We start from the raw sequence: 68,632 nt of genomic DNA on the forward strand, positions 1-68,632 counted from the left end.
AACATAACAATATTAATCTACTGTGACTTAGATATATTTTCTAACAGAGCCACTTATTGCTTACAAATATTTTTCTCCATTCTGTGTGCTGCCTTTTTACTCTTTATTTCCTTTGCTGTGCAGAAACTTTTTTATATAGTCCCACTTGTCTATTTTTGCTGTTGGTGTCATATTCATGAGACTACTGCCAAGACTGTCACAAAACTTTTTACCTGTTTTCTTCTAGGAGTTTTGCAGTTTCAGAGGACATTTTTTTTTTTTTTTTTGTATATTGATTCTTGCATTCATTCTTGTTAAACTCACTTAATTGTTCTAGTTTAATTCCACAGATTTTTTTTACATTGATGGGCATATTCTCTGTGTATTTTAGACCATTTGAACTACTATCATAAAATGCCAAGAACTGGGTGGCTTATAAACAACAGAAATTTATTTCTCACAGTTCTGGTGGGTGGAAATCTGAGGTTAGGGTACCTGCATGGTCAACTTTTGTGTCTGGAGAAATCCTTCTTCTTGCTTATGGCTGTGCCTCACATGGTTGGAAGGGGCTAGGGAGCTCTGTGGGATGGTTTTCATAAGAGTGCTATTCCCATTCATGAGGGCTCCACTCTCAGGACCCATGTACCTCCGAAGGCCCTACCTTCTAATACTCATTGACTACCAACACCACACTGGGCATTAGGATTTCAACATATGAATGGGGGGGCGGGGGGAACAGGGCACAAAAACATTCAGACTATAACTCTGATAATATGAGCATTTATTTCTTATTTTTTAGTCAAGATGCCTTCTATTTCTTTTTCATGCCCGGTTGCACTGTTTAGAACCATCAGTATATTATTGAATAGAAGTTGTGAGAATGGAAGTCCCTGTATTGCTCCTGATTTTAAAAAGAAAGCATTCAGTCTTTTATCATTAAGTCTGATTACTTTTTTAAAATGGCTTTTATCAGGTTGAGGAACCCGATAACTAGGATAGTTGCCCTTCTATCGTAGTTTGCTGAGATTTGTTTTTTGTGCCTTTTTTTTTTTTTTTCCAAATCAGGAATAGATGTTGGATCTTATCAAATTGTTTCCCGTCTATTGACCTAGATCCATGTTGATTATGTGGATTTTCTTTCCAAACTTGTTATATGGTATATTTCTTTATTGGTTTTAAAATGCTAAACCAACCCTATATTCTTGGGATAAACTGCACTTGGTCATGATATAGTATCCTTTTACTATAATGTATTTATTTGCTAAAATATTGTTTAGAATTTTTGCATCTATGTTCATGATGCATAACATAGATGCATTTTGCATTTATGTTCAATTTATAATTTCTTGTCTTTCTCTTGCTCTGGCTCTTGTTCTTGTTTGGTTTTGGTATCAAGGTAAAGCTGGTCTCATAGAATGAATTGAAAGTGTTCTCTTGTATTTAAATTTTTGGAGGCATTTGTGTAGAATTAGTACTATTTTAATACTATTTTAATTTAATGCTAATCATTAAATGTTTAGTAGAATTTACCAGTGAAGCCACCTGGACATAGAGTTGTCTTTGTACATAGAATTTTAACTACAATTTTAATTTCTGTTGTCTATATGTGTCTATTTATGTTATCTATTTCTTCTTGAATAAGCTTGGATATTTATGTCTTTTGAGGAATTTTTCCATTTCATGTAAGTTGTTAAACTTATTAGTATAAAATTGTTCATAAAACTTGCCTTGCTATTCTTTTACTATTTGTAGAATCTGTAATAATGTCACCTCTCTAATTTCTGATATTTGTAATTGTGCCCATTTTTTTAAGGAGAATTTTTATTACTTTTATGGGAAAACTCAATAGCGTATACTTAGTCCAGGTTGGTGGCCAGTTCTTTGCCTTTTTCAGCTTGGCAACGTGAACCACCGACTTTGGACCCAGGATGTTGCCTAGCAGAACTCATCATATCTGTCATTGTAATTGGTCCAGTTAGCTGCCACCAGCTTAGCCAGAGCAGCTCTGTCTTCCGAGTTCATCTGTGCGAAGGTGATGGTGGTGCAGGTCTTCCTGTGGACTGGAGACCCCAGCCTGGCCTTCCCCTGGATAATGCAGTAGGGAAATCCCATCTTACAGCACAGAGCAGACAGGAAGACAAGCAGCTTGATGGGTCCACATCACGTGCAGTCACTACCAGCTCCCTTTTCTTATTCTTTACTAAGGTAGGTGGCCTCTTGGTGGGGATATTCCCTTTGCCAGCAGCTTTATTCTCAGCCGAGGTAGGCCAACAATCTCTGCTACTTCTCTTGCTTTGTCTCCTGTCTGTACTTGTGGGCCAGATGAAGCAGTTAAGTAGCTGTTTGGCAGACCAAGGCCTGGGAGAACTGGTTAATCACAGGAGGCGCCTTCGGGAGTTTATAGAGAATAGCCCTTTGCCCCTGCAGCCAAGTGCAGCAGGGCCATTTGCCAAAGCAAGTGAGGTCCCCTTTGGGCTGGATGTCTTGTCCAATGCCAAAATTCTTGGGCCTTTTCTCAAACAGAATGTACCACCTTTTTAGCTTTCTGCTTCATGACAGTAGGGACCAGTGCCACCTTCTTCCCCTAGGCTTCTTTCCTTTTGGCATCTTGGGCAGTGGGAGGAGAGACCCTTTTTCTTTTTATTGATCAGTCTAGCTAAAAGATTCCAATTTTATAGATCTCAAACAACGAGCTTTTGGTTTTATTGACTTTCTCTATTATTTTTGTTTTCTATTTCACTTGTTACCACTTTAGTTTTTAGGTGTTTTTTTTTTCTCTTCTGTTTATTTTGGCCTTGATTTACTCTACTTATTCTAGTTTTTAATATTATTCACACATTTTTTCTAATACTGCAGTTTTTGGTATAGTTTCCCCCACTCCTGAGTACTGCTTTGGTGGCATCCCATAAATTCTGGTGTGTTGTGTTTTCATTTTATTTGGGTTGAGTGTCAATTAGATTCATTTGCCCTTCAGATCATCTCCATCCCAGTTAAGCCTAAAGGAGAAAGAACATGGAGAAAGGTTCTTGGGAGCTTTTTATGACATCACTTCTACTCAAATTCCATTGGTTAGAACTCAGTCACATGGCTTCACCTAATGGTATGGGAAGCTGGGACATGTAGTCTAGCTTTTTGCCTGGAAAGAAGAGGAAAATGTATTTGGACAAACAGCCAGCAATCTCTTTCTATTTTCTGGAAGAGCTTGTATAAGATAAGAAATACTTGAATCATGGGTATACAGTAGAAATTGTAAAGTTATCGGGGCCTGCTTTTTTTCTTTGGGGGAAATTTGTAACTGCTGATTCAATTTAATGGATACATGTTCGTTTAGGTTTTCTATTACTTCTTGAGTCACTTTTTGTAAGTCATTTTTTAGGTATATAATAATTTAGTATAAGCTTTAAGATATTAGCATAAATTTGTTAAAAGCATTTTCTTATTTTAATCTCTGCTATAACTATGTCCATTTTTCATTTTTAATATTGTTTGCTTATGCTTTCTTTTAATTTGGTTAATCTTAGTGGAGATTTGTCATTTTATTAGTCTTGACCAAAAATCTTAATTTGCATTTCATTAATTTCTGTTATTTAATTCCTTCCTCTACCTCATTTGGGCTTATTTTGCTTGCTAGTCCTTTTCAACTTATAATTTGAATGGCAAGCTCATTATTTTTCAGATTTCTTTTCTAATATATGTATTTAGGGTCATACATTTCCCTTGAATTTGGTTCCAGCATTGTTGCTGCAAGTATTTATACAGAGTGCTTTCATTATTAATTAGTTCTATGCATTTCCATTGATTTCTTCTTTAATTCATGAGTTATTTACATGTGTTTATAAATATTCACAAATATGGAAGCTATAAATCTTTTACAAGAAAATCTTCATGATATAGGTTAGGCAAAGAGTTCTCAGATAGGTCCCCATAGTACAATCCATAGAAGAAAAAATTTGATAAATTGGGCGTGAACAAAATTTAAACATTTTGCTCTGTGAAAGCCACTATTAAGAGAATTGGTAAGACAAGTCACAGACTGGGAGAAAATATCTCCAAATCACATATCTGACCAAGGACTTGTATCCAGAATGTATGAAGACTTCTAAAAAATTAGCAAAGATTTAAACACATACTTCACTAAAGAAGCTATACAGATGGTAAATAAGCACATGGCAAGATGCTCATTATTCACTAAGGAAATGAAAATAATTAAAACCACAATGAAATGCCACTGCACATGTATTAATTAGAATGGCTAAAATAAAACTGACAATATGAAGTGGTGGTGATGATACAGAGAAACTGGAACTATAATATATTGCTGGTGGGAGAGCAAGACAGTACAGCCACTCTGGAAAGCAGTTTGGACAGTTTCTCAAATTTAAATACTTACTTGTACTTGCTACCCGACATTACTGAAATAAAAACTCATATTTAAACAAATACCTAATGAAAGTATATAGTAGCTCTAGCCCTACCTGGTTTGGCTCAGAGGATAGAGTGTCCGCCTGTGGGCTGAAGGGTCCCAGGTTCGATTCGGTCAAGGGCATGTACCTTGATTGCGGCACATCCCCAGTAGCGGGTGTGCAGGAGGCAGCTGATCAATGTTTCTCTCTATCCCTCTCCCTTCCTCTCTGTAAAAAATTATATATATATACATATATGTATATGTATATGTATATATGTATATATATGTATGTATGTATGTATGTATATATATATATGGTATATAGTAACTCTATTCCTAACAACTCCAAACTGGAAACAACCAAACTTCTCTCAGCTGGAGAATAAACAAACTGTTGTACATCTATAAAATTGAATGCTACTTAGCAATAAAAAGATACAAACTATTGATACATGCAATAACATGGATGAATCTTAATTGCATTATGCTAAGTGAAAAAGAGCCAGACTCAAAAGGCCACATGTTGTATGATACCATTTATATGAAATTCTGGGAAGGCAACAGTACAAGGTTGGAAAATATGGACGGAAAATAATCAGTGGTTGATAGTAGTTAGTGCTTGGCTGCTTACAGGCAGTGGGAGGAAATTTTCAGGGGGTGATGGAAGTGTTCTGTAAGTTGATTGTGATGAAATACTCTTTGCATTTGTTGAAACTTATAAAACTGCAAACTCATGCAAATTTACTGTTTGTGAATTTAAATTTTTTTAAAGTTAAAATCTTAGGTCATAACTCTGAACACTGCTTCTCTGCTGCTTCTCTATTCTCTCTTGGAACCCGTATTAGCTTTATGTTTGTTACATACTCTTAATATTTTCCAAGTATAATTTATTTACCATATTTTTATTTCTGTATACAATTGGGCAAATCACTTTGTACTATTTTTATTTCATTAATTGTATTCAAGGAAGAGTTTACTCCATCTTAACATTTTTGAATTTTTTACTTCCAAGATTCCTCCTTTGTCCATTTTGGTCTTTTATTGGTGGCTCGGGAATCCCTTCTCTAAAAGATTTTGGTAATATCTCCATTCACTGTGCCAGAGAGTGGTTTAGTCTTGTCTCAGTGATGTTCTTTGCTGCTTCTAGCTAATTCCTGCTTCCAGAGCTCACTCAGTGCCTAACATGCCTATGGTTTTAGCCTCCACTTATTTCTCTGTTGCTTTCCTTCTTTTGTTCATAGATATCCTTATCTGATACTTGAGAACAACTATATCTTGAAATTTTTTTAAATATGGTTTTTATCTATCTTGCTTTTATCATTTAATACTACCTGACATTTTATACCACTATGTCAGTAATTCTCAACTGGGAACAATTTTGCCTACCCTTCAGTGTACATTTGTTAATGTCTGTAAACATCTTTGGTACAGTACACCCAACCGTCCCTACAACAAATTATCTTGTTCAAAAGATGAATAGTATTGAGTTTAAGAAACCCTGCACTAAATAATTAAAGAACATTTCATTTTATAATATCATAATTTAATTAACTTCCTAATATGGGGCATTTATAGAGGGCTTTTTAAAAATTATTAGTATCATTTTGATATATAGCCTTATATAACTTTCTTGGTACCATTAATTCTCAAATATAGATATATATGAACCCCAGGAAACTAAGATTTCTGAAGCTGGAAATTAAGGAAAAAACTAAGATTCTTGGAAGCTGGAAATTACTTAGGAAGAAATTAAAATATGGGAGCAAGTCTTTATCATGTCGTATCCCTAGTGGAACTTACAATATGCTTACACATAAAAATCATCTGTTAGTTTTATCATTTTAAACCCTTTTGTTCTCAAATAATACATTCCTAAGTTGTTTTAAGGCCCTTCAAATTCTATACAGCCTTCTGTGAAAGTTTCTACAGCTCTCTTTTTGCTTAAGTAGCAGATTTCAGAATCTTAATGAATACTTGACCAATCTGACTATAATTACCTTTCTTTATTCCTATTTCTTTTGAATACAAACTAGTATTAAGATTATTGGTAATAAGATAATAAAAAAACAAAACCAGAAAACAGAGGACTGGCTTTAATTTGCTACCTAATCTTAGTCAGTTACTTCTCTTACCTGGGCCTCAATTTAAAAAATATATATCCTATATAATAAAAGGCTAATATGCAAATCGACCAAATGACAGAACGACTGGTTGCTATGATTCTCACTAACCACCAGGGGGCAGACGGTCAACACAGGAGCTGCCCCCTGGTAGTCAGTGCACTCACACAGGGGGAGTGCTGCTCAGCCAGAAGCCGGGCTGACGGCTGGTGAGCACAGTGGCAGTGGCAGGAGCCTCTCCCGCCTCCACAGCAGCGCTAAGAATGTCCACCAGCAGTCAGTCAGACATCCCCCAAGGGCTCCCGGACTGTGAGAGGGTGCAGGCTGGGCTGAGGGACGCCCCGCCCCCCCCCGCCTCGCCCCCCCCCTTGCCCCGCCCGAAGTGCACAGATTTTGTGCACTGGGCCTCTAGTATATATATAATTGATTTCAGAGAAGAAGGGAGAGGGAGAGATAGAAACATCAATGATGAGAGAGAATCATTGATTGGCTGCCCCCTGCATGCCCCCTACTGGGGATCAAGCCTGCAAACCAGGAATATGCCCTTGACCAGAGTTGAACCTGGACTCTTCAGTCTGCAGGCCAGTGCTCTACTCACTAAGCCAAACCAGCTAGGAATACCGGGGCCTCAATTTTAATGAAGGAGTTATACCTATAAATCCTATAACCTTTTTCCAATTATAAACCTTTGATATGTTATTATTTTATATTGCTTTTATTTGGGGTTGGCTATGATATTTTACTGTTTTTGAGATAAAGTATGGATAAAATGTTTTAAAATTCCTAAGATCTTCATAAATTCCTTATACTTATTCTTTATTATCCTCATCTAACTTTTTGTAGTGATTGATAATCAAAATCTTTAAATGAAGTATCTTATTTTGGAAGACTGCAAAGAATGACACCAGAAAAATAAAAATTCTCAGCTGGGTTGGGAAGGGAGAAACCTAGATCAGAAAAAAGGAGATGACAGCCATACAAAAACAAACAAAACCAAGGAAATCCTGGCAGGGTCAGAGTTATGCACACTGGGCCCTAATCAGCATGACTAGGATCATAAAATTTATGAGAATTGCACAGGAGCAGAATCCAGGTCTCCCAACTTTCTGGTTAATGTCTTAACACTACACTATATAGTATCATTTGAAATGTATTATTTAATTTTACCTAGAGATTAAAGATACATGCATGAAATATTCTTTTATAATTTATTTGTATAGGTTTTTCTAATCACTTAACCTATTTTCTGGCTGCTTCTGCTGTTGCTTTTGGAATTGGTTTCTTTGCTTTGGCATCAGCTTTGTGGTTCCTGATTTGCAAAAGAAGGTAAGGTTTATCGGAATATTTTACTTTGTTTTTCTTTTATAAATCCAATGAAAGAGTTTTTCAAATGGTATTAAATTTAAATAACAAAAATAGTGTTGGTTCTGTGATTTGAGATTTGGTTATCGACCCTTTGATTGGGAGGGAAAGCTTTACATGTTTACAGTAGCCTGAAGGAAGAAGTTTTAGTAGTATGATTGTCTAAATAGTATAATAGCAATCTGAATGCATTAAAATTTTAAGAAATAATGAGATCTATTGTATTTTCTAGAAGACATATGTTTGAATTATAGTATAAGGCCAGAAATTTAAAATTGCTTTCACTACTAATAGAGGTTAAAAACATAACTGACAGGAAGACTCCCTTTCTTCAGAAGATACTTAAGAAAAGATCTGTAGTCTTTTCCCAGACACAGAAAAAAAAGACACTTAACACCTCAGTGCCTTTTAACCTAAAATTTGGTGTTTTCTTCTTTTATTGAATTTATTGGGTGACATTGGTTAATAAAATTATATAGGTTTCAGGTGTACAGTTCTATATGCATCATCTGTATATTGTATTCTGTGTTCACCACCTCAAGTGCCGTCTCCTTCCATCACCATTTATGCCCCATTACCCTCTCCTACCTCTCCCCATGCTGCTGTCTCTCTGGTAATCACCATACTGTTGTCTGGGTCTATGAGTTGTTTGTGGGTTTTTTTGTTTGTTTGGTTGGTTGGTTTTGCTTAATCCCTCCAACTTTTTCACCCAACCTCCCAACCCCCTCCCCTCTGACAGCTATCAGTCTGTTCTCTGTATCTATGAGTCTGCTTCTATTTTGTTTGTTAGTTTACATAAGTGAGATCATATGGTTACTTGTCTTTCTCTGACTGGCTTATTTCACTTAGCATAATACTCTCTGGGTCCATCCATGCTTTCGCAAAGGATAAGATCCCCTCCCCCCCTCACCTTTTTCTTTATGACTGGGGAGTATTTCATTTTGTAAATGTGCCATACCTTTTTTATTCACTCATCTACTAATGAGCACTTAGGCTGTTTCCAAATCTTGGCTATTGTAAATAATGCTGCACTGAACATAGGGGTACATATATTTTTTTCAAATTAGTGTTTCAGGTTCTTTGGGTATATTCCCAGAAGTAGAATTACTGGGTCATAAGGCAGTTCCATTTTTAATTTTTTTTTGGAGGGGGGGGTAACTCTATACTGCTTTTCAACCTTTCATCTCATTGTACACATTAAGTAATTACTAAAATTCTGTGGCACACCAAAAAATATATTTTTTGCCTATCTGACAAAAAATAGGTATAATTTTGATTCGTTCACACTAGACAGCTATTGCATTGGCTGTTGTCATTTTTTTATTTGACAGTATAAGGGAAAATAGGTCAGTGCTCCTAACTAGTCAGCTATCAGCATGTTTTAAAAATTCTTGCAGCACACCAGTGTGATGCAGCATAATGGTTGAAAATTGCTGGACTAGTCAACAATAAAATAATTTTAAATTGAAAAAAGAAAAGAAAATCACTGGGCTAGAATATGTAGGTTTCATTTTACTGTTTGAGATATCAGGATTTAAGCAGGAGAATGACACATATTCATCATAATAATAGCTAACATTGAATGTTTATTACAGACTAAGCATGTATGTGCTTTATATGTTATCTCATTTAGACTTCATAATAGTATTCTCATATTAAAGGTAATAATGTCACCCATAGATGAATTAAACACTTCTTAAAATTTGAGATATAATTCACATACAAAAAAGTACATAGATTTTAAATGTATTATGATGAATTTCAACAAACACATTCCCATGTAACCACAATCCCAGTCAAGATATAGAACTTTTCCATCACTCTATAAAGTTCCCTCATGTTCCTTTCCAGATATTACTCCCTCCTTCTACTCAGAGACCATCATTATTCTAGTTTTTATCACCATAGATTAATTTTGCCTAATCTTGAATTTCATGTAAATGGAATCATATAGACTTTATGCCTGCTTTTTTCACTTAACATATTTTTGAGGTTTATTTATGTTCCCATATTTTATCTGCAGTTCATTCTTTTTTACTGATGACTAGTATCCCATTGTATGAATATATCTGAGTTTGTTTATTTATCCTCTGTCAATGGACATTTGGGTCATTTCAAGTTTTTAGCTGTTAGGAATAAGGCTGCTGTGAACATTCCTGTATAAATATTTTTGTACATGTGCTTTCACTTCTGTTGGGTAAATACCTGAATGGATCACATGATTAACTTTGTAAGAACCTGCCAGTTTTTCCAAGTTGGTGTACACTCCAACTGGAAATGTATGAAAGTTCTGATTTATATTTTTAAAAGATTGTTCTTGCCTATGAAGCCTGAATTTTAATGATTTTTAATGGAGCAAGAGTGAAAGCAGAGAGACAAGTTAGGAGGCTTTGCATAGTCCAGGTGAGGGATGATAGTGCCTTGACTAATATGGAAGGAGAGGAGAAGGGAAGAAGGTGTTGGGTTTGGAATATGTTTTGCAGGTTAAGTTGCAGGGCTTGTTGAATTACATGAGGTAAGGAAAAATAAGTGAAATGGCCAAATTAATGCTAGCACCTAGGTACTGTGAGCAACTGAGCATCTGTTCATGCCATTTACTGGATAAGATGATTAGAGGAGACAGTAAGCTGAGGGGGTGGTAGTAAACTAGGAGTTGTGCTGTGGATGTACTTTTGAAAGCCTATTGGACATCCAAGTGGAAATTTTAAATAGACAGTTGGATTTGACATATACGAATTTCATGAGAGAGGTCAGGGCTGAAGATTTAGGTTCTCTAAAGGCGTAGAACTGGATGAGACTAACCAGGGAGTGATGTGTGTGTGTGTGTGTGTGTGTGTGTGTGTGTGTGTGTGTGTGTGTGTTTTAATTGATTTGAGAGTGATGGAGGAAGAGGGGGCAGGGAGAAAGAGAGAGATCTATCCATTTCTGCTACCACTACCTTATCCGAATTTTATTTCCCACATAGACTACTGCAGTAGAAGTTATAAGTGACATCCTACTTTCACTATCACCCTAATTTAATCTTTTCTCCATACTTAAGGCAGACATTGTCCAAATAAAAGTGACCCCACCCTTGTACCCCATCCTGACTATATTATAAAAGATTTACCATTACTTTTAGGATAAAGACAAAAATGACATGACTTTTACATCCCTACATGGTCTTCCCATGCATATTCCCTAAATTTATCTTCCATTTTCTCTCTTGCTTTCTGTGCTTCTATTACAATGTTCTAATCTGGCCACTAGGACTTTGGACTTGATATTCTCTCTGACTAGAATATTCTTACTTCCACATCTCTCCTCCTGCACCACACTAACAATTACTCTCTTTTCTTCACATGTTAATTTAACTATCCCTTCCTCAGAAAGCCTTCCCTGACCTCTCTAACCAGATTAATTCCCTTCATTATATAGTATGCACACAGCACCAGGTACCTTTCCTTGATAACACTTTCCATACTTGCAATTTTTTTTTATTTTCTTGTGATTATTTTATTGTCTGTCTTCCTTACTAGTGTTTAAGTTCCATGAGAGCAATGACAGTTCTATGAGTGTAGTAACTGTTTATTTTCCTTTGCCACTATATATACAACTCCCAGCACAATGCCTGACACTTAGTAAGTACTCAATAACTGTTAAGTAATTGAATTCAATGACTGAATAAACCTTAATGGTTAATACCTCATAAAGTAACATATATAGACTCTAGAATTAATTTGGAAACTCTCTAGAATCTCTGAAAGAAGAAATGGCAATTAACATTATTATTTAAATCATTAAGTTTATTTAAAATGACTGTTAGAAACTACATTCCCTTATACATAACTGTCTTTGATCATCTGGGGTTTTATTTACTGCCTTATTATTTTAAACCCTCTCTCAAAATTGTTTGTGGTTGTATGGATAAAGAGCACAGGTACCCTTCTTTTGTAAGTCATCAGTTTCAATTTAGTTTCCTTCCATTTACTTTTGTCAGAGACATTATTCAATATAAAATTGACCATTGAGTTTTATTTCACTTATTTCCTTTGTCATTAAAGACAAACTTATGAAAAGATTAATTAACATTAAAACCAATCAATTATCTCTCAACCAGGAAGAAGGATATAAAAACACTCATGGTTACATATGATTTCACTCATATATGGAAACTAAAGAACAAAATAAACAAAATAGAAACAGACTCCTAGATACAGAGAACAGACTGACAGTTGACAGAGGGGAGGGGGTGTGCGGACTGGGTGAAAAGGTGAAGGGATTAATACAAATTGGTAGTTACAGAATAGTCACGGAGATGTAAATTACAGCATAGGGAATATAAACAATAATATTGTAATAACTGTGTATGGAGCAGGTGGATACTTAAAATATTGGGGGGGGGGGGGAAGGACCACTCTTTAAAGTACATGGTTTTCTAAGCACTATACTGCACATCTGAGACCAATACAGAATAACACAATAATACTGAATGTAAACTGTAATTGAAAAAATTTTAAATTTAGAAAAAATATAAATATTAACTCTGCATAAGAGGGGCTTTAATTTACATTCTAAGAATAAAATAGTTATAGTGAAATCAGTAACATATCAGAAGCAAATATATAAATTGATTTTTGCTTTAAAATTTTTTAGTAATATATTTATTCTGAATTTTAAACACTTGTGGTAAAACCATTGGAAACAAAATAATTTTAACTGGTTGATAATGTAATTCATTTTAAATAACAGTCTCTATAAAATATTTTTCAGAGAAATATTTCAAAATTCCCAATTTAAAGAAACCGATGAGAGATGCAGCCAAAGACCATCAGAGGTGGAGAGTAAAGCTCATTCTCAGTGTGTTTTTATTTCTCGAAATTTTCATACTGGAATATTCCAATTACAGGTAGAGTGCAATGTTTTCAAATATTTTTTTGATACCATGTCATTAGCATTGTTGTCTTTCAGTTTTGAAAGGGTATCTACAGTTATTTTTCAGTCTGAGGGACAATAACATGAGCTAAATTTAAATACTCAAAGTAGTTAGTGTTTACATTATATGACACTGAAAAACTAAATGAAAATGTCTCCTTGCATAGTTGCCTCCCTATATCTCTATATTGTGATTGTTACAGGGTGAATATAAACGTCTAAGAAAAACAAAGCAAAATTGCCAGGCCTATCAGAGGAAAGAGATATGGAGATAAGAGGATACTCAGATAACCAGATAATCTAACAGAACTAACTAATTAAAATTAAGGATTTATTAAGCCTTCATTATATTAGAAGCTCTGCTCTCCCCCTCCCTCACCACCCCCCAAACCTCCCACCCCCGCTACATTGAGGACAGTAATATAAACCCTACATTCAAGGTGCTAGCTTGTTAGTAAAGTGTAAAAGGCAGACACATAATTAACTTTTTTAATCTAAATGTCAAAAAAGTGCGACATAAAACAAGGGAGAGACCAGTAGAAACTTAAAACTGTGATGTAGATAAACAAAACAAATACTTCAGAGGTTTTATAACATTAATAGTAAAATAGCAACAAAATGCTAAGATGTCAAAGCTTCATTATACATCTTGAATATTGAACTCAAGTTGAACTTAATGTTTATTCATTTGTTTAACAAACATTTTTTGAGTGCCTTAAATATGGCAACACTGGTTTTGGCACTTAGTCTACATAAACAAATAAGACATGATGATCCCAAAGTTAGTAGAGAAGAAAAAACATAAACGAAAAATTAGAACATCTGAGTAATAAAAGGGTAATATGCTAATTAGATCAGGAGACCTTCCGGACGTCCTTCTGGACAAAGCCATGGTGGTGGGGCTGAGGCACAGGCAGTTAGGGGCGACTAGGCTGGGAGGGGAGGGCAGTTGGGGGCAAGCAGGCCAGCAGGGTGGGGGAAGTTGGGGGGTGATCAGGCTGGCAGGGGGGCAGTTGGGGGCAAGCAGCCTGGTGGGGGGGCAGTTGGGAATGATCAGGCCAGCAGGGAAAGAAGTTGGGGGCGAGAAGGCCAGTGGGAGGAGGAAGTTAGGGGCAATCAGGCAGGCAGGCAGGTGAGCAGTTAGGAGCCAGCGGTCCTGGATTGCGAGAAGGACGTCTGACTGGGGATGTCTCACTGGGGATGTCTGTCCACAGGGATCGGGCCTAAACCGGCAGTCAGACATCTCCTAAGGGGTCCCAGATTGGAGAGGGTGCAGGCCAGGCTGAGGAACACGCGCCCCCCCCCCCCCGCACGAATTTTGTGCACCGGGCCACTAGTAATGTGATAAGAGCCACAAAACTTGAAGAAATGCAGATAAGAAAGCATAAAATAAGAAAGGCTTCACAGAGAAGACATATTTAGCTGGGTTTGAAAAGTGAATAGAAGTTTTCCAAGAGGAAAAAAAGAAAAAAGGACAATATTCCAAAGGCATGTAGCTATGTAAGGCAGTATGTTCAGAAATATTGTGTAACATTTGGTGCCTAGGATTTATAGAAGGGAGTGGTGGGAAAAGATGGCATTGTGGGAGATGGCATTGTGAGGAGCCTTATTTGCAGTTTGAGGATTTTGGATTTTACCACATGCTTTACAAATCCACTATAGGCATTATGGAATTATGGTCAAGAGCATAGACTGAAGAGGTTAGAATCGTTGCTCTATGACGACTAGCTGTGTAGTTTTAGGCAAGTTACTTAACTTCTCTCTGTCTCAATTTCCTCACCTGCAAAATGAGGATGGTTTCATCTCCATGGAATTGCTATGGGAATTAAATGAATTAATATATAAAAAGCACTCAGAATAGTACCTGGCCACATAGTGAGCACATAGAAGTATACTGTTATTATTATGGAAGGGCTGTAAGCAGGCAGGCTTACTGATCAAATTAATTCGAAAGTTATTAAAGAAAGCTCTGACTTTCAAACGAAGGATAGTTTGAAATAGAGATAGCATTGCAGAGAAAACAACTGTTTCTATGTTAAGCTGAAATAAAGTTTTAAAAAGCAAAAAAATTGTTTCTATGTATGTATTTAATATTAATTGAATTTACTGACACCCATCATATACTAGGAATTTTGCTAGGTACTATTGATATAATGGTGTCTTTAGATCTAATGGTGGATACATACAAAAAGGCAGTTATGAGTGCTATAACAGAAGAAGTACATACTAGTATATAGAGGTACCAAATCTTAATTAGGTTGTTTATTGTTCATTCAGCAAATATATAATAAGTGCTTATATGCCAGGCACTGTTCTAGGCAACTGGAAATTTAGTAATGAACAAGAGAGACAAGAGTCCCTGCTCTCATGAGATTTATAGTCTAGTGGGAGAGATAAATCATGTATAAGTAAACACAAATTTAGGACTTTGGATGGTCAGTGAAAGGAACCTAATTCAGAATGAAAGATATAATAAAACATAGTATAGATAGTGTTTTCCTCAGCCCCAACCAGTTTCAGTACATTAAAAGACTCTTTTCCATATTGTCACTCTTTTTCTCATCTCAGTTTCTGCCTGTGTGTTGGCCTCTTTCTCTCCTACAACAACAGACAAGCAGGAGGATGAAAATTATTGTTTCGTTGTTGTTAAGCCTCACCCACGGATATTTTCTCTATTTATTTTTTAGAGAGTGGAAGGGAGGGGGAGCGACAGAGAGAAACATTGATGTGAATGAGACACATCAATTGGTTGCCTCCTGCATGAGTCCTGACCAGAGCCAGAGATCGAGCCTGCAGTGGAGGTATATGCCCTTGACTGGAATCGAACCTAGGACCCTTTAGTCCGAGGGCCGATGCTCCAATCACTGAGTCAAATTGGCTAGGGTGAAAATTATTTTTTAAATGTGTCTTAATTAATATAGAACTACAGCTTGGTTTCTAAAAGAGGTCTTATTGTGAAATACAACATACATACTAAGGAATATACAAACACAGTTTTAAGAATAATAAGTGGAATTTTTATACCCACTACCCAGACTAAGAAATAGAACATTACCAGTACCTTTGATGTGTCCTGAGTCTTTACCTCTTACATCCCACACTCCCACCCTTCACTGAAGGACCCACTATTCTACAATTGCAATTAACTATGTCCTTGCCTTTCTTTACAGTTTTACCATGAATGTTATAGATTCTTGAACAATATATTATTAAATTTTGTATGTTTTAGGGCTCCCTTTTTGTGCAATATTACTCATTCAAGTTGGCACATGTACCCATAGTTCATTATTTTTATTGTTATATGGCATTCAATTTTATAAATATATCAAATTTTATGTTATGGATGTTTGGTTTGTTTTTACTTGTTTTTTCTTTAAGGAAATGTCTATGGGGAATATATCTAACAGTAGAATTGCTGACTTATGGGGTATGTGCATGTTCAATATTATTAGATAATTACAAATTGTGTTCCAAAGTAGCTGTATCAATATGCATTACAGGCATGAATAAGTGATAGGATTGCTCCACATCTTCAAAAAAATTGACATTTTTAGGCTCCTAAATTTTTGACAATCTGATGACTGTGTAATAGCATCTCACTACAGCTTTTATTTTCCAAGCAGTTTTAGGTTCAGAGCAAAATTGAGCAGAAAAGTACAGTTTCCAGATACCTCTTCCCCCACATCCTCACCCACTATCAACATCCAGAATGGTACATTTATTACAATTAATGAACTTGTGTTGACACATCTTTATCACCCAAAGTCCATAGTTTACATTAGGATTCATGCTTGGTGATACACACTCAATGGGTCTTTGGAAAATATATATATATAGCCAAGAGACTATATAGTAGGAGAGAGAGAATGGGAGAATGGAAGTGAGGAGGAGAGAGCAATCCACTATTAGAGTATCATATAGGATAGTTTCACTGCCCTAAAAATCCTGTTGTTCTTTGCCTGTTCATTCCTCCCTCTCCTCTAACCCCTGGCAAACACTGATCATTTTACTGTTTCCATAGTTTTGCCTTATTCAGAATGTCATGTAGTTGGAATCATATAGTATAGCCCTTTTAGATTGTGGGGTTTTTTTCACTTAGCAATATGCATTTAAGGTTTCCCTAACTTTTTGAGGATTGATAGCACATTGCTTTTTAGCACTGAATAATATTCCATTGTATGGATATACCACAGGTTTTTTTATCCACTCCCTTACTGAAGGACATCTTGGCTGCTTACAAGTTTTGGCAATTATGGATAAAGCTGCTATAAACATCCACGTGGAGGTTTTTGTGTGGACATAAGTTTTCAACTTATTTGGGTAAATACCAATGATCATAATTGCTGGGTAGAATGGTAAGAGGTGTTTAGTTTTGTAAGAAACTGCCGAACTGTCTGCCAAAGTGGCTGCACCAGTTTACATTCACAGCAATGAACAAGAGGTCCTGTTATTTCATATCTTCAGCATTTGCTAGTCAGTGTTTTGGATTTTCACCATTATAATAGGTATATAGTGTATTTTGTTCTTTTAATTTGCTTTTCCCTAATGACATATGAAGATGAACATCTTTTTATATGTTTATTTACCATCTGTATATCTTCTATGGTGAGGTGTCTGTTAAATTGTTTTGCTCATTTTAAATCAGGTTGTTCATTTTCTAATTGTTGAGTTTAAGAGTATATGTATGTTTATATATATATATATATATATATATATATATATATATATATAATGTTTTTATTGATTTTTAGAGAGGGAGAATAGAGAGATAGAAACATTAAAGCAGTGGTTCTCAACCTTCCTAATTCCACGACCCTTTAATATAGTTCCTCATGTTGTGGTGACCCCCAATTTCATTGTTACAAATTGAACATAATTAAAGCATAGTGATTAATCATAAAAACAATATGTAATTATATATGTGTTTTCCGATGGTCTTAGGAGACCCCTGTGAAAGGGTCGTTCAACCCCCAAAGGGGTCGCGACCCACAGGTTGAGAACCGCTGCATTAAAGAAAGAGAAACAACATCGATCAGCTGCCTCCTGCACACCCACTACTGGGAATCAAGCTCACAACCCAGGCATGTGCCCTGACCTGGAACCAAACTGGTGACTTCTTGGTTCCTGGGCCTGTGCTCCACCACTGAGCCACACCAGCTGGGCATCTTTTATATATTTTTAGTAACAGTCTTTTTACAAGATATGTCTTTTGCAAACATTTTTACCCAGTCTATGACTTGTCTTCTCATTCTCTTGATATCTCACTATAGTTTTAATTTATATTTTCTTGCTAAAAAGGGTGATTGTCTTTTCTAAAGATCATTGGCCATTATGGTTTTCAATTATGTAAAATGCCTATTTAAATCTTACCTCTTTTTCTATCAGTTTGTCTTTTTATTATAAAACTTTAAAATAGTTATTTATTCTGGATAAATAATCCTTTGTCAATTATGTTAATTTTTATATATTCACCCAATCTGCGGTTTTCCTTTTCACGATTTTTGTGGTATATTTTGATAAACAAAAACTTCTTTTATTTTTAATGTAGCCTAAGCCCTTTATTTTATGATTATTTTGTTCCCTACTCCAAAATCATAAAGATACTCTTCTATATGGTTTTCTAAGAGTTTTATAGTTTTGACTACATAAGTCTTTATTTATTTATTTATTTATTTATTTATTTATTTTAATTAAATCTTTATTGTTCAGATTATTACATTTGTTCCTCTTTTTTCCCCCCCATAACTCCCCTCCTCCCAGTTCCCGCCCCACCCTCCGCCCTCACTCCCCACCCACTGTCCTCATCCATAGGTGCACGATTTTTGTCCAGTCTCTTCCCGCATCTCCCACACCCCTTTCCCCCGCAAGAATGGTCAGTCCATTCCCTTTCTATGTCCCTGATTCTATTATAATCACCAGTTCATTCTGTTCATCAGATTATTTCTTCACTTGATTCTTAGATTCACTTGTTGATAGATGCATATTTGTTGTTCATAATTTGTATCTTTACCTTTTTCTTCCTCTTCCTCTTCTTAAAGGATACCTTTCAGCATTTCATATAATCCTGGTTTGGTGGTGATGAACTCCTTTAGCTTTTCCTTATCTGTGAAGCTCTTTATCTGACCTTCAATTCTGAATGATAGCTTTGCTGGATAAAGTAATCTTGGTTGTAGGTTCTTGGTATTCATCACTTTGAATATTTCTTGCCACTCCCTTCTGGCCTGCAAAGTTTCTGTTGAGAAATCAGCTGACAGTCGTATGGGTATTCCCTTGTAGGTAACTGAGTTTCTTTCTCTTGCTGTTTTTAAGATTCTCTCTTTATCTTTTGTTCTTGGCATTTTAATGATGATGTGTCTTGGTGTGGTCCTCTTTGGATTCCTTTTGTTTGGGGTTCTCCGCGCTTCTTGGACCTGTAAGTCCATTTCTTTCACCAGGTGGGGGAAGTTTTCTGTCATTATTTCTTCAAATAGGTTTTCAATATCTTGCTCTCTCTCATCTTCTGGCACCCCTATAATTCTGATGTTGGTACGCTTGAAGCTGTCCCAGAGGCTCCTTACACTATCCTCGCATTTTTGGATTCTTTTTTCATTTTGCTTTTCTGGTTGGGTGTTTTTTGCTTCCTCGCATTTCAAATCATTGACTTGATTCTTGTGCTCCTCTGGTCTGCTGTCGGGAGTCTGTATAATATTCGTTATTTCAGTCCATGTATGCTTAATTTCTAGTTGGTTCCCCAATATAACATCGAGGGTCTCATTAGTTTTCTTGTAGATCTCATTAAGTTTATCGGCGGCTTCTAAACAGTTCTTGAGAGACCTTAAAAGTGTGGTTCTGAACTCTATATCTTCCATTGACAATTTTGTCCTGTTTCTTTGTCTCCGCATTTTGTTATGCTTCCTTGGTGCACCCCCTAGTGGTCTTTGTGCGCAGTCTTAGAGTTAAACCTTGATTGTTGTAGCTAATACCAGGGAGCGTTTGACCTACAGGCCAAGTGGCTATGAGAATCAGCTGTGTCTGCAGTGAGAGAACTTCTGTCCTCTAGGGAGGTGCTAATCTAGCCTTTGCCTGAGGCTATCCGGCAAATGCCTCTGTGCAGGGCTTGGGCGGGGCAGGTCGCACAGGATCAACAGGGTGGGCCAGAGAGAGCAGTTATGGCAGCTCTCAGTCCTATCCCCAGGGGCTCTGCCTCTCTGAGTCCCAGCACCCGCTGCAAACCTCGGAGAGAAAGCTGCACTCGCTCTGACCGAAGCCAGACAGTCCCGCTTCTCCGGTTTGAGTCTGGGTCCCTAAAGACTCGCCTGTATCTGGAGCTCAGAGTCTGCGACTCCCTCCCGATTGAAAACGCCAACCGCGCCCTCCGCCGCCAGCCCGCTCCGAGCACTCCGCACCTCAGAATTTGACTTCAGCACTGCGCCTCCTCTGAGTGTCCGTATGCATTTCTCTTTCCTCCTAGTTGTAGGACTTCCACTCAGCCAGCGTTCCTGTGGTTCTGGGTGATGTCCGTTCTGTTTTTTAGTTTCACTTTTGAAGTAGTTGTTCAAGGCAGCAAACTCCGGCGTTAACCTATGCCGCCATCTTGGTTCTCCTACATAAGTCTTTAATCAATTTGGAATTGATGTCTGTGTTTGGTGTAAATAGGAATCCAATTTCACATTTTTCCCCACATGTTTGTCCAAATCTCTAGTGGCATTTACTGAAATTCTTTTTGGAATCTTGAGGGGAACTACAATGCAGTTTTAGATCAATTTGAAAAAAACACACAGTTCTTTACAATATTTTCTAATCTATGAACATGATGTTTCTCTGTATTTATGTTTTCTTTAATAGCCTTCAATAAAGCTTCATAATTACTTTCACAAAAGCCTTGTAGGAATTTTATTAGAGGAATATTTACGTGTTTATGCTCTTGCATATGATTTTTAAGTGAACTTTTTAATTGGAATAATTGCAAAGATGATATACCATTCTATTATACCTTTCACCCAGTTTACCCCAATGTTAAAATATTAAATGAACATGGTACATTTGTCAAAACTAAGAAACCAACATTGCTACATTAGTTAATAGCAATATTTATTTGGCAGACTTTATTTAGATTTCACCAGTTTTTACACAAATGTACTTTGCTCCTTCAAGATCTAATTCAAGACACTATGTTGCATTTGTCTCTTTAATTTTCTTTGCTCTGTGAATGTCTTTCCTTGTTTTACCCGACCTTTACAATTTTAAGGAGTGCTGGTCATGTATTTTGTAAACTGCCCTTCGATTTGAGTTTATCTGATGTTTTTCTCATTATTATATTAGGGTTATGAATTTGGGGAAAGAATGCCACTGAAGTAAAATTGATAAAAGTTTTTAAATATTTTATTGATGTGTATGTAATTACTTACAATAGAATGCAAAGACCTTAGATGTTCCAATGAACACTGACAAGTGTATACACATTCCATCACCACCCAAAACAAGCTACAGAAAATTTTTATCATCTGAAAAAGTTCCTTCATATCAGCTCTACCCTTTTCAATTAAGCACTTTCTGATTTCTGCCAACAAAGTTTAGTTTTTATCCATTCCTGGATTTCATACAAATGAAATAATACAATACATATCTTTGATGTCTGGCTTCTTTCACTTAACACACATTTTTTGGATTCACCCATGTTACTGTGTGTATTAGAACTTTTTTTTCTATTGATAAGTAATATTCCATTGAATGAATATGTAACAATTTGTTTATGTATTCCTTTATGTAAACATTTGAGTTATTTTCAGTTTTTGACTAGTATGAATAAGGCTGCTCTAAATATTCATGTACTTATAGTGAACATATATTTTCACTTTTCTTGGGGAAATACCTGAACATGAAATTGGTGGGGCTTGGGTAGATATATGTGCAACTTCATAAAAAAATGCCAAACAAATTTCCAAAGGGGTTGTAACTTACTTCACTCCCATCCATAATAAGTGAGGGTTTCAGTTGCTTTAGATCCTTGCTAACCTTTAGTATTATTAGTATTTTTTATTTTAGCTATTTTAATGGGTGTGAAATGGTATTTCAATATGCTTTTAGTTTACATTTCTCTGATAACTAAAGATGTTGAGTAACTTTTCATGTGTTCATTGGTCAGTTGTATATTTTTTTTATGATTTTTTTTATGATCATTTTTTTATGATCTGTCTAAGTCTTTTGCCCATTTTTAAATTGGGTTGTTTGTGTTCTTTTATGTTTGTTTTTAAATTAATGACTTAACAGTTCTTAATATAAGTTTGATACAAGTCTATTATGAGATATATATGTTATGAACATGTTTTCACTGACTGTGGCTTGTCTGTTCTTTTTTACAATAGTATCATTTGGTCGGCAGAAAGTTTTAATGTTAATGAAGTCCAATCTATAATTTTTTTTCCCTTTTAACAGAAATTCATATGCTTTCTAACAAATATTTATTTTTCTAAATTTGCTTAGATATTCTCTTGTCTTTTGTTTTAGTTGCTCTACAATGTTGGGTTTTTTGTCTAGGTCTATGAGGTAGAGGTCAAGGTTCATCTTTATCCATGATGATACCCAGCTGTTCCAGAAAATTTTGTTTAAAAGACCTTTATTTCCATATTTAACTTATTTGCAACTTTGATTGAAAATCAATCTACTATATATATGTTTGTTTATTTGTTGAATTCTGTATTCCTTTTAGTGAACTATTTGTATGTCTTTAAATAATACTGTACTGTCTTGCTTACAGTGGCTTTATAGTGAGTGATGGAATTAAGTATTGTAAATCCTATAACTCTATTTTCCTTTGCTCAAGAATCTTTTTGGGCCCTGACCAGTGTGGCTCAGTTGGTTGAGTGTCAGCCCTTGCACTGAAAGGTTGGTGGTTTGATTCCCAGTCAGGGCACATGCCCAGGTTACAGGCTTGATCCCCAGTGTGTGGAGGGCAACTGATTGATGTTTCTTTCTCTCCCTCTCCCTCTAAAAATCAATAAAAACCATAGATTTTTTAAAAAGAATATTTTTGCTGTTCTAGGTGTTTTGTTTTTCCATATAATTTATTTTTAATGTATTTTTATTGATTTAAGAGAGGAAGGGAGAGGGAGAGAGAGAGGGAAAAAAACATCAGTGATGAGAGAAAAATCATTGATCAGCTGCCTCCTGCAAGCCCCCTTATGGGGACCGAGCCTGCAACCTGAGCCTGTGCCCCTGACCGGAATCGAACCCGGAACTCTTCAGTCCCCAGGCCAATGCTCTATCCACTGAGCCAAGTCAACCAGGGCTCCATATCATTTAGAAAGCAGCTTGTTTAGTTCTTTAAAAAGGCTTGTTTTTTTAAAAATATATATATATATTTTATTGATTTCAGAGAGGAAAAGAGAAGGAGAGAGATAGAAACATCAATGATGAGAGAGAATCACTGCTAGGCTGCTTCCTGTACTCCCCACACTGGGATTGAGCCCGCAACCCGGGCATATGCTCTCACCTGACCAGGAATCGAATCGTGACCTCCTGGTTCATAGGTCGACGCTTAACCACTGAGCCATGCTAGTCAGGCAAAACCCAGGAAATTTAGACTACAGACCTTACTCAGATTATACTAGGTTGCATGTACTTAGCTTATTGTTGTCTTTGTATATAATTCTATGTCATTTTATCATACGTATAGATTTGTATAACTGCCACCTTAGTTAACATACAGAATGACTCTATCACCACAAAGGAAATTCCTCATGCTATCCTTCATAGTCACTCCCTCCTTCCTTTCCCTAACCTCTCACAACCATTAATATGTTCTCCATCTCTATAATTCCTTCATTTCCAGAATGTTACAAATTGAACCATAGCATGTGGCCTTTTAATATTGGCTTTTCTTCATTTATCATAATATTCTTAAAATCTCTCCAAATCATTCATGTATTAATAGGTTTATTTTTCTTTTCTACTGCTGAGTAGTATAACATTGTGTGAATGTACCATAGTTTGTTTAACCATTTACCTGTTAAGGAATATTTGGTTTTGTTTCCAGTTAGGAGCTATTACAAAATAAAGATGCTATGGACATTTGTGTACAGGATTTTCTAGAAAACTGTGGTACATCTACACAATGGAATACTATGCTGCTGTAAAAAAGAAGGAATTCTTACCATTTGCAACAGCAGGGATGGAACTGGAGAGCATTATGCTAAGTGAAATAAGCCAGTTAATGAAAGAAAAATACCACATGATCTCACTCATTTATGGATAATAAAGGCCATTATAAACTGATGAACAAAAATAGATACAGAGGCAGAGCAGCATTGAACAGACTGTCAAACTACAGCAGGAAGGCCGGGGAGGGTTGTGGGGGTGGGGGGCAGGTAAGAGATCAACTGAAGGACTTGTATGCATGCAAATAAGCATAACCAATGGACACAAGACACTTGGGGGAAGGGGAGGCCGGGGGAATGCCAAGGGGGGAAAAAAAGAAGACATATGTAATACTCTTTGTAATCCTTTAAGCAATAAAACAAAATTTAAAAAAAAAACAACCGTAAGATTTAGTTACTCTAGCAGTGGTTCTCAACCTTCCTAATGCCACGACCCTTTAATACAGTTCCTCATGTTGTGGTGACCCCCAACCATAAAATTATTTTCGTTGCTACTTCATAACTGTAATTTTGCTACTATTATGAATTGTAATGTAAATATCTGATATGCAGGATGTATTTTCAGGGGTCAAGACCCACAGGTTGAGAACCACTGCTACAGTAAATGCCTGGGAGTGCAGCTACTGGGTAATATGGCATGTTTAATTTTTTAAGAAACTGCCAGCTTCATTTCCAGAGTGACTATACCATATTACATGCTCACTAGTAATGAAGATGAGATCCACATATTTTTCACATCCTAACAATCATTTGGTACTATAAATATTTAATCCATTCTAAAATATATGTAGTGATGTTGAACAGTTTATCATATTTTTATTTTCCATCCATATATCTTCTTTGGTGAAGTATCTGTCCGACTTTTTTGTGCATCTAATTGGATTACTTATTTCTTACTGTTGAATTTAGAGAGTTCATTGTATATTCTGGATACAAATCTTTTTGTCAGATATCTTGTTGTCTTTGTATATAATTCTATGTTATTTTATCATATGTATAGATTTATATAACAAATTTTTAAAATATTTGATTTACAAATATTTTCTCTCATTCAGTGTTTTCATCCTCTTAACAGGGAATTTTGCAAAGCATAAGTTTTTAATTTGGAAAGCCCAATTTATTCATTTTTCCTCTTTGGATTATGCTTTTAGTGTCATTTCCAACAAGAATTTGCTTCTATGTTCTTTTCTAAAAGTTTTCTAGTTTTAGTTTGTTTTCAATATAGCAGTTTTGTTGAGATATAATTTTCATACCATACAATTTGCCTGTTTAAAGTATATAATTCAGTGGTTTTAGATATTCACAGAGTTGTAGAGCCATCTTCACAATCAATTTAGAACACTTTCATCATCTCAAAAAGAAATTCCATACCCTTAGCAATCGCTGCCCCTGCATTTTCCCCCAACGGTCCTAGGCCTAGACAACCATTAATGTACTTTCTGTATCTATAGAATTGCTTGCTGGACATTTCTTATAAATAGAAGCATACAATAGATAATTTTTTGTATCTGGCTCTTTCATTTTGCATGTTTTCAAAGTTCATCCATGTTATTGCATATATCAGTGCGTCATTCTTTTTCATAGCTGAATAATATATCTTTTTTATAAGCTTTTATCGAATAACTAGAGGCCTAGTACATGTAATTCGTGCACTGGAGGAGTTGGGGGTCACTCAGTCCAGCCTGTGCCCTCTTGCAATCAGATATCCCTCTTGTAGTTGAGGACTCTCACAGTCTGGGACCCCTCACTCCTTACTGCCTGCCTGCAGCGGAGGTGGGAGAGGCTCTCACCACTACCTCTGTGCTTGCTAGCCGTGAGCCTGGCTTCTGGCTGAGCGACACTCCCCCTGTGGGAGCACACTGACCACCAAGAGGCAGCTCCTGTGTTGAGCGTCTGCCCCCTGGTGGTCAGTGCGTATCATAGTGACCGATCGTTCCACCGTTCGGTCGTTTTGCATGTTAGGGTTTTATTATATAGGATATTTCATTGTATAGATATACCACATTTTGTTTACCCATTTATCAACTGAAGAACATTTGGGTTTTTTATACTTTTTGACTATCCATATATATAAAAACCTAAGCAACTGTTCAACCATTCGACTGGTTGCTATGACGTGCACTGACCACCAAGAGGCAGACGCTCAACGCAGGAGCTGCCAAGCTGCAGTGACTTGGCAGCAGCAGTTTCTCGAGTGATGCACCCTGAAACCAGAGAGGAAGGAGCCCAATTCATCTTGGGGCCGTGTGCGATTTCACCTTCGGCCGTGGGTTATGTTGTTGCTGGGTCACTGTCAGCCCTAAATCTGGTTTACTGCATACTTGCATTTGTGTTCCACCCCCTGTATGACAGCAACTTTGAGGAGTGCCCTCTCACACTCCGGGACCCCTCAGCAGATGTCAGAGAGCCAGTTTTGGCCCAATCCCCACAGGCCTGGCCAAGGGACCCCACCTGCCAGAGGGACCCCGCTCACTCTGCAGATGCCGGGGAGGGACCACTGGAAGGTTGGCTCCAGGGTGTGTCCGGCCCATCTTGCCCAGTCCCGCCCTGCCGGCCACTTTCTAATTAATTTCCTTTCAATGTACATGAATCCATGTACCAGGTCACTAGTATAAGATATGAGGTTTAGATCAAAATTAATTTGAGTGGGGCTAATTGTTCCAGTAATGTTTATTGAAAAGGCTTTTGCAACTTTTGTCAAAATCTGTTAGGCTATGTGTAGGTCTATTTCTGGATTTTTCTATCTGCACCATTGATCTGTATGTTTAGCACTACCAATACCATACTCTAGCTGTATAGTGGGTCATAAAATTGAGTAGCATGTTTCCTCTAATTTAATTCTTCTTTTTCAACGTTGTTGTAGCTTTCCTTGTTCTTTTTGCCTGTCACATAAATTTTAAGATAAACTTATCTCTACCTATAAAAAATCTTGTTGAGATTGGAACGGGAATTACATTTGGTTTATAGATTAGTTTTTAGTGAACTGCTGATTTTACTAAAATTGTTGTTTATATTGACCTGTGTTCTGTGTTTTTTACAGATTTTCTTCATACACAATCTTTTTATCTGCAAAACACATCAGTTTTACTTTTTTTTCAATCTCTATGCTTTTATTTTATTTTCTCATCTTATCCCATTGGGTAGGACCTCCACTATAAATATGAATAGAAGTGTTGAGAGCAGATATTCTTTTTATATTTCTAATCTTAGAATACATTTAGCTCTTCACCATTAAGTAGGAGGTTAGCTATGGGATCTTTAGAGATGAATATTGTCAAGTTAAGGAAATTCCTTTCTATTCTTAGTTTACGGAAAGGTTGTTTTTTTTTTTTTAATCAATAAGAAGTTCTGAATTTTGCCAAATGCTTTTTCTGCATCTTTTGAAATTGTTCACATGGGTTTTCTCTTTTATTTTGTTAATGTGGATTACATTGAATTTCAAATGTTCAACCAACCTGTATTCCTAGGAAAAAACCTCATTGGATTTGATTTACTAATATATTTTAAATAATTTTTGCATCTATGTTTACAAGGGATATTATTCTGTAATTTTCTTATCTTGTAATATCGTTGTTAAACATTAATATCAATTATTCACAAAATGAATGGAAAGTGCTTCCATTTAATCTCTGTTAAGTTTATTGGCATACAATTTTTAATAGCATCCTCTTATTTTTCTAATATCTGTAGAATTTTTAGTGATGGCACTTTATTTCTGATTATAGTATTGTTAGGGAGTTTTCAACTTTATTATTCTTAGACTTTTCTTTTTTTCTAATATAAGCATTTAATATTCACATTCCATCCAAGCATTGCTTTTGCTTCCCACAAATTCTTATTTTTGTTTTCATCATTATTCAGTTCAAAATATTTTGAAAGTTCCTTTCTTCATCTTTCATGATATTGACATTTTTGAACAATACAGGCCAGTCATTTCATAGATCATAGACTGTTCCTCAGTTTGACTTTTCCTTGTGATCAAATTCAGTTTATCGCACCTGGAGGCATAGAGTGTTCATCTGCTCTTCATCAGTAATTTTAGTTAATCACAAAGATGATGTCTGTTCTTCCCCACAACATATTATTCCTATTTTTATCCTAGCAATTAATAAAGAATCTGTGGTGGCACTTTGAAACCATGTGAATACACTTCTTTTCATCAAACTCTACATATTAGCTATCGAAATTATTCTTGCCTGAGCTAGTCTTTACAAAACTATAGCAAAGTGACGATCTTTCCAATTCTACCATCTGCTTATCATTTGGCTTCTACTGTGAAGAAGATGCTCTCTTTCTTATTTTATTTATTTATTATCAGTAGAGACTCATGGATTTCTACATATCAGCAGATCAAAATTCATTACCATCATTATTTTGATGCTCAAATTTTCACAAATTTAACCAGTGGGCACCCTTTCAAGACTGTTCCTCTCTTTTCGTTTTTTGTTTTGTTTTGTTTTTTTGTTCCTCTCTTTTTGATATGTCCCCATATTTTTAGAGTCCTTCTGATACTATAGCATCATTTTTAATAGTTGAAAGAATTTCTATTGTACTAATATCTATGCAATAAAATACATTTAACTATTTCCTAAGAATTTTAATTTTAGGTTTCGAAAATACCAAATAATGTTGTGATGAGTATATTACAATATTTACACAAATCCAAAGTTATTTATTTGGCTAATTAATTTCTAGAAGTAGATTTGTTAAATTGCTCTCTGGAGAAATTCTACCTATTTATATGTAACAAATATAAGAATGCCCATTTTATTATTACCTTAGTTTGGGTAGAATTTAAGTCAGTCCAGGGTTTTACTCTGTGGTTCCCAGACCAGCAATATCAGTATTACCTGGGAACCTGTTAGAAATACAGAACCTAATGAGTCAGAATATGCATTTTAACAAGCTCCTCAGATAATACAGTGGCACATTGATGTGTGAGAAGCAATGTTCTAAAATAATTTACATAGGAGTCACAAATTGAATTGGTCCTAAATTTAGACAAGGTAAGATCAGCAGCCTATACTGGCATTTATATTAACAAAAGGTGAAAGTGACAAAGAAGTAAAGTTGGTTATTGAAAAAGTGGTAGAGGCCTGGTGCATGAAATTCGTGCAGGGATAGGGTCCTTAGGCCTGGCTGGCAATCAGGGCCAATCAGGTTCTCTGCCGCCCTGCTTCCCCACCTCCTCCTTCCCTTGCTACCACAGGTCGCCCGCCATGTTCAGCGCCACCCCCTGGTGGTCAGCGCACATCATAATGAGCAAGCGAACTCCTGGTCTCCTGGTCGAATTCCTGAGAGAACACTTTGCATATTAGCTTTATATATATCCTATATATGTACTATATCCTAAGCAAGCCCATTGTAGGGGAGGGGTACACAGGACAATGCAGATCAGCACAAACACTGTTTCCCCAGAATACAAAAGACAATTTCTCTCTCCAGCCTCAACTTCATCTGCTCCATCCCAAACACCGTCTGCACTAGCATTGTTTTTCTAGTGGTCGAAGGTAACCTGCATCAGGAACAGTTGCAGTGTATGTTCCAGTGCATATTCCCAGAGAACATGTTTCAGTAGGGACTTATAGGATGCTCAAGAATCATCATTTTAACAAGCACACAGATGGTTCTGACGTCCTGAAGTTTGAGAACTACTACATCACACTTCCCACAGCACATCTGGAATGTATTGTTTCATCAAACGTTTTATTTGCTTCACAAGAATAGTTGCATTATTATAAAAGCCTTCAGCCAGAATTAACTTTGTTGTTGTTATTAGTTAATGAAATGAGTAAGTCTAGGAATTCTAATTACTTTGTTAGCTCTCTCTAGTTCTAACCAAGTGACTCTGAGGATGGAGAGAAGTAATCCTGCTTAACTCTATTTCACCCTTTGAATCCCTATCCTGAAGACTGCCTTCATGAACCAGTCCACATTCTTTTAAATGAACCTCAACACTTTTTCTTTTCTGTCAATAAATTTTGGTGAAATAAATTCTTATCATGGAAGAAAACATTATTCCATCAAAAATTTGTTAGAATATATTATTCTTAAGTATTAAGTCAAATATATTAAAGAAATTACTTTAAAACTCTTCAGTTTTTAAATACAAATAACTTTTTTATATAGGAGGAGCAAAGAAAAAAGGAAACAGCACATTTAAAAGGTACTTGTTCTCAAAAATTTATTAGAAGAAATTGTAATCAACTTAGAGCAATTCACATCTTAAAAAAATCAAGAGGCTATCCTAAATGTTATGAGTATTTTAAAAAACTATAAAAATTCAAGGAAAACCTTAATTTATTAGTATGTGAATGGGCATATATTTTTTAGAAAACAAAACTTGCAATGTTATATCTTAAATTAAAATGTGAAATTTTAATTTTTGTTCTTTATTTATACCCAAAGGTATCATAGTCATTGCCATCTAGTAATGCCAGAGGGTCAAAAGACCTAAGTGTTTTATAACCCTTTAAATAGTATATATTATGTTTAGTGTCTCAAAATATTGTCCTCCTACATAATTTTAGAAATACTAACTATAAAATGTAACAAGGTATTTAAAAGAGCTTTAAAAATTATTACACATTAATGTCAAAAGTTAATATGTAAAATATAGTAAAAGATGTTTTAGGATATTGTATACATGTGATCTTCTCCAAAACAACATTTTAAATACCAACTTTCAGCATAAATAATATAATAAGAGAAGCATGAGATTAGAGTAACAAAAATATAGATTGAAGTCCATTTTGCATGTGATCTGTGGTGAGTTGTTTCTCTAATTCTCAGTCTTCTCTTGTAAAATGGAGCGAATAATAACTATCGTAAAGAGTTACTGAGAGTATAAATGAAATCTGGAAATCTATCGAACTGCTTTGTAATTGTAAGACACTATAGGAATATTAGTTGTTACTTTTACTGATATAAAGCCAACTCATAGGCCCTTTATGAGACCAAATGCAGACCAAACATTTAGTAATCTGCCTACTCAAGGAGGCATGCATTTTTTAAAAATAAGGCAATATTTAGCAATAAATAGTTAAGAAACTGTCTTTTCTAATTTTAAGGGATATTCCAGAACTGATATATCTATCCTGTTTAGAATCTTCTTCTGTTTATAGCTTGATTTTATTTAGAATAGACTTTCTACTCTTGATTATCATAAAAATATTGCTAATTCCCAATTACATATTAAACGTTGTACATATGAAGATAGCAACTCAGAATTTTCACTATTGTCCATTATAGCCCTAAAAAGATTTTTTTTATCCTCACATGAAGATATGTTTATTGAGTTTAGTGAGGGTAAGGAAGAGAGAGAGAAAGAGATAAACATTGGTCAGTTGCTTCCCAAATGGGCCCCAACGGGGATGGAACCCACAACCTAGGTATGTGCCCTGACTGGGAATCAAACCTGCAACCTTTCAGTGAACAGGGCGATGCTCCAACCCACTGAGCCACACCAACCAGGGCAAGATTCTAATTTTTAACAGAAACATTGTCCTTATAATTAAGATTTGGCTCATGAATCTGTAATATTCATAGTAAATCTAATTTTCTTTTACAGCAACTAAAGATCACTCTAAAGATGAATACTGCCTTGCAACAAAAAAGGTCACTTATGACCCTACAGAGACCAGCTCAACAGTGAAGAGCAGCAATACATCCTTAAGCTCATCGACGTTACCATCTGATTCTTATTACAGCGAAACTATAGAAGCAACTGATGACTGGTATTCTGATGACTCTCTAGTGAAAAGGAGCTCTGCAATATCTTTTCTCAAGGAACCTCTAACAGAAAAAGGATTTCCATACCCGTCAACCACTCCATTAGAAGAATGTACTGAATATGACACTTTATGATGATAAAAAAATATGACAGCATTAAGGAAATATTTTCAGGAAGAAATACGGAGGTTGAAATATAAAACCTTCAACATAATATTGAATGCCTTTCCTTTTGGAACTTTGTATACACTAAAATCAGTAGAGTTAAAACTGAATCACTAGCTTCTGAGTCTCTTAACATGTCCATGCTAATATTGCTTTTCTTTTCTTTTTTCTTTTTTCTTTTTTTTTCCCCATAGAGTGGTCTTATTTCCTTTGCTGATTCTTATTCCTAAGAACAAAATTATAGGAAGAACTAGAGTGATATCATGAATATTAAGCTTAACTCCTCGTATCTCATCAAAGGACATAATAAATAGTACAAAATAATGCAAGTGTATTTCATAATACAGAAGGAATACTTTAAGAAATCTTCAGGTCAGATATTTTTTAATTTTTTAGAGAGAGAAAGGGTGAGGGACAGAGAGAGAGAGAGAGAAATATCAACCATCTACCTCCTGCATGTCTCCCACCAGGGACTGAGCCTTCTACATGGGCATGTGCCCTGACCCAGCATAGAACTAGCAAGCTTCGGTGCCAGGATGAAGCCCAACCAACTGACCCCCACTGGCCAGGGCAGTATATATATATTAGAGGCCCAGTGCACAAAAATTTGTGCACTGGGGGGGAAGGGGGTCCCTCAGTCCAGCCTGTGCCCTCTCACAGTCTGGGACCCCTCAGGGGATGACCACCTGCTGGCTTAGGCCTGCTCCCCAGGGGATTGGGCCTAAGATGGCAATCAGACATCCCTCTGGCAGCCCGGCAGCCCTCAGGGGATGTCCACTTACCAGCAGGGAGCAGGACTAAACTGCAGTCAGACATCCTTAGCGCTGCTGAGGAGGCAGGAGAGGCTCCCACCACCACCGCTGTACTGGCAGCCATCAGCCTGGCTTGTGGCTGAGCAGAGCTCCTCCCATGTGAGAGTGCCCTGACCACCAGAGGGCAGCTCCTGCATTGAGCATCTGCCCCCTGGTGGTCAGTGTGTCTCATAGTGACCAGTCATTCCCAGTCCCTCTGCTGTTAGGGTCAGTTTGCATATTACCCTTTTACTATATAGGATAGAGACCTGGTGCACGGGTGGGGGCTGGCTGGTTTGCCCTGAAGGGTGTCCCGGATCAGGGTGGGGGTCCCACTTGGATGCCTGGCCAGCCTGGATGAGGGGATGATGGCTGTTTGCAGCTGGTCACACCCCCTTCAGGGTGGGGTCCCCACTGGGGTGCCTGGCCAGTCTGGGTGAGGGGCTGAGGGCCGTTTTCAGGCTGGCGGGTGACTGAAGCTCCCAACCTCTCCTTTTTTTCTTTTTTTTTTATTCTGGGATTTATTTACCTTCCATGGCTGTCACTGGAACTGAGAGGTGGCTTTAGCTCTGAGGCTCAGCTCCAGCTCTGAGACCTCAGCTGCTGAAAGCAGCTATCTGGGTTTGTTTGGCTTCTATAATTGAAACACTGTTGCAACTCCAGCTCTGAGGCTGGACTGGCTGAAAGCAGGTTTCTGGGGTTTGTTTAGCTTCTATAATTGCAACATTGTTTCTTAGAGTGCAGCTCAGAGGCTGGCAGTGGCAGGTGGGGACCTTGGCTTCCTCCATCACTGGAGCAAGCAAGCCTCCTGTTCGCTTCAGCTGCCTGGCTGCCGGCTGCCATCTTGGTTGGCAGTTAATTTGCATATTGCCCTGATTAGCCAATGGGAAGCGTGTCAGAGGTACGGTTAATTACCATGTTTGTCTATTATTAGAAAGGACTAGAGGCCTGGTGCATGAATTCATGCACGGGTGGGGTCCCGAAGGGGGTGGGGGCAGCCAGTACACAGTGGGACACCCTTGCCAGCCTGGGTTCCAGATCCACCCCAGTGACATTCACACTGGTTGTCGGGAGCCACCTGGCAGCCACTTTTATATTGCTTCTTTCTTGTGGAGTGTCTAGGGAGGGGGAGCAGCTGCGGTGCCTGAGGCTGACTTCCAGGAGGTCGGTGGCACTTTGGGATTGTGCCAGCAGTGCTGGTCTCTTTGTGCCCGTCCCGTTCACTGGAGATTGGACCTACAGGACTACTGAGGGAGTGAGTGGCTCCCAGCGGGCTGGTGGGGCGCCAGGACGGGGCTCAGCTGAACGATGCTCTGCTGTGGGAACACACTGACTACCAGGGGGCAGCTCCTGCACTTACCGTCTGCCCCCTGGTGGTCAGTGCAGGTCATAGCAACCAATCATTCAGTCACTTAGGCTTTTATATATAGAGATATTCAATGATGAAAGAGACTCATGCCCTGCACTGGGGATCAAGCCCACAACCTGGGCATGTGCCCTGACCAGGAATCGAACTGTGACCTCCTGGTTCACAGGTCAACGCTCAACCACTGAGTCACACTGGCTGGACGCAGTATATTTTTTAATAAAACGTTCATAGCATTTCATTGTATTATTTACAGTTTCAATTTAATTTCAATGCGGTGGGGCTGGGTGGAATATCTCCCACCCTTTTCCAAATTTTAAATATATAAACCACCTACTATTCAAATATTAATATGTCATTATGCTGGCAAGCAATATAATTTTGCTCCTCTAAGGGGGGAAACAGGAACAATCTGAATAATCTATAAAATAATTTTCTTTCCCATGTCCTGTGTCTGTTTCTGAGTGGCTCCTCACCCCTCACCCCACTATGATGAAAATGGAGGCAGCGCCCGGCCAGCATGGTTCAGTGGTTGAGTGTGGGCCTATGACCCAGGAGGTCACAGTTCGATTCCGGTCAGGGCACATGCCCGGGTTGTGGGCTCGATCCCCAGTGTGGGCATGCAGGAGGCAGCCGATCAATGATTCTCATCATTGATGCTTCTCTCTCTCTTTCCCTTCCTCTCTGAAAACAATAAAAATATTTTTTAAAAGAAAGAAAATGGGAGCAGCTATGTTCATAGACACCTTACTCAAGCTAGATAAATCAGAGTTAATCCCTAATCTGAGAGACCCTTAGCCAGATTTCTATTTATGGTTTTCAGGTATTTCTGACACCCACTACATAATTAATCATTTTTTTCTTTCTTCTAAATACTCTCCATGTAATTAGTTCCTTTTTTTCTTTCGCTCAGGAAAAACAATTAACAAAATATAACATTACCTTCTGTGTTTAAATTACTCATGATCAGATCAGACCCGTGCATATCTTCCCAAGAGATAAATCATATTTAATAAATGAAGAGAAACTTGCCTATATTACTGAAAGTCTCATAACTATCTCCCTACTTTTTTTTTCTTGCTTTTGAACATTCATTTACTAAACAGGGTAATATTTTGAAACATAAATCAGATTACCACAATTCCCTTCTCAAAATCTTCCAATGTCTTTCTATTGTACTAAAATTCCAAACTCCTAACCATCTCCTCTACAGCTTTATATGAAGCAATTCCTTCCTGCCTGATAGACTTCATTTCAAATCACCTCCCGGTAGCTCAGTACATTCCAGCCACCTGGCTGTTCTGTTTTTTGAACATATCGCACTTATTTCTGCCTTAGGCTTTTGTACTTATTGTTCCCTTTGCTTATAATAATCTGCTTCTAGAGTCTGCATGGCTGGCTCCTAAATATTATTCCAATTTCATTTCAAATATTACTTACTTAGAGGGGCCTTACTTGACCTTCATGCAGAATGGGATCGCAGAAGAAAAGAAAAACAACAACCACCTGTGGTATTGTATTGGGTTGGAATTAGAGATACCAATATGTATGTGTGTATTATATGTGTGTGTGTTTACTTATTTACACTGATACATATAATACTATATACTATGTATGTTCATACTACCTATGTTAATACTGATAACTCAACCTAGGGGCAAAAGCACAATTAATGCCCAGATCTCGGTTTCTAAAAACTATTCCCCACTCAAAGGAAACAACATTCCTTGAAGAAATGGCTAATCTTAGGGCTGTGGCAAGGAAAGTACAAAGTGAACCTGGAACATTTGCTTGTGCTTAAAGTAAGCAAGTGCTCGTAAATTGATGGGGCCATGCCAAAGGACACCTGAGCTAGCTTGAAGGACTTGTACTAGTCAAATTAGAGAAAATTTGGGATCAAGGTTAACAGTAGATTATAACATGTTAATTAAAAAGAGATCCATGAGTTATCCATACTGATAAAGCTTTTAAAATGTAAAGGTGATAAGCATAGAAAGCCAACTAATAAATGCAGAAAGAATGATAGAATTAGGAAATCACCATTTTGTAACCTCCTTAGTAATGACTTATGCAAGAAGTCAACATATATTAAAACATTAGGTTTAAAGTTGTTGAGAACATGATATTCACAGTCTCAAAGGATCACCCACATATTTTGTATTAAAAAAGAAGAAAGTACTTTACAATAAAAAAATGTCAGGCCCTAGCTGATATGGCTAAGTGGATAGAGCATCGGCCTGCAGACTAAAGGGTCCTGGGTTCGATTCCTGGGCATGAGTACATGCCCAGACTGTGGGCTTGATCTCCAGTAGGGGGAATGCAGGAGGATCAATGATTCTCATCACTGATGTTTCTATCTCTCTCTCCCTCTCCCTCTCCCTTCCTCTCTGAAATCAATAAAAATATATTTTAAAAATATGTATGTCAGACACTTCTCTCAAGAAGACATGCAAATGGCCAACAGATACATGAAAAAATGCTTAACTTCACTAGCATTTGAAATGCAAATCAAAACTACAATAAGATACCACCTCATTGAATCAGAATCAGATAGTGGCATTTGCAGTCGAATTAAAAATAAGTTGTATTCTTTCCTGGAAGGAAGTTTGTCCTTGGTAATATATGACTACCCAGGAGGCTGTTAAGAAAAGCTGCTGTCACAACAGCAGCTGAGGCTGTATTGTACAGGGAGCCAGATGCTTCCTAAAGGGAGGGGCTACTTACTAACACATTCCTATATGACCTTTAACTGCAAATACTGTGCTACGGAGCTTAAGGGTTGGGTTTTCTTCTTTCTCTTTTCCTGTTCTGGACCTTATTTTTCACCCTCCTTCAAACATAAAATATTTCATCCAATCCCAGGTTGCCCTCTACATATATAAGTTTTATAGTATTTTCTTCTTTCTACTTTCTTTACTGTTACTCTTTTTCCTTTTTTTAATATATTTTATTAATTTTTTACTGAGAGGAAGGGAGAGGGATAGAGAGTTAGGAACATCGAAGAGAGAAAAACATCGATCAGCTGCCTCTTGCACACCCCCCACTGGGGATGTGCCCGCAACCAAGGTACATGCCCTTGACTGGAATCGAACCTGGGACCCTTCAGTCCCAGGCTGGCGCTGTTACTCTTTTTCTAACTCAAAAAATTTTTTAAATATATTTTTATTGATTTCAGAGAGGAAAGAGGAGGGAAAGAGAGAGAGAAACATCAATGATGAGAGAGACTCATCGATCATGCCTCCTGCATGCCCCACACTGGGGATTAAGCCCACAACCCAGGCATGTGCCCTGACCGGGAATCAAACAGTGACCTCCTGTTCATAGGTTGACGCTCAACCACTGAGCCATGCTGACTGGGCCCATATAGGTTTTAAGTGTACAACTCAATAAAACATCACCTGCGCACTGCATCATGTGCCCATCACCCCAAGTAGTCTCTTTCCATCCCCATCCCCCCCACCCCCTTCCGCTTTGCCCATCTCCACCTTTCTCTCTCCCTCTGGCTATCACCATTCTGTTGTGTCTTTGTGATATATATATTTTGCTTAATCCCTTTACCTTCTTTCATCCAGTCCCTCAACCCCCCTCCCCTCTGACAGCTGTCCCTGTGTCCTAGTCTGGTCCCTGTGTCCATGCCTCTGTTTCTGTTTTGTTTCTCAGTTTATTTTGTTCATTATATTCCATATAGAAGTGAGATTATATGGTATTTGTTTTTCTCTGACTGGCTCATTTCACTTAGCATAATAATCTCCAGGTCCATCCATGCTATCTCAAAGGTAAGATTTCCTTTTTTTTTTTTTCTTTATGGCAAAGTTGTATTCCATTGTGTAAGAAAACCCCAAATACTCCACCAAAAAACTAGTAGATCTAATAAAATGAACTTGGCAAAGTAGCAGGATACAAAATTAATATTCAGAAATCAGTGGCATTCTGTACACCAACAATGAACTCTCAGAAAGAGAAATTAAGAAAACAATCTCACTTACTATTGAAAAAATAATAATAAGGTACCTAGGAATAAATGTAAACAAAGAGGTAAAAGACCTGTACCCAGAAAATTATAGGATACCGAAGAAAGAAATTGAGGGAGACACAAATAAGTGGGAGCATATACCATGTTCATGGATTGGAAGAATTAGCATAATTAAAATGTTTATACTACCCAAAACAATCTGTAGATTAAATGCAATTGCTATTAAAATACCAATGGCATATTTCACAGATCTAGAAGAAAAATTTTCTCTAATTTGACTAGTAGAAGTCCTTCAAGCTAGCTCAGGTGTCCTTTGGCATGGCCCCATCAATTACGAGCACTTGCTTACTTTAAGAACAGGCATAGAGATTGATGGAACAGAACAGAGCGCCCAGAAATAAACTCATTCCTTTATGGTCAATTAAGAACATTCTTTAAAAAACACTTCAATCAAGCTGTTTTTTATTTTATTTTTTTCAATACATAAATTTTATTACATTTTTAAAATATCACAAATAAAGTTGGAGGAATCATCTGGCATCTTGCTGTTTCCGAAGCTGAACAACTTAGAATTTACTCAACAGTTTATGCTGAATTATTTCTTTTTTGAGAAAGATAGATACCATCCAAAATTTTTCTGATATCCTTGTGCTTTTTTCTTTTTTTACTGCATTTAGGATGACATTGGCTAATAAAATTATATAGGTTTTGGGTCTACAACTCTGTAATATATCATTTGTATATTGTATTGTGTATTCACTACTCCAATCAAACAGTTTTTTAAATTAAATGTATTGGGGTGACATTGGTTAGTCAAAGATCTTCCTCAGGCATGGGAAGAAAACAAAGGATTTATATTAAAGCACTCTGATTTGTCCAAAAAGGATTTAGGCATTTGAAAATTCCATATCAGTTTATAACCTTTTGAATTATTTAGTGTTATGTTCCAAGGCATAGCTGAGACATCCATAGTTGGGCTTCATAAGAAGTGTGTGTCTACTTTAATAAAAGAGAGGAATAAAAACTGCCACAGTAATTTTCTATTTTGAATACTCGTGCTTTTTTTCTTTATTCAGCAACTTTTCAGAGAAATTTTGCCATTTTTCAAAAGGTTAAAAATAGTATCCTGGATGAAAGGTTTGAAATTATGTAGTAATGTCGAGTTTTCAGAACCATTGGCAAGAAAACTGCTGCTGGGACCCAGGGAAGAAGGGACAACAGTAACAACCTCAAACACTGAGACAGCTCAGCTACTGTGGACTTTCCTAGATCCTTATTGACCCAGAAAATGGATCACGTCCCCAGTCACAAAGACTGAAGGACATGCCTTTTCATTTTGGCATTCTTCTTTGCCCCACTTGAGAACGTCCAGAACTATCCCTGCTCTGTATTTGGGGAGGTGAGGAGGACAGGAGTTTGGCAGGGGGGTGGGAGTAGGACTTGGTTACACTGTTCTACTTTTCCTGCTAAAACACTACAGTGAGGACTTAACCTGGAGAGGGAGACAAAAAAAATTCCCCTTCTCAAACAATGAGAAATGCAGGTGTAGCAAATGTGTCTCTATGTGACTGCAGAGCTCTTTTCCCCTTCTCTGAAAGTACCCTCCACCCCTGGGCCAGCCCTTGCTGTAGGGGTTGGGTGGCCATGACTGTACTAGGCGACCTCCTCCTTAACATCCCTTTGGCTACAGCAGAATGGATCAGAGTTCACACCTGGTCCAAGTTGAGCCAAATGCTTTTTCTCTTAGAAATTTCAGATTGGTCTTTCAAAGGTGATAGGATTCAACCAGGGGAACCAGAGTTAGTCTGAATGTATTCCAGAATTGGAGGTTGCTGGTTTTTTTCAGGATGTCTGTGTCAGGGTGAGGGCAAGTCAGGGCCATTTAAGGCCAGGCATTCTAAATTTGAATTCTACCTCTGGCACTTATGCAATGTGAAACACTGGCACATTTATCTTCTCCAAAGTTAAGCTTCCAAGTAAAAAAGATGGGGTTAAAGAGTGCTTACCTTGCAGCACTGATGTGAGAATTAAATGAGTTAAACTATGTGAAATCATTATAGTCAGTTGTGGGCAATATTTTTGTAATAAATGAATAAAATAGAAAATATCAAACTGTATGACATATAGCAATGGTTAGTATTATTTTGGGAACATTTTGTTTCAGATATATATGTATACTAGAGGCCTGGTGCACAAAATTCGTGCATGGGTAGGGTCCCTGGGCCTGGCAGGCAATCAGGGCCGATCAGGGCTTTCTGGCTGCCAGCCAGGGCCTTCCTTCATTCTGCACCACCCCTGGTGGTCAGTACACATCATAGCCAGCATTTGGTCTCCCAGTCAAACTCCCGCAGGGACAATTTGCATATTAGGCTTTTATACATATAGATAAATGTGTGTCAACTAGATCATATTGTAAAATGTATTTCTTACTAGAGGTTGTGGGTGGTTGTTTTTTATGTTTAAAACCTGTGCTGCTCAATATAGGTTCCAGAAACACCTATATTAGAATCATCTGGATCCCTGCTAAAAATACAGACTCTTGCACTCCACTGACCAGAATCAGAATTTCTGAAGGTAGAGGCTAGCGATCTACATTTCATCTATTTCCCCAGATAAATCTCACTCATACACACTAAAACCTGAGGACTAGTGCATTCAGCCTACAGAAATTATCCAAACAGAAGCTATTATTATATAATTAAACTCATTTCTTCATTCAATCACTGTTTATGGAACACAACTCTACCAGGAGCTCTGTGAAGAGCAAAGAGGAAGGGGTAGTTCATCTGTTTTGAGTAATGTAGCATCCATAGTGTTCTGGTATTTTGTTGCTCTGGCATGTTTTCCTACACTGGACTTTTATTTACAAAAGACAACTAACTCTAAGGCAGGAATTGCCTTTGTAAACGCTATACCTCAAAGAGTTTACAAAGCTTCCTAAGGTATTCTCTCCTCAGCTCTCAGAAAGTTGAATTATTAATTACTTCTAAAAGTGTGTCATCTTTAGAAGCACTAGTGAAAGCACAAGATGGTTACATTTTTGTAACTAATAGTCAAATGTCGATTACTGCTCACATTGTCGTCCACAGACCAGAAGCACTGGCACCATCTGGAAGATTGTTGGAAATGCAGAATCACAAGCCCATCCTAGACTACACCAATGTTTGAGGAGCACTGTACTAAAAAAACATGTAATCAGTTACCTAACTGTTGGTGTTTTATAGGTATTGCTTATTGACTATAAAGTCATATGATCACTATAGAAATTTTTGAAAGGTCATAAAGTGGGGCCATTCATCCTTAATATAAAATGTATTCATAATTCCATTCCCTTTCCTTCTGAAAACATAAAAATGTACATATTTTACAAAATCGGAATCATACCATATACAGGATTTATATCTTTCTCTTTTCATTTAATTTACCATGAGTATTTCCAACAGTTCTTTTAAAAAAAATTAGAGTGATACCTAGTTATGATTTCCTTAGTATGGATAAGATAAAATGATGAATGAAGGCAGGCCATAAATGTGACATCCAATTCTAAAATGGCAGAGTTAAAAGGGGACTTAGGTGTTATTTTGTTTAAACTTTTTAAGTATAGTTAGAGAAATTTACGCACAGGTAGAAAAAGTGTCTCACTGAAGGTAATTTGCTTAAGTAAACAAATGCATTGATTGAACTATTATTGTGTATCACGACCTACGACAGTGTGACCAACTGTCCAGTTGCTTGGAACTGTGGGGTCCCAAAGATGTGGGACTTTCACTGCAAAACTGGGACAGTCCCAGGCAAACCTGGACGGGTGAGCACCCAGTTGCTAAGCTTTAGAGACAGAACAATTTGTATCTGGCCTCAGCTCTCAAGTGGGAGAGACGCCTTTGTGACCAGATCATTACAATACAGTGTGATTAAGTACCAGAAGAGCACACAGACTGAATGAGGCGAGACTTCTGGGATCCTGAAAGCTATGGAAAAAGAAGGAAGTTAAGCCAGAGTTGGGAATGGGTCAGTTTAGAAAGAATTCTAGTCTGAAGGGACACTACAATAAAATTGTGAGAATTTACTGTGCCTAGCACTATGCTATTTATTATCTCATTTAATCTTCACAACTACATAAGTTCAGATTTGTCATACAAGTGATGAAAATGCCATTGGAGGGTTTTAAGCAGGAGATTAATATAATTGTGTACTTTAAATATAAAATATTACTCTGGCAGTATATAAAGTGCTTTTAAAAAATCCACTACATATGTGCGATTTTTGAAATGCTTTTAACTTAACTTCATCCCCAAGACCAGTTTCATAAGAGGGATTTCAGATTCCCAATACAGTTTAAGATCAAATTAACTCTTCTATTTCTTTCTATGTCTTCTATTGACTTTCAACCAATGTACAATGCTAATATTGTGTAAGGAGCCCTAGCCAGTTTTGCTCAGTAGATAAAGCATAGGCCCTCAGATGGAAGGGTCTTGGGTTCAATTCTGGTCAAAGGCACATACTTCAGTTGCAGGCTCCATCCCTGGTGTATGCAGGAGGTAACCAATTGATGTGTCTCTCTCATATCGATGTTTCTCCCTCTGTGTCTCTCCCCTTCCCACTCTCTCCAAAAATCAATGGAAAAATATCCTCAGGTAAGGATTAACCAGAAACAACAACAACAAAAATTGTGTAAGGAAATCATGCTATTAGGTTTTGTAACAGGGGCTTCGCTTCCTCTGTTGACTATGTGGCAATAGCACAGCAATCATTTGACCTCCAGTAGAAATAATTATTTTAAATGTTTACGGTAACCGAAACCGGTTTGGCTCAGTGGATAGAGCGTTGGCCTGCGGACTGAGGGGTCCCAGGTTCGATTCCGGTCAAGGGCATGTACCTGGGTTGCGGGCACATCCCCAGTGGGAGATGTGCAGGAGGCGGCTGATCGATGTTTCTCTCCCATCGATGTTTCTAAGTCTCTATCCCTCTCCCTTCCTCTCTGTAAAAAATCAATAAAATATATTTTTTAAAAAAATGTTTACGGTAGTTTTTTTCTTGTTTCCAGGAAAATCAGAGGCCTTTACACCTAAATTACAATAATTTATAAAATATTCAGATGCATATTTGACCCAGTTATTGGGTTTTTTAAAATTTCATATTTGCAGTCCCTGTTTTCACTGTCATTGTTCCATTTCTTCATCAAAGAGCCATTTCCATTCATTAAACTGAACAGCTATTTGAATTTTATAATAGTATCATCCAGACTCTCATTTCCTATTATGCCTAGAGTCATACAAATGAACTTTATTAGCATTAATTATAAGTATAATAATCACTCATTAGAAATGCCATTTCTTTACAACTTCCAGATCGCCTAAGTTCATACATGATAAGTTGGCTCTCCAAATGAATTCTTGGAAGAGGCTGCAGTGAGAGCTCCACCATGTGGCACTGCCTCTTTAAGACTGTAGCAGAGTCACACTCATCCAACAAATACCCAGTAGCACTTGCTCTGAACCAGTTCTGTGCTCTGGAAACAGATTAAATAACAGAGAACCTGATCCCAAGAACCCTTTGGTCTAGTGAAGAAGATATTTGACACCTGAAGCAATATCTCTAATTTGAAGTAGATCATAAGTATAAATACAGAGGTACAACAGCAATAAAGGCAGAAGGAAATCTTATATAATAAAGAGCTAGTATGCAAATGGTCATCACGCCATAACAGCTCAGCCACTCAGCACAGGGAAGAGAAAAATGGGGACCAGCCAGGCACAACAGAGCTAGCAAGAGATGAATGGGAACCAGCCAGGCACAAATGAGCTCGCAAGAGAGGAATGGGGACCAGCCAGCACAAATGAGCTCATGAGAGAGGAATGGGGACCAGCCAGGCTGTGGCCTGGGAGAGGGACAAGCCGCACACCCCGCGGTCCCAGGCACCAGCAGCTGGGGCTGCAGCCCAGGAGAGGGACAATCTGCACAACCCAGGGTCCCCGCAGTCCAGGGTGCCAGCAGCTGCACCTATGGCTGCAGCCCAGGAGAGGGACAAGCCGCCTGCCCCACAGTCCTGGGTGCCTGTGGCTGAGGCCCGGGCAAAGCCACCCACCCACAGTCCCCTGCGGCTGCAGCTGGCTCAGGTCCTGGGTGCCTGCGACCAGCCAGAGGAGGGAATCCTGGTCCCAGGTGCAGGGCGAGGCAGAGGCGGTTAGGAACAATCAGACCAACAGGGGAGCAGTTAGGGGTGATCAGGCAGGCAGGCAGAGGTGGTTAGGGGCGATCAGGCAGGCAGGCAGAGGGGTTAGGGGCAATCAGGCAGGCAAGCAGTTAGGAGCCAGTGGTCCTGGATTGCGAGAAGCAGTCATATATCCCCCGAGGGGTCCTGGATTGGAGAGGTTGCAGGCCGGGCTAAAGGACCTCCCCCCCCCCCCCGCCCTCATGCACACAAATATCGTGCACTGGGCCTCTAGTATTAAATATGATTGAGAGAATTCAGGCAGATATCTTGAAGAGGATACTATTTGGTCCAAATAGGACATAAGCTCCATGGTGGCAGGAATTTTTGTCTGTTTTGTTCTCTGCTATATCCTATTTCACACAACTGTGACTAGGACATAATAAATGCCTACTAAATCACTATTGAAAGAATGAGTAGATTTGGAAGTCAATAAGAATTTTACTGACAGAAAAAGAGCAAACAAAAACAATTTCCCTTTTGAAAAAATTTATCCTCAAATCCATGACAATTATTATCTTTTGTTTGTTTAACCTGTCTAAACCCTTTCCTTATCTCTGCATTATTTTTAGGATAAAATACTGTCCCCTGTTCACTTCTCCAGAATCATATCCATGTATCCCAACCCAAGCCATTAGAGTTGACAGATATCTGGGCTACTACTGGACATTCTGTATGAATTGCTCATGAGCCATGTAAAATATAAAATATAAGGGAGGTTATTAATGAGCATATTGATCTTGTGTATATGTTTAAAATTAGGATCCATTCAAGTTCAAGTAATGGCAAATTCAATTCATATTGGCTTAACTAATGAAAGGATGTATTGGCAAACTAGAGACCCAGTACATGAAAATTTGTGCATTCATGGGGGTCCCTCAGCCCAGCCTGCATCCTCTTGCAGTCTGGGATCCCTCGAGGGATGTCCACCTGCCAGCTTAGGCCCACTCCCTGGGGGATCAGGCCTAAGCTGGCAGTCAGACATCCCTCTGGCAGCCCCGGAACCCTGAGGAGATATCTGACTGTGGCTTAGGCCTGCTCCCAGGAAGTGGGCCTAAGCTGCAGTCGGACATCATTAGCACTGCCGTGGAGGCAGGAGAGGCTCCAGCCATTGTGGCTGCGCTCGCAGCTGTCAGCCGGCTTGTGGCTGAGCGAGCTCTCCTTGTGGGAGCACACTGACCACCAGGGGCAGATCCTACGTTGAGCATCTGCCCCCTGGTAGTCAGTGCATGTCATAGCACCGGTTGTTCCTGGTTGTTCTGCCATTAGGGTCAATTTACATATTATCCTTTTATAATATAGAAATGTAGCTGAAAGTCAAGCAACAGGGCAAACTTCAGTCAGGGCTTCTCAGATGCTCTTCAGTTGTCTCATCTCTGACCTATGAATGTAGTTCCTACAACATAATCCTTGAACTGGTTTTCCCATGGGCATAAATTAGCAGCTGGCAGAAGGGATGTTATATGCTTTCTTGTGTACATGCAGCAGGAGAAAGCACTGTTTCTCAAAACCAGCAAACGGAAGTCCCAAACTCAACTTAAACTACCCCTAAACTGTTTTCTGTAGTCACAGGACTGCCATATTTGACTGATTTATACCTCATTTACCAGGGCAAATCATTATGCCAAGGGGGATAAGATTACTCTACTTGGCTTCTGTCTGTCAGAGCCCACCTCTAGAGCTGGGGCTGGAGTCAGTCACACAGGGAGGGAGGAATAGCTCCCAGAGGAAGATATGAGCATGGTTAAGAAGGGGGAAAAGGAAGGTAAATGCTGGATAGGCAGCTAATAAACCTCTGACTTACATACTTCTTGGATTGACAAATATGTATCAGCTATTGCGGGAACCCACCGCTTGCTGATACTGTCACAAGAGTGCACCAAGGAACACAGAAGGCCGATGAACCTTGGGTGTTAGCAGGGCTGACGCTAAGCACCTAGTCCAGTGATGGCGAACCTATGACATGCGTGTCAGAGGTGACACGCAAACTCAGTTTTTTGGTTGATTTTTCTTTGTTAAATGGCATTTAAATGTATAAATTAAACATCAAAAATATAAATCTTTGTTTTACTATGGTTGCAAATATGAAAAAATTTCTATATGTGACATGGCACCAGAGTTGTTAAGTTAGGATTTTTCAAAATGCTGACACGCCGAGCTCAAAAGGTTTGCCATCACTGACCTAGTCTGTTGTGATAGTGGTGGCTCAGGCAATTCCCTAGCCTGATAATCCTTTCACTGTTTACCAAACTTTACCTTTGATAGGCCTGTATGCATTGCTAAAGGGCTAAAGTGTATTCAAGTAAATAAAAGGCGGACCAGGCCAGAAGTTAGTGTGCTCTTCACGAAAGAGACACCACCTGGCCCCCGCCCCTTAATAATTCATATTTCTTGTCTAGTGTTTTTATTTGTGCATTGGCCGCTCCTTCAGATTCTGAACCCAGCCATGCAGGTCGCAGCAAACTATTACTAGTATTTTTGTTGAGGTCATCTAGAATTCCTCCTGGCTGTGGAACTACTGGCAGTTCTGAGCTTTCTTTCAACATTGCCCCAGCACATATTCAACTCTCTCTCCAGGACTCCCTTTAGCCTAGCAAACTCTTGTTGACCTTTAAAGACTACTCTTCCCTGGGATGGTTTCCCTGACCTCCAATCGTGTTAGCCAGTAGGGTTGACAGATGTCTGGGGTGGACCTGAACATTCTGTATGGATTATTCATGTACCATGTAAAATATAAAATACTAGAGGCCTGGTGCACGAAAATTCGTGCACTTGGGGGGGTCCCTCAATCTGGCCTGTACCCACTCACAGTCTGAGACCCCTTAGGGGATGTCCACCTGCAGGCTTAGGCCCACTCTCCAGGGGATCAGGCCTAAGCTGGCAGTTAGACATCCCTCTGGCAGACTGGGAACCCTTGGGTGATGTGGGACTAATTGCTTAGGTCCACTCCCTATTCCCTGCAGGGAGCAGGCCTAAGCCACAGTAGGATATCTTTAGCGCTGTGGAGGAGGTGGGAGAGGCTCCTGCCACCACTGCTGCACTTGCAGCCATGAGCCTGGCTTGTGGCTGAGTGGAGCTCCCCCCTGTGGGAGCGCACTAACCACTAGGGGGAAGCTCCTGCGTTAAGCATCTGCCCCCTGGTGGTCAGTGAGCATCACAGCAACTGGTAGTTCTGCCCTTAGGGTCAATTTGCATATTACCCTTTTATTATATAGATAATATAATGACTTTTATCTTGTTAGCCACCTACATAAGGCTCTCATAGCCTTCTGTTTTTCCTTCAGGTCAGCATTGACATGCTGAGATGTGATTGTTTGCTTGTCTGGCTCTCCCACAGGCAGGGAGTTCCTTAAAGATCATGTTAGCTTTTGGCTATGAATAACAGAAACCTAATGCAAACTGACTTAAACAATAAGAGAATTAATTATTTCTCAAAATAGAAAGTCTATGCATAGTGCAGGCTCCAGGACTGAATGGGCCAGTGGTTCGATGGTGGCATCAAGAACCCATGTTTTTCCCCTTTCTCTATCATCTCCAGTGTTCACTCTCAGGCTGTTAACAGATGGCTAAAAAATTTCAGGCAGCCCTAACCAGTTTGGCTCAGTGGATAGAGCATAGGCCTGTGGACTCAAGGGTCCCAGGTTCGATTCCGGTCAAGGGCATGTACCTTGGTTGCAGGCACATCCCCAGTAGGGAGTGTGCAGGGGGCAGCTGATCAATGTTTCTCTCTCATCGATGTTTCTAACTCTCTATCCCTCTCCCTTCCTCTCTGTAAAAAATCAATAAAATATATATTTTTAAAAATTCAGGCATTACATAATTCAGAAGGAAAAGAGGAACTTTCTCTTTCTTTGGAATAACAAAACATTTCCCAGAAGCTTCCCAGGAGATTTCCCCTCATCTTCTTGGTTGCCCCTACATTCGTCACTTGTAAGGGGAATAATTTTTCCACAAAGAGTCTAGGCTCATCATCCAAGGTAGGGTGGAAGCTGGTAACTATGTTTGTTAGTTACTACAATAAGGTCTTGCTGTCACTCCTCATTCCCTGGACTCTGATACTCTGATGTGCATCTGCCTTTGTGACTCCATTTCCCACCCCACCCTGAAACCCACTACCATGGTCATACCCTAGACCCTATCCTTACCAATAAATGCATTCCTCCATAATCCCTACAACTTCAAGTATCTCTGACCTTCTATATTTCCAGTTCACTTTTTTTTACTACTCCAACTCCAACAATCTTTCAATCCCATAAGGACTTATATTTCACTGATGACTTTACCACCTTTCATACTCCATCACCCCCTTCATGTCCTCACTTCCCTCCCTACCCAGTTTAAATTTCATGGTCAGTCATAATCACTCCGGTGTATCTACTATCAACTTCCTTGCCACCTTTCATTTCATGATTCTCTTTCCATAAGACTACAACCCTGCGCATATAACTCTCAGCTTATTCTGTGCACCAGAACCCCTCAATATGATGGAGAAAAACACATAACAATGTTAATTAGTCTGACTCTACTCTTAATTTGTCTTTACAGCTCAGCAATCATAATAGACTAGCCCATTTTATCTTTCATTATACTAGACTAGTGGCCCGGTACACAAATTCATGCACATTGAAAGGAAATTAATTAGAAGAACTATTTTAATATCGCTATTCACCCTTTCTCTGTCATGGAAGTGTCAACCAAATTCATGATCAACAATGACAGATTGAAATGCATGGGTGTGGTTGGCGCCAGTGAGAGCTTTATTTTTATTTATTTTTTTAAAATATATTTTATTGATTTTTTTACAGAGAGGAAGGGAGAGGGATAGAGAGTTAGAAACATCAATGAGGGAGAAGCATCGATCAGCTGCCTCCTGCACGCCCCCTATTGGGGATGTGCCCACAACCAAGGTACATGCCCTTGACCGGAATCGAACCTGGGACCCTTGAGTCCGCAGGCCGATGCTCTATCCACTGAGCCAAACCGGTTAGGGCCAGTGAGAGCTTTATATGTATCATGCATGTGTGAGTCAAATTAGCCTTTTATATATATAGAATAAACTTGCTTAAATAGACCTGCTTTTTGATGTAGCTAAACTTTTTCCAACCCAGTGAAACACCCCAACTTCTCTTTCAAGTAATTATCATCAACACAGCAGTAAATATCAACACGAAGCAGATTATTATTGCAGATCATGCAGGGAGAACAAAGGATAAAATATTTAACTGCAGCAGTGTTTGACTATATTCTGAGCAGTGAGAAAACCTGAAGTCATTTTCAAGGTCCACCATTTCTTACTTCTTTTCAGTTGGGTCAAGTTTCTAAGCTTTCTAAATCTCTGCTTTCCAGCTAATGAAAAGAAAGTAGGATTCCACCACGTCTCCTATCTACCTACTCCAGAACTTCTGTGAGGATCAAAAGAGATGAGGCATGGGAAAATGCTTCACAGACATTTGGTTAAAATGTAAAATGTTTGCACCTGGCTATAAAGCAAGTTGTGTTCCTGGGCTGAAGAAACTGCAAGGAGGCTAGTCACTAGGAAGAGGAAGCCAGGCATTGCCATGAGACGTCATTACCTGGTGCCCACAGTCACCGTTTCCGGGCTAGGCTGGGCTGGGCTGTGGGCTGCATTTCTGCATTTTCTCCTACACCACATGGGGTCTCAGCAGCATTGGCTGCGATTTGGTGGGCTGTCACTTCAGGGTGGTGGCGGGGCTTGTGTCCCACTTGGGGGAAGCTGAGTGTTGCTTTGTGGGCACCAGGTCCACGGTGCCATTTCTCTGTAAATGGCCAGTGTGTGTCACAGCAGCTCCTGCGTTGTGTATGCCACCTGGTGGTCAGTGCATGTCATAGTGATGGGTCGGATGGTTGAACACTTAGCATATTAGCCTTTTATTTATATAGATGACCTCCCATCAGATTTTTAATCTCCTGAGACCTCTAATACCTCCTTTTGTGTGCTCACTTTTAGCTGCTTTCTCTGCTTCTAATTTTACTAAGAAAACAAAGGCAACTAGAAGAGAACTTCCCTAGGCTCCTACACCACATCTAGCCACCTAACAGCGTCTGTACCCATATCCTCTGTTTTCTCTGTTAATGTGAATTTATGGTCTGTGAAACTAGCAAACCCATACCTTTTTTTGTGCAGTACATCCCATCCCTTCTCACCAACTCTATGATATTGCCCAGCAATCTTCCCATTCTCTATCCTACATCACCAATATGTTTTTAATCAGTGGTTCTCAGCCAGGGGTGATTTTGCCCACTTCCTCTCTCCCCTCCCGCCCCCTCAGGGGACATTTGGCAATGTCTAGAAACCCTGTGCTTATTACAACTGGGGAGGTGGGGGGAATTATACTGCCATCTGGTGGGTAGAATGCTAGGAATGTTTTTAAACTTCTTACAATGCAAAAGGACAGCCCTCCACAACAAAAAATTATTTTGCTCAAAATGTTGATAGTGCCAAAATTGAGAAACCCTAAACTAGATTATTCCTATAAGCACATACACACAAATGCTGGCATTTCTTCCATCTTAAAAATCACCCTCCCCTTATTCCCTATCCCCTTTCAACTTCAGCTCTATTTCCTGCTCCCCTTTACTACAAAAAAAAATCTTCAAAAGCTTTATCTACTCTCACTGTGTCCACTTCTTTTCCCCTAAATCTCACTTAAAGTTTTCCAGTCTGGCTTTCCCCCCAATAGGCTATCAGAATTCTCTTGTCAAGGTCACCAATAACCTCCATATTGTTAAATCTGACAAGTCAGTTTTCAGGAGCACATGACTGGGTTGATCACTATCTTTTCCTATAATATATTTTTCATTTTTTTAGACTCTACCCTCTTCTGGTTTTCTTTATGGAAATTCTTCTCAGTCTCCTTTTCTGGTTCCCATGTCCTGACCTGTAACTGTTGGAGTGCCTAGCGCTCAGCCTTGGACTTGTGCTTGTATATAATCATTTCCTTAGTGGCCTCATGTGGCCTCAAAGATCATCTATATCAGTGGTTCTCAACCTTCCTATTGCCGTGACCCTTTAATACAGTTTCTCACGTTGTGGTGACCCCCAATTTCATTGTTACAAATTGAACATAATTAAAGTATAGTGATTAATCACAAAAACAATATGTAATTATATATGTGTTTTCCGATGGTCTTAGGCGACCCCTGTGAAAGGGTCGTTCAACCCCCAAAGGGGTCGCGACCCACAGTTTGAGAACCGCTGATCTATATGCTGATGAATCCCAAATTTTTATCTTTATTTTTTTTAAATAAATGTATCTTTATTCTTAAAAGTATTACAAATATCCCGCCTCCCGGCCCTTTTTTTCCCCACATTGACCCACTCCACCCTACCCCCACCCTTCCCAGGCCTTCACTATACTATTGTCTGTGTCCATGGGCTATTTCATTTCCCAAACACCCTTTATTTCTTGTTCCTGCTAGTTTAATGACCTTCTTTCTCTTATTTATCTGGAAAATATGCATATAACCTGTAATTATAGCAAACACTTTGTGATATATACCTTGACTCAAGGAAAAACTAAACTTTCTTCTTTTATGTACCTACTATGGACAATAAAGAGGTGCTTTAATAAGTCATAAATTCCTAACTCGACAGATCACAGTGGTAGTTACACCTGGGCCTTAGTGGAAGGTTTTTAAGCCAGCCCTGTCCATTGTTCTTGTGCATCTAGGTTAACATACCTTTGAAATGTCCCTTTTCAGAGCCCTCCATTGAAAGGGTGACCACCCTCAAGGGAGCACATAATCTTAACTATCCTGTAACCCAATTCCCGCCTTACCTTCTCCCACCTTCTCATAAACTTTCTTACATTATCTCCTTAATTTTAAATGCATAAAAGAAACTGCAAATTGTTATTCTCCAGAGCATTTGAGATCTTGCTCCATGACATATGTCAACATTTTGGCTCAAATAAACTACAGGGTTGGACGTTTCCTATTCAGATACACTGTCTGTAGGCTTGTAATTACTCTTAACAGGTCTCTGCCCCCCTTGAGACTATGATAATCTCTCTGGAAGAATCCTCATTTTACTCTTCTCTCTACCTAAACTAGTTTCCTGTGGCTTCTTTAAGAAATGATCACAAATTTGATAGCTTAAAACAAATGAACTTGTTTCCTCCCAGTTCTGGAGGAGGAAAGTCCAAAATTAGTAAACTAGGCCAAAATCAAAGTGTCAATGTGGCTGTGCTTCCCCTGTGGACATTAGGAGATAATCTGTCATTGTCTCCTCCAGCGTCTGGTGGTTGTCAGCATTTCTTGTTTTGTAGCTGCATCACTCCATCTTTTGTCTTCTTAGTTATCTTGCCTTCTCTTCTTTAGCCTGGACTTCTTCCCTGCCCTCCAGACCCATATATCCAATCGCCTTCTCATCATCTCCACCTGAATATTTAATATGCATAGAAAAAGCTTGGTATTTCCAAACTGAGTTCCAGATATTTATCAAAGTAAATTACATTCTTCCATTTCCTTAAGGTGAAACCTTGGTGTCACCCTTGACTTCACTCTTTCATGTTCCAATTTGATCCACCAGCAAACTTACCAAGCTCTACCTTTAAAATGCTGTATATCAGAATCAGACCACTTACTGCCTCTACTGCTACCATCCTGATCCTAGCCATCATCATCTCTCCCCTGGATTATTGCAAGTCTCCTAACTGGTCTCCCTACTTGCACCCTTATTCATTTTCAACACAGCAAACAGAATGAAAATGTGTCATCAGAAAGTAGATCATATCACTTCTTGGTTTTTCATTTTTCTCTAAATAAAAGCCAAAATTCTTGGTGCTCTGATCCTCTGGGAGTAGCCTGCGCCATTCCCTTCTCTTCTTCCCCCACTTCTTCCCCTACAGGCACACATCTCCTAAACTCTAAAGGTCCCCACTAGGGGAGCAATGGGAAGCGGCAGCTATTGCAGGCTAATCCCTTGAACCTGTCCCCGGGGCGCCCTTTTCTCTGACTTCCCAGAGAGCTAGGGCAGTCCAGCCAAGGCTCTCCTGTTGCTTCTTCTACCCAAGCCTGCCCTTGTTTTACTTTCCCCAGCTTTAATAAACATACCCTCATAGTCACCTGGACGTGTATAGTGAAAGTTTTTCTACACGAAATGAAAACCCCACAATTAAATATTTATTTAAGAACAAATTCTTAGAATAGTCACTCTGTTCCAGTTACACTGGCCTCTGTGCTATTCCTGGATCACACCAAACACTGGAGCCTCAAGGCTGTGTGTGCACTTGCTCTTCCCTTTACCTGGAATGCTCTCGTGGTGTGTGTGTGTGTGTGTGTGTGTGTGTGTGTGTGTGTGTGTGTGTGTGTGTGTGAGAGAGAGAGAGAGAGAGAGAGAGAGAGAGAGAGAGAGAGAGAGAGAGAGAAAGAAAATGCAAGTCTTTGCCTAAATACCAACTTCCTAGAGGGGCCTTTTTATCTCACTGGTACTTATTATTCCTCTTCCCTGCTTTATTCTTCCTGGCTGTTAGAACCATCTAAAACACTATATTTTCCACCACCACCCTGCCAGGTGGTTCAGTTGGTTGGAGTGTCCTCCCATATGCCAAAATGTTTCGGGGTTGATGCTGGGGTCCAACCCCAGCAGGTCCAGGGGTCCCCAAAGGTGTGGATGGAGTCGGCAAAGAAGGAATGACCCGGAGACAGCGTTCAGTTGATCAGCAGCCTTGCCAGGATCTCTAGCCACGATCTCCAGCCAAGTTCTGTGTCCATGCTCTCTTACTAGGTTCTCCAGGTTCTCCAGCCAGGTTCTGTAGCCATGTTCCCTTGCTAGGTTCTCCAGCCAGGTTCAGTCACCAGGTTCTAGTCAGGTTCTTTTGTCAATTTCTGTAGTCAGGTTCAGTCCAGGATCTTTTGCCATGTTCTCTCCAGCAAAGTTCTTCTGTCTGTAGGTTCTGTGTGGGTTCTGTCTTCTAAGTTCTGTGTGTAGGTTCTGTCTTCTGAGTTCTGTGTTCTAAGTTCTGTCTTCTTACATCTGTATTTATACCAGTTGATTCCAATCCTATCAATCTCTATTCCAAAGGTTAGGGCGTTTCTTATCTCCATTCCAGGGAGTAAAGATTATGTAGCTTAAGCATGATTGTTCATAGTTAAAGTGATTAATTACCCGCCTGGCACTTAGTTAAGAGGTTTTATTCCCTCCCTAACTTCAGGGGAAAATCCCTACCTGGGGAAACAACCTTTCTCAGAGACCTTGGTTAAAACACATAGTGCCAAGAAGGTGAGCAAACATATTAAGAACAGTATGCCATATATGCCAGGTCCCTTGAAACAGCAAGGATGGACCGGCTCCCAGCAGGTTGATTCTTGGTCAGGGCACATACCTGGGTGTCAGGTTCAAACCCGCTCAGTAAGGGCACATATGGGAAGCAACCAATTGATGTTTCTCTCACAATGATGTTTCTTTCTCACTCCCTTCCTCTGTCTCCAAAATTGATAATCATATCCTCAGAGAGGATTCAAACAAACAAAAAAATAAACCCCACAACATTCTCTATAAGAATGTTTTAAAAAATAAAACACGATATGTTTTTTTAAAAATATATTTTATTGATTTTTTACAGAGAGGAAGGGAGAGGGATAGAGAGTTAGAAACATCGATGAGAGAGAAACATTGATCAGCTGCCTCCTGCACACTTCCCACTGGGGATGTGCCCACAACCAAGGTACATGCCCTTGACAGGAATAGAACGCGGGACCCTTGAGTCCACAGGCTGATGCTCTATCCACTGAGCCAAACCGGCTAGGGCAAACATGATATGTTTTACATATTTGTTTGTCTGTCTTTGCCTAATAGAATGTAAGCTCCATGAAGCCATGTTTGTTTTGTTTATTGTTGTATCCCTAATGCTTGCCTCACATATTTCACACTTTTTTGTGGAAAGAATGAGGCAACTACAATGACCATTACAGGGAGGAACTGTCTCTGACTCATATGAATCCCAGGTGTCCTACAGAGACACGGAATAAGGACTAGTAAAACAAACGAATCTTCACTGTTGTTTTGAGTGGTTTTACTTGTCATGTGTTTCAGTGCTTTCTTGAGTCTGATGGATCACAGTTTCTCCTTTTTCCCCATCCCTTAAATATTCCTGTGGGGGGACAGAGAGCTCCCTGGGCACTTTTCCTAAGTCACTTGGTATCTGGGATCTCCTTTCTCCTTGTTCCTGGAACTTTTACCCTGAGATCCCAGCCAAGCCCTGGGCATATATAACATCACTCCTGTGGGCTCCATTTTTTTTGAATAGCTGTGCTTTCCACCTAATTTTAGGTGTCTGACACCCTTATAAGATTCATGTCTCCTTCAGTGAAAAACAATAATTGCCTTTGCTGTGTCCCTAGTACTTGGCACAGGGCCCAAAACATACTTGGCACTCTATAAATGGAATTTGGACTAAGTCTTTGCCTATTGCTACTTTATTTCCTATTATTTTAGAGCCTCATTCTTTCCATACTTCCATATAGCCACCATAATACCATAGTAAATTTATTAGTAGACATATCTCTATGGTGTTGTGAATAATAACATAGGCTTTGGAATCCACTGAGTCTCAGCTCCGCAACTTACTGGTTATATAACTTTGGGCAAGATAACTAACCTCTCTAGCATCTCTTTCTCTATTAGCAAAATGGAAATAATAATGCCACAGAAAATTATGGTAAGATTAAACTCAATAGTTATATTAAATCCTAGCACTCCAGCACATAATAGCTTAATGAATGATAACACTAATATTTTCTAGCCAATAATAATGACAATACAACTATGAGTATCTTGAGGGTCAGGAACTGTATTTCTAGCAACCAAAGAGTGTAGACCTTGTAAGGGAGGGAAATGATGAGGTATGGGGCTCCTGATGCCAGTGGGAGCCACATTATGAAGGATTAAGGAGTTTACCCTTTATTCGTTACATAATGAAACACCTAAAGCAAAGAACAAACTAGAGAGCCTATTTGTGAGTAGCAGATGAGGAAAGCCAGAGAGCTGCGAGGGGCCACGTTAACAACTCATTGAACTTTATGGTGACTGACATCAGTAATGCACTCAGGCTATAGTTACATGATGTCAGCCTTCCAGATGAAAACGGAAAACTTCAGTCAAACATCAGGTTGTTTAGTCTACCCAACATCAAAGACCTGGCTGTTCTGAAACTTTCAGATGTTTGGCTGAAAGGTTTAGTTTTCATCTAAGGGGACTGGTAGACACAATCACTATGAATTTTGTCAGCTTCAGGCTTGAGGTTTTCTTTTTTTAATTATAAAAACATTTTTTATGACAACATAAAAGGAACGTTTTTTAAAGAAACACAAAACCTTAACTCTACCTCTTTAAAACAACTGGTTTTATTTTCGTGTATTCCCTTTATAGCATATAAAGTTTACATTGCATACCCACAGTGAACATATGTTTGTGTCCTTTTCTTTGCACTTAGTATTATACTGTAATATTTAAATTTTAATATAATTCATATTAAAAAAATAATTACTATATAATATTATCAACTGAATACACTAGACTTCTACTGAATTTTAACACCCTGAGACTGTTGGACATTTTTTAAAATATATTTTCATTGATTTCAAAGAGGAAGGGAGAGGGAGAGAAAGGGAGAAACATCAATGATGAGAGAGAAAACTGATCAGTTGTCTCCTGCATGCCCCCTACTGGGGACCGAGCCTACAACCCTGGGCATGTGCACTTGACCATAATTGAACCCGGGACCCTTCAGTCTGCAGGCCAGTGCTTTATAACACTGAGCCAAACCAGCCAGGGCTACTGAAAATTTTGTTGACTCTAATTTTTCATTAAAATGAGTAAAATTTTTGTTTATTGATTTTTTTCTCTAAATAATTTTATAGGATAACCAGGTAAAGGTCAAAGTATTTTTATGACTCAATATAGATTTATATATATCAAAGTAATTATATTAATTTATAGTGATAATAATATTGAATGATAACCACAATCTTATCAACATTGATGTTATAATCTCAATGCTTTAAATTTTGGCCAGTTGAACCAGTTTTACATAATAGCATATATGTAATATGTTATCCTAAATACTAAAGAGCTATTATGCAAATAGTTGTCATGCCCTCACACTGTCACACCGTCACGGCTCAGACACTCAACACTGGGGAGAGAGGAATGGTAACAAGCCAGGCACAACACAGCTCACAAGAGAAGAATCAGGACCAGCCAGGCACAAATGAGCTCGCGAGAGAGGAATGGAGACCAGCCAGGCACAAATGAGCTCACGAGAGAGAAATGGGAACCAGCCAGGCTGTGGCCTGGGAGAGGGACAAGCTGCCCACCCTGTGGTCCCAGGCACCAGTGGCTGCACCTGCAGCTCGGGAGAGGGACAATTCACACACCCCATGGTCTCCAAGGTCCCAGATGCCAGTGGCTGCATCTGTGGTCCAGGAGAGGGACAAGTCACCCGCCCACGGTCCCCTGCAGCTGTGGCCAGCCCAGGCAAAGCCGGCCCTGGCCTGCAGCCAGCCAGAGGGAGGGAAACCTGGGTCCCGGGTGCCTGCAACTGGCCGGAGGACGGAATCCTGGGTCCCGGGTGCAGGGCAAGGCAGAGGTGGTTAGGGGTGATCAGGCCAGCAGGGCAGCAGTTAGGGGTGATCAGGCCCGTAAGGGAGCAGTTAGGGGCAAACAGGCAGGCAGGCAGAGGTGGTTAGGGATGATTAGGTAGGCAGGCAGAGGGATTAGGAGTGATCAGGCACACAGGCAGGAGAGCGGTTAGTTGCCGGCAATCCCAGATTGTGAGAGGTAGTCGGACATCCCCTGAGAGGTCCCAGATTAGAGAGGGTGCAGGCTGGGCTGAAGGACCCTCCCCGCCACCCCATGTGTTTTATATAACATAATGAATTATAATCTATATATGTGTTTATCTCTTCTACTCTTCCAAAACATCAATAAAATGAGAAAATAAATGAATAAAATGAGTACAAATGGTGGTTTTACTATAAAAGTGTTAACTCACAATGAAAGAGAGTGTCAGTGGACATGTTTTTAGAAGAGGGAAAAGTTCACAGAGTTGAGAAAGCTGAAGTGTATTTTAAGAGGAGATTCCAGTGGGATGCTATAGAAACTAACAAGAATAATTATTATTTATCTTAGGAGATATCAAGCATTGTCCTAAGCATTTTATATACGGTATATAACTCAATCTTCACAGCATCCTTTGAGGTAAATACTATTATTTTCACCATTTTAGAAATGAGGAAACTGAAGCATGAGGTCAAATACTTGTCCAAGGTCACATAGCCAAATCTCAAGCCCAGGCTATCTGGTTACAAATCCATCCCCTTAACTACTACATTGTACTGTCTCTTAAGAAAGGCTCAGTAGCTCTAGCCAGTTGGGCTCAGTGAATAGAGTGTTGGCCTATGGACTGAAGGGTCCCCAGTTTGATTCAGGTCAAGAGCAGGGTTGCAGGCTTGATCCCTGGCCCTGGTTGGGTGGGCGTGGGAAGCCAGCTAATAGATTCTCTCTCACATCGATGTTTCTCTCTCTCTGTCTCTCCCCTCCTTTCCACTTCTCTAAAAATCAATGGAAAAATATTCTCAGATGAGGATTAACACACATGGAGAAGAAGAAGAAGATGATGATGATGAAGAAGAAGAAGAAGAAGAAGAAGAGGAGGAGGAGGAGGAGGAGGAGGAGGAGGAGGAGGAGGAGGAGGAGGAGGGAAGGCTCAGTAATTTGAGGCACAGAGCATTGTGGAAGGCAGGAGTAAGGTCTAAAGATTGGTTGAAAATCTGCGTAGAGAGAAGCTAGACTTGCAGGTCCCTTCTCCCAACTAATCCAACCAGACTACTTTATCTCCCCACCCTGGCAGGAGATTTGATCTCTGGAAAAATTGCATCTGAGAGGCTAAAGCCCAGAGAAATTAGGTGCAGTCATAGGGGTAGAGAAGTGTCAACTGAAAACAGGGGATTAAGTGAATGTTTGCTTATTGAATGGTAAGTGCTCCGGCCCCTTATTCTACTGAGTGTAGAATACTTGGATAGCTGGACAGCCATACCTGTCTCTGCTACCCAAGAGAAGAAATTGCAGAAACTGATCAGTTTCAGGAAAAAAGAACTACAAATAGATATTTTGGGGGTCCTCCTTTAGTACCCTACAGCAGCAATTTTCAACCTTTTTCAGCTCATGATATGCATAAATTAATTACTAATATTCTACAGCCCAGCAAAAAAATATATTTTTTGCTTATCTGACAAAAAAATAGGTGTAATTTTTATTTTTTTCATACCACTTGCCTATTGTTGTGTTAGCTGTTGGCTTTTTTATTTATTTGACAACTTAAAGGAAAAGAGGAGCGTGCCCATGACTATATAGTCAGGTATTGTATGTTTTAGAAATTCTTGTGGCACGTGGGTTGAAAATTGCTGCCCTACAGTAAAGTCCCCAAACAACAATTTTGTCTATTCACACAGAGCTTACAATTGACATTTTAGTACCTCACTACTTCATACGAAGGGCTGCAAAAATTCACCAAATATTTGAAAAAAGACTCCACAATTAGAGAAGCCAAAAGAAACAAACAGAAAAGGAAAGTGCCAAATTAGGGAACAGAAATTTATTTTAAATGATCATCAATGTACTTAGATAAGAATAGATATTACATTCACGAAGCAAGACTAGGATGCTTTATTTATTTATTTATTTATTTATTTATTTATTTATTTATTTATGAAAAAGGAATAATAAGCCCTAGCCCTGTGGTTGGCAAACCGGGGCTCGCTAGCCACATGCGGCTCTTTGGCCCCTTGAGTGTGGCTCTTCCACAAAATACCACATGCGGGCGTGCCCATACGGTGCGACTGAAACTTCGTGGCCCATGCGCAGAAGTTGGTATTTTGTGGAAGAGCTGGTATTTTGTGGAAGAGCTACACTCAAGGGGCCAAAGAGCTGCATGAGGCTCGCGAGCTGTGGTTTGAGCCGCGGTTTGCCGACCACTGCCCTAGCCGATTTGGCTCAGTAGATAGAGTGTGGGCCTGCAGACCAAACGGTCCCGGATTCAATTCCGGTCAAGGGCATGTATCTCCGTTGCAGGCTCCTCCCCTGCCAGGGCCCTGGTCAGGTCATGCAGGAGGCAACCAGTGATATGTTTCTATCACACTGATATTTCTCTCTGTCTTTCCCTCTCTCTTTCACTATCCCTAAAAATCAATGGAAAAATATCCTTGGGTGAGGATTTAAAAAAAAAAAAGGAATAATAAGAAAACAACATAAAAATTAAAAACATGACAGTAGAAACTTAAAAAAGTCAATAGAAGGGTTGGAAATTAAAATTGAAGTAAATAAAGAAAGAGAGGAAAGAAGAGCCGAACAAAAAGACAAAGAGTTTGACAATAGTAGAGAAAATTGGAAGATCAATTCAGGAGATACAACATACAAACAATATGAGTTTCAAAAGAGAAAGCAAAAAGACAAAGTAAAATTATAGAAAGAATACAAGAAAAATTTCCAGAACTGAAGGATATATGTTTTTAATTTATAAAGGCTTATCAAGGGACTATGCACAGTGAATTAGGAAAATACCAATGTCAAGATAATTCATTAAGAAAGTTCAGGAGAACCAAGATGGCGGCATAGTTTAACACCGGAGTTTGCTGCCTTGAACAACTACTTCAAAAGTGAGACTAAAAAACGTAACGGACATCACCCAGAACCACAGGAACGCTGGCTGAGTGGAAGTCCTACAACTAGGAGGAAAGAGAAACGCATACGGACACTCAGAGGAGGCACAGTGCTGAAGTCAAATTCTGAGGTGCGGAGTGCTCAGAACGGGCTGGCGGCGGAGGGCGCGGTTGGCGTTTTCAATCGGGAGGGAGTCGCAGACTCTGAGCTCCAGATACAGGCGAGTCTTTAGGGACCCAGACTCAAACGGGAGAAGCAGGACTGTCTGGCTTCGGTCAGAGAGAGTGCAGCTTTCTCTCCGAGGTTTGCAGCGGGTGCTGGGACTCAGAGAGGCAGAGCCCCTGGGGACAGGACTGAGAGCTGCCATAACTGCTCTCTCTGGCCCACCCTGTTGATCCTGTGCGACCCGCCCCGCCCAAGCCCTGCACAGAGGCATTTGCCGGATAGCCTCAGGCAAAGGCTAGATTAGCACCTCCCTAGAGGACAGAAGTTCTCTCACTGCAGACACAGCTGATTCTCATAGCCACTTGGCCTGGAGGTCAAACCCTCCCTGGTATTAGCTACAACAATCAAGGTTTAACTATAAGACTGCGAACAAAGACCACTAGGGGGTGCACCAAGGAAGCATAACAAAATGCGGAGACAAAGAAACAGGACAAAATTGTCAATGGAAGATATAGAGTTCAGAACCACACTTTTAAGGTCTCTCAAGAACTGTTTAGAAGCCGCCGATAAACTTAATGAGATCTACAAGAAAACTAATGAGACCCTCGATGTTATATTGGGGAACCAACTAGAAATTAAGCATACACGGACTGAAATAATGAATATTATACAGACTCCCGACAGCAGACCAGAGGAGCGCAAGAATCAAGTCAATGATTTGAAATGCGAGGAAGCAAAAAACACCCAACCGGAAAAGCAAAATGAAAAAAGAATCCAAAAATGCGAGGATAGTGTAAGGAGCCTCTGGGACAGCTTCAAGCGTACCAACATCAGAATTATAGGGGTGCCAGAAGATGAGAGAGAGCAAGATATTGAAAACCTATTTGAAGAAATAATGACAGAAAACTTCCCCCACCTGGTGAAAGAAATGGACTTACAGGTCCAAGAAGTGCGGAGAACCCCAAACAAAAGGAATCCAAAGAGGACCACACCAAGACACATCATAATTAAAATGCCAAGAGCAAAAGATAAAGAGAGAATCTTAAAAACAGCAAGAGAAAGAAACTCAGTTACCTACAAGGGAATACCCATACGACTGTCAGCTGATTTCTCAACAGAAACTTTGTAGGCCAGAAGGGAGTGGCAAGAAATATTCAAAGTGATGAATACCAAGAACCTACAACCAAGATTACTTTATCCAGCAAAGCTATCATTCAGAATTGAAGGTCAGATAAAGAGCTTCACAGATAAGGAAAAGCTAAAGGAGTTCATCACCACCAAACCAGGATTATATGAAATGCTGAAAGGTATCCTTTAAGAAGAGGAAGAGGAAGAAAAAGGTAAAGATACAAATTATGAACAACAAATATGCATCTATCAACAAGTGAATCTAAGAATCAAGTGAATAAATAATCTGATGAACAGAATGAACTGGTGATTATAATAGAATCAGGGACATAGAAAGGGAATGGACTGACCATTCTTGGGGGGGAAAGGGGTGTGGGAGATGCGGGAAGAGACTGGACAAAAATCGTGCACCTATGGATGAGGACAGTGGGTGGGGAGTGAGGGCGGAGGGTGGGGCGGGAACTGGGAGGAGGGGAGTTATGGGGGGAAAAAAGAGGAACAAATGTAATAATCTGAACAATAAAGATTTAATTAAAAAAAAAAAAAAAAAGTTCAGCCCTGCCGAAACTGGTTTGGCTCAGTGGATAGAGCGTCGGCCTGCAGACTGAAAGGTCCAAGGTTCGATTCCAGTCAAGGGCATGTACCTGGGTTGCGGGCACATCCCCAGTAGGAGATGTGCAGGAGGCGGCTGATTGATGTTTCTCTCCCATCGATGTTTCTAACTCTCTATCTCTCTCTCCCTTCCTCTCTGTAAAAAATCAATAAAATATATTTAAAAAAGAAAAAGAAAAGAAAGTTCAGCCCTGGAAGGTGTTGCTAAGTGTTTAGAGAGTTGGCCTGGGCACCAAAGGATCTCAGTTGAATAGTGCCGTGAAGGCCTGGGGAGGGGTTGGGAGTGGGGTGGAAAAAGGGGATATCTGTCATACATTCAACAATAAAGATACATTTTTTTTAAAAAAAAGATACTTCAGAACACTAGGAGGTAAAGAAAGTAGTAGCCCAAGCTTCGATAGGAAAATAATGGTGTCATATATGGGATAGAGAGGGAATTGAAATGATATTAAATGTCTCAACAAACACTAGAAGATAGGATACAAAGCAGCAATGCCTAAAAAGTTCTGGGTAAAAATTATTTTCAACCTAGAATTCTATATCCAGAGACCTAACAATCAACTGTGAAGGTAAAATGAAGACATATTGAGATTTGCAGATTGTCCAAAAAGAATTACTTCTCCAGGGAGCTACTACAGAATATGTGCCAACAAAATTAGGGAGTCAGAAAAAAAAAAAAAAAAAAAAACAGAGAGAGAGTGTGTCATGATATTGGTAAAACAGAACTATATAACACAGGAGAGAGGTGAAGAGAATTCCCACAGTGTTTATAAAGGAAAATCCTAGGATGTTGTTTAACATGTATAAAGATTGAAAAAGGAAAATGGAGGGCTCCAGGGCTTACATCTTCAGGAAAATAAATGGAACAGATAAATTATCTGATATATTTGAAAATGTAGAAAATTATGACATAGAGAACTAAGCAAATAAAAAATAAAATTATCAACAACTATAAGAAAAGTATATACAAGAAAGGAAATAAAATTATAGTAGAGTGCTTAGCTTGTCAATAAACAATCTATATATATATATAAAAGCCTAAGCAATCGTTACGACCAAACGACCGGTCGACCAGTTGCTATGATGGGCACTGACCACCAGGGGGCAGATGCTCAATGCAGGAGCTGCCTCCTGGTGGTCAGTGTGTTCCCACAGCCAACCTCCCGCAGCTGCTCCCCCCACCCCATTGGCCAACCTCCCATGGCCCCTTCCAGCCAGCCAACCTCCCACAGCCCCTCCCCCCGGCCAGCCGGCCAACCTCTTGGGGTCCCTCCCCCTGGCTGGCCGGCCCCCTGATAGGCATTGGTCACCGGCCAGGCCGAGAAACCCCACCTGTGCACAAATTCATGCATCAGGCCTCTAGTACTTATAATAATTCAAAGAGTGAATTTTTATTTAATCAAAAATTCTATTTTAACTACATTAGGAAGAGAAAATTGGGGCCTAGAGTGATGGAAGAGGGCTGAATCCTCATCTTTCACAATAGGAATTCAAAAGATAATGTCTAAAATCTAACATAATAAAAGTGTAATATGCAAATCAACCAAATGGCTGAACAGCAGAACAACCATCCAGATGACCATGCTATGACACCCACTGGCACCAGGCCAGCCAGGGCAGGTGCGATGCAATTGGTCGGGGGCCCCACCATCACCCCATGATTGCCCTGCAGAGGGAGGCCCAGGCCACCGACCAGCAGGCTGCAGAGGGTAGACGGGGCCTCCCTCTGTGCAGCACGATTGATCGCTCCAAAGAAGGAGGTCGAGGCTACCCTGTGGCGGCGTGGCGGCGGGTGGATAGGGCCTCCCTCTGTGGGGACAATCCATCGTAGAGCCCCAGCCAGGTGGGCAGGGCCTACCTCTTTGGGGCGATCCATTGCAGAGCCCCACAATTGATCGCCTCGCAGAGAGAGGCCCAGGCTACCTGGCCAGTGGCACTGTGGTAGGTGGGCGGGGCCTCCCTCTGTGGGGCGATTGATCACAGGGCTCCTAGACTGTGAGAGGGCACAGGCCTGGCTGAGGGACCCACCCCCCCCAAGTGCATGAATTTCGTGTATCGGGCCTCTAGTTGATAAATAAAAAGAACCACTATAAGCATATTCTTTAAATGGGAGTAAATACCAGAAGAAATAGCTTTAAAAGGTTGGGGAGGAGATTAGAGATTGAAGATGGGTGAGGTTGGAGGTCATAGTTTTTCATTACAAGTCTTATAGAATTATTTGACTTTATAAAAATAATGTGATTATTTTGAATACTTGTTTTTTATGTTTTTAAAATAATTTTCATTTGAGTTATCTTTTTTCTTTTTAAATATGCTTTTATTGATTACAAAGAAGAAGGGAAAGGGAAAGAGAGATGTGAGAGAATCATTGATTGGCTGCCTCCTGAACGCCCCCTATTGGGGATCTAGCCACAACCCAGGCATGTACCCTTACTGGGAATGGAACCGTGACCTCCTGGTTCATAGGTCAGCGCTGGTCAGCACTCAACCACTGAGTCACATTGGCCGGGCTGAATTTTCTTTCTTTCTTTTTTAAAAAAAGAAAACCCTTTTTTAAAAAAAAAAAAAAAAAAAAAATGGTCTGCATTGGTAGAAGTTTGTTACAAAACTGGGCCTGTGGAATGTGAGGGGAGGAGTGCACTCTGCCAGATGTCAGCCCTAGGGCTGGTGCAGCACAGAGCCCTGTGGTGGTGGGCTGTCTTCACCCCCAGGAAAGGGCAACAGGTCCAAACACAGTCACTCAAGAGGAGGACGTCACGGGGTCCCTCCACCTTGACAATGGCAAAGGGCTTTTCCACCTCGATCTTGCCACAGTCTGCAATGATCACATCCTTCAGGGGGCTTGTCCTGAAGATTTGCCTCGGTGCTTTCCATCTTGCTTACCACTTCCACGCCCTCTAGAACTCTGCCAAACACTACGTGCTTGCCATCCAGCCAGGCTGCTTGATTGTCATGATAAAGAATTGGGAGTGTTGGTGTCTTTGCTGGCATTGGCCATGCTCACCCAGCTGGGCCCATGGTGTTTCAGTTTGAATTTCTCATCCGGGAAGCATTCACCCTAGATGCGCTTACCTCCAGTGCCATCTCCCCAAGTGAAGTCCTGAATTTTCTTAAAGATTTTGATCATGAGTTTCTGTGCTGACTGCAAGCTACTTTAACAAGCATTTATGTATGTGTTAGGTGTCTTGCCTGGCACTGGAGAAAATAAATGAGCAGAATTAAATATTTAGCCTTAAATAACTCTTAGTACAGGTGAGAAAGTAATCAAGTAATTATTAAACAGATGACAAAAGCTATAATAGAGGATGTGGAGGGCATTATAGGAGCAGAAAGGAGTGCATATAGGACTTTGCCTCAGGAGAAGTGGATCTGAGCTGCACCATAAAGGGGGATAATGGAAGAGAGAGCTTTTCCAGGCAAATGGAATTGAGGTGGCCCGGCTGGTGTGGTTCAAGAGATCACTGGTTCCATTCCCGGTCATGGTACATGCCTGGGTTTCAGGCTCATTCCCCAGGAGAGGGCGTACAATAGGCAGCTAATTAATTCTTCTTTCTCCCTTTCTCTCTGAAAATCAATAAAAACATATACATCTATGTTTGTTTTTTTTAAGGGTTGGAGGTGTCAGCAAGCTTCCTTTGTCATAATTGTTAAGGCTGGAAGGTAGGATGAGTAGAGTGTGGGATTTGCCTCAGCCTTTATGCCATTTTATTTGGGTTGGGTTAAGTTCTTTGGTAGACGTTTTAAAATATCAGAAATGTGCCTGTTCTTAAAATGTAGCTGGGGTTCTGCCTTAGCAGTAGAAATAATGCAAACAGCTATAAACGGCACCATGTCACAAATGGGAAGGCCAGGAAAACACTAGCGTATGCAAACTCTTTTGGTATGTGTTCTCTAACAGCCTCAGTGTGTCTCATTTGCCCTGTGAGGGGGACCCCTTGGTTGTAGAGAGTTCCTGACTTTCCAAATTATGAACGTAAGCTTTTTATCCAAGCCTCTCCAAGCAAATAATAGGCATCATTTAATCATCTTTCAAAATATTATGCCAAAAGGGAAATAGATAATAGCTATGAAAATGAACACTAATCCAACATATTTCTCGGTTCCCTTTCCACCATATCCATGACACCAGCCTAGTTCAGGCCTCAATATCAGACCATTGCAACCAAGTTCCGACAACCTTCTCTATGCCTCCATTCTCTTCCATTCAATCCATTTCTCCTTGCCACCAGATTGTTCTTTCTAAAACACAGACCTAATCATGGGATTCCTTTGATTAAAAAACCAAAACACAAAAATAACTTCATTGCTTCCCCATAGCCTACTAATTATGTGATGTTGGACAAATGACAAAACCTGTTTCTATATCTATAAGAAGAGAGATAGCTTCATTTATCTGAGTGAGGATTCAGTGATCATTTTCCTTTTGAGGTCTACTGTGGTCCTGCAGATAAACCTAAAACAGTTGACAGGCACACAAGTCTCTCCACCTTCTGGCCCTTTTCTACCTTTCCAGCTTCATCTCCCCCTTTCTCCCTTGTATTTGCTGCTTCAACAATTCTGAAGTGCTTGAAATTTCCTAAGCTGTCCAGGTTTTTTAATTTTTGCACATATACTGTTCATTCTATCTGAAGTGTCTTTCCCTTGATGTCTACTTACTCAGTTCTTCTTCATCCTTCAAAACTCATTAAAATAGAGGAGGAACCAAGATGGCGGCATAGGTAAACACTGGAAATTGCTGCCTCGCACAACCACTTCAAAATTACAACTAAAAGACAAAATGGACATCATCCAGAACCACAGGAAGGCTGGCTGAGTGGAAAGTCTACAACTAGAAGGAAAGAAAAAAGCACACTGATACTCAGAGGAGGTGCGGAAGTAAAGTGCAGAGGTACGGAGGCGCACGCAGAAAGGGCTGGCAACTGAGGACGTGGTTGTCTTTTTCAATCGGGAAGGAGACACACGCTCCTGACTGCTCTGAACTCCAGTTCGGTGAGTCTCTGGGGACCCAGACTCATACGGGGAGAAACTGGACTGTCTGGCATCAGTCAGAACTCGCAGGTGGCTTTCTCTCAGAGGTGCTTGCAGCGATTACCAAGGGACACTAAGACACGGGGCCTCTTAGAGTAGGACTGAGGATCAGCCATAGCTGTTTGCTCTGCCCTGTTGACTCCCTGAGACCCCGCCCCACCCAAGCTGTACACAGAGGCTTTTGCATATGAATGGGCTGGCCCTTTGCAATCTAAAATTACCGAACAAAATGCAGCTGGGTCAGAGAGACCCAGAACATCCAAAAGAAGGCCCAAGGCCCCACAGCAGCTTGCATTGCTTCACAGCTGGGCCTCTTCCAGGCACCTCCAAACCCCAAACAAGGAAGAGGAATCTGCAGATCTCTCAGTAGCCCCTGCTGGGTAGCCTCAGGCAGAGGCTAAATTAGCACCTCCTTAGAGATCCAAGAGCCAGTGCACCTAGTGGTCAGAGTGGGACCATCCAGATTACAACTCCTCAGATCTATAAGGGACAGACTCAGTGAGCACCAAAGCCCCACTGAAGCAAGTCTTGCCCCAGAAGGGTGTCTCCAGCACAGAAGGTCTCCCGTAGATTCTCACAGCCACATTCTCACAGCTGATTCTCACAGCCAATTGGCCTGGAGGTCAATTCCTCCCAGTGATACCAACAATAATCAAGGCTTAACTACAGCAAGACTGTGCACAAAGCCCACAAAGGGGTACACCAAGAGTGTCCACCTCAGGTAATTGGGGAGGTTGAGCCACTGGGCACTACAGGACACCTAGCACACAAAGCCACTCTATCAACACAGGGAAGCATAAAAAATGTGGAGACAAAGAAACAAGTAACAAATGACAGAAATGGGGGAAAATAAACTACTGGATATA

The 68,632-nt window shown here is 39.6% G+C and overlaps 1 protein-coding gene and 1 pseudogene across 1 annotated transcript; one reads left to right on the plus strand and one right to left on the minus strand.

The window, feature by feature from the left end:
• Positions 1–1,753: 1,753 nt before the first annotated feature.
• Positions 1,754–4,389, minus strand: LOC118675155 (annotated as a pseudogene).
• Positions 4,390–5,044: 655 nt separating this feature from the next.
• On the plus strand, positions 5,045–31,963 carry CUNH1orf185 (chromosome unknown C1orf185 homolog; the record flags this gene model as incomplete). Its single annotated transcript, XM_036347374.1, is given in 7 exon segments — positions 5,045–5,057; positions 7,725–7,830; positions 12,619–12,754; positions 30,045–30,081; positions 31,486–31,762; positions 31,764–31,785; positions 31,787–31,963. Coding segments are annotated over 7 exon segments (768 nt in total), but the record flags the coding sequence as incomplete, so codon positions are not given.
• Positions 31,964–68,632: the final 36,669 nt, after the last annotated feature.

This window comes from Myotis myotis, unplaced genomic scaffold, assembly GCF_014108235.1.
Source record: "Myotis myotis isolate mMyoMyo1 unplaced genomic scaffold, mMyoMyo1.p scaffold_m19_p_2, whole genome shotgun sequence".
Classification (NCBI taxonomy): domain Eukaryota; kingdom Metazoa; phylum Chordata; class Mammalia; order Chiroptera; family Vespertilionidae; genus Myotis; species Myotis myotis.